This window comes from Gopherus flavomarginatus, chromosome 4 (assembly GCF_025201925.1).
Source record: "Gopherus flavomarginatus isolate rGopFla2 chromosome 4, rGopFla2.mat.asm, whole genome shotgun sequence".
NCBI classification, from domain to species: domain Eukaryota; kingdom Metazoa; phylum Chordata; order Testudines; family Testudinidae; genus Gopherus; species Gopherus flavomarginatus.
In genome coordinates, this window is record NC_066620.1 from 167,325,555 (window position 1) to 167,397,643 (window position 72,089).

Below are 72,089 nucleotides of genomic sequence, written 5' to 3' on the forward strand. Positions count from 1 at the left end.
CTAGGGAAAAATCACTAATGTGAAGCACCAGTGAGGATCCACACTGACTTCAAGAATTCGATCTACAGCCAGTAGAGTCAACCTGGATCAATGTTTCTTCAAAATCACCTTCAAAACACCTTCAAAATCTGGAGTATTGATTCAGGCCCATCTTTAATTACTGTGATTTTGCAGTTTAATACCAGAGCAGAAAAGATACTTTACATACAGAATAATGTGTTGTTTGCTCTAAAAATGTAGCAAGAACGCCTCAACCTGTGATTGTGTCAGTGCATGCAAATTAAGCAAGGTCAAGACAAGTCAGTATTTGAATGAGAGACCTATGAAGAATATGCAAGGTGCTACAGGAAATGATGTTGGTGATTCAGTAGTGTGTCTTGCAAATAAAAGCTAGAGCACAAGGAACTACATCACATATGTTTACTACCTATGCTAACTTCAAAACTTTGTAAAAAACCCCAAACCCTTCAATGTTTGGCAAAGAGGAAAAAAGCAAAAGATTACAAAAGGTAAAAAAAAAAATCACCTGATAGAATATTGGAAATAATGGAAAGTATAAAAACAAAAACAAAAAATATTACTTGACTTTCTCCTATAAAGAATGATAAAAACCCCACAAAATTTTGAATATTTATATATGATATAACTTTAACACAGGAATGGCAGACTATTCCCTATCTACTAATCAGTAGTTCTTCATAATTTGAAAAGTACTTAGTAGGTTGAAGAACAGAAAATAAATCACATACGATTCAATAAGTAACATTAATAAAGAGTTTATAAATTGTTTGCACTCTGTACAGATGAATGACTAAGGGGTATGAAATTTATCACAGTATCTGGCATTTTGTTTTAATGTTTAAATTATAGGGAACTCACATTGAGCAATCATTTCAAAGATAAATTATGTTAGAGATTTCAATAACATGCATGTGACAGCTTTAGTTCTTATGAACAGAAAATAATTGCTTATACTTATTTGCTGATGAGTATTGGAACATAATGCATCATTTTAAAAACAATAGCTTTACATCATTAACTGTCTTTGAAGTCAGTTTTTCATTGGCTCGGCCTTCTTGTTTGTCGGTGCCATTTGTGCCTGCAGTTCGTTCACTTGCAAAAAATGGAGTGCACTTACATACCTAATTACCTGATTGTGATGCAAATCAAGGTATAGACACTGAGCAGCGGAAGCATGGATACTGGATAGAAGCACCAGTGAATGGAGTCTTGTGTAAACAGCAACAGCAAGAGTTGGGGAAGTGTGTGGAGGAAGCACAGCAACTGTTGTTGAAAAGCTTTAGTAGGGGTAGAGTGGCAACAGCACTAGAGGGACGAATAGCAGAAGGATGTCTGCAGTAGCTGGATATAGAAACCTGCAAGTACCATGCCCTGCTCATGTTTCTGATTTTATAGTTTGATAGGCAGCAACATACCCATGGAAGTCTTGCGACCTGCCTGGTTGGAGTCCTTTGAAATCTCTGGTGGAGAATAAATGTCAGTTATAAAATATATGGAGAAGAAAAAGGCACTTGCTGCCAGAAAAAAGGAGGAACGGTATATAAACAAGAAGGCAGGGAGTTGTGAAAAAAGATGAAAATATACATACTTAATAATGAATCTTTTGAGTGGGATTTTCCTATGGGAAAAGGGAGACCAAATCTCTTAGATGGCTTTGAAATCTCAGCCTTTAAGTATTAGCATACATTTTTGTAGATTCAAGATGGTAAAGTGGAAACTTAGGTTTCCTGAAGTAAGTTTTCATCTGACATGAACTTAAAAATAATGGGAAAAAAAATAAACATTTTCACTCAGACTCCCAAGCATAGTGCAGGAGCTAGATCTTGTTCATCCCCTAAATTGGGAAAAAAGGCATCACAGGAAGCCTCCCTCAAATATGACGTCAGCACACTCATTTTTCTTCTTAGCAGATGTCATAAACAGATAATTAAGGGTTAATGCCTCTTTTTCCTGTAAAGGGTTAAGAAGTTCACCTAGCCTAGCTGACACCTGACCAGAGGAACCAATGAGGGAACAAGATATTTCAAAAGGAAGGAGGGAAGTTTTCCTTTGGTTAGATTTTCAGTTTCAGCCGGAATGAAAAAGATCAAGGAATCAGCCTCTTACTAGAGTAGTAAGTTTTAGAAAGGGATAAATAGGTTTATGTTTATTTTCTTTGTAATTTGTCTTGGTACCATCACATTTGGGTATTCTTGTGTGTATTAAAGTTTTGCCCAGGGGAACATCCTCTGTGTTTTGAATCTGTTGTCTGTGAGAGTAGCTGGTATGCTAATCTCTCCCAGAGGGTTTTCTTTTACCTTTCTTTTCTTTAATTAAAAGCCTTTTTTTCTTAATACCTGATTGATTTTTCCTTGTTTTTTAGATCCAAGGGGGTTGGATCTGGATCCACCAGGAGCTGGTGGGAGAAAGGAGGGGGGATAGTTAATTTCTCATTGTTTTAAGATCCAAGGGGTTTGGATCTATGTTCACCAGGAAATTGGTGAAGTCTCTCAAGACTACCCAGGGAAGAAAAATAGTGCTTAGGGGTGGTGGCAGCGATACCAGATCTAAGCTGGTAATTAAGCTTAGAAGTGTCCATGCAGGTCCCCACATCTGTACCCTAAATTCAGAGTGGAGAAGGAACCTTGACAGCAGAGCTTATGTGTCTCTGGTGATCCATTTAAGTTAAGAAAAAACTGGCAGTAACCTGCCCAGTGGTGTCCCTCTCTGAAAAAACTTCCCAGATAGAGGTGTGGACCTGATTTTCTTCTCATTTATACAGATCTAAATTAGGAGTAACTCCACTGATGTTTATGCAGCTTCCCCCATGTAAAACCAGTACAAGTAATAATAATAAATAATAATAAAACTTCTATCTTGTATAGTATTTTGTGTCCATATAGCTCAAAGAACTTAAGAGGAGATGGAATGTTTTCACTGCTTTTGTAGCAACTAGATGTGTAGGACCAGAAACTGAAATCAGCAGTCAGGGCCTGACTACTAATACTGTTTGTAGGTCAACTTGATGGTGCAATTTATAGAAAAAAGATACAGGCACCCACTAGGGAAATTTCCTAGCTGGGGGCATTTTTTGTGCAGCAGCTGCCACTGGAGAGGCTATATCATTTTTGGAGTTGGAGTTTTGGGATAATGAACAGTCACAACACTACCACCACCACAATCTTTACCTATTTGTGATAGAAAGTATATATACATATTATAATGAAAGTAATATTTGATCATTTTCATGCTACTTGGTCATTTCTTTATCTATTCTGTGAAGTGTCTAGGGATTTAGATTAGTGTTTGATGAACTAGAAAAAATTGAAAAAATTAAATATACTCATTAAAGAATTATATAAAATTACAATATAAGCAGTACCTCCCAAAGAGAAAGCAGTTATTTTATATCAGCTCTCTTTTCCTATCATACAATGGCACATTGCACAGGTTTGTTATGGCTATCCTTCTAGAGACTTCACAAAGGGCATGTCTTCACTCAAATATTAGGTCATGTTAGAACACAATCTTGGGAAGTTGTGTTAACCAATGCAATGCCAAATGTGACTTTGTAGTCAGTGCAGACCAGGGCAAGTCAATTTTAAAATCACGTCATCCGGTTGTGGTTCTCCAGATCCAGATCCATTAAGGTTCTTTTATGGCAAGAACTCCAGGTAGTCCCGTGCAAACAGTGAGGTAACAAAGCTGTTACATGGATGATGAAAGGCCTGGCATGAAGCCTGATAATCACTGAAGCTAAGAAGGGGTAGGCTACCCAGAGGTCAGAAATAGGAACCATCCAGTAGAGGAACCACTCAGTTAAACTAGGGAACAGGGCTGCATGTGGGGCTATAAATAGATTTTCACTAAAGATTCTATAATTATAAGAATATAATTATAGTAAAACATTTGTTATTGATGATCTCCTGTGTTAACATGGAGCTTCCTTGCCCTAATAAAAGTTTGTTAGAGAACTGACATCTTGTTTTCTGACTTCATGCCCCTCTGTCACTGGGTACTGAGTTAGGGTAACCTCAGGAGATTAAAAGTTGGTAACTTTTGAGTTAGGCCAGTTGGTAACTTTGATCCTGTGATTCGTAGTGATTAGTTAGTCCAAGGGCTAGTGGGGATATTGCAGTAACTTTTGGCTTCTGAACCAAGCTCTGGAAATGCTGAGATGAAGAAAACATTGACAAGGCTCCCCAGCAAATTCCATGGGAAGTATCACTTTTCTTACAGAGAAATCACTCAACTAGCAGTTGAACAGTTAAATGAGCACAGTGTATGACAGAATAAAGGATTATGGTTTTACTGGCGAACTATTAAGTTTCTATGAATATCAATACCACCTTATAAATTATTAATGAATAAAGCCTAGATCATGAATCTTAGCATTTTAAAATTTTAATGAATTTTGTAGAGCAGAAAATTGTAGAGGTAAAGATTTTTTTAATTTTAATATGTAGTTCTTGCAATACAGGCAATACAAATATTTAAATACAATTTTAAACTTTAATAATAAAAGCACATTCATTTCCCCAAAACTTAACAGGGATACTGTTAAAAACACAGTAATATTTCATGCTCACTTCTGCGTGAGGAGAAATCGCTGCAGCTCAGTAGGAGTCCAGAGGGCTCATTCCCTCAGGACCCAGACCATGGCTATCGGAGAGGGATAGCTCAGTAGTTTGAGCATTGGCCTACTAAACGCAGGGTTTTGAGATTAATCCCTGAGGGGGCCACTTAGGGATCTGGGGCAAAATCAGTACTTGGTCCTGCTAGTGAAGGCAGGGGGCTGGCCTCAATGACCCTTCAGGATCCCTTCCAGTTCTATGAGATAGGTATATCTCCATATACATTCTTCCAGCTCAGGCAGACTGGATAAGATTTCATTTAGAACCTGCCCAAGCTGCTCCTTTGCCATCTGGAGGACTCTATATGAAATATTTACCTCCCACTTATAAAAAAGTGTGTGAAATTCATCTCTGTGCAGACAGCCCCGTATTAGGCCTACATTCACCACTTAGATCCCACATAAGCCCACAAGCCACAGAGTCTGTCAAAAAGGCTTAAATAGTTCACAGGCTTGTGAGGGGTCTCAAGTTCAGGGCAACTGCATCTGCATTCTCCCTCTGTGGCTCCTTAAAGGCATCACCTTTCTTGGGCAGAGAACCTTATATCTCTCTGCTTCTTGACCAAGATTTTTCCAGGTTACACAGTTCCCTGACTAGACTTTGCTATGCCCAGGAATACTCCTGGGAGAATTCTGCACCAAATCATTAAAAATTCTGCACACAATATTTTAAAATTCTGCAAATTCTATTTGACAAAATAATACTACATAATCATACCAGTTTCAATTATTTTGGCAATTTATTTCAAAACACCTGTCAGCAATTATATCTGTAACAATACAGACACACACAGAAATCCCCTCAGGAGAGAAGAGTTAAAGAGAGTTATGACAACCTCTCTGTTCCCTCCCCATCCAGAGCGCAGCCGGGGAGTGAGGCAGACACCCACAACCCCTCCCCCTAGAGCCCAGCTGCTGGCCCCCCAGCCAATACACCAGAACCCCCTGCTCTCCGGAGCCCAGCCATGCCCCCCCAACCCAGATACCCGCACCCCCCTGATCATAGCCACAGGTCTCCCCCAATGCAGACACTCTTCCTTCCCCCCCTCAGAGTCCAGCCATGCCACACTCAGACTACATATCTACTCCCCTATCCCTCAGAGCCCAGGGATCCAGAGGAGAAACAGCCTGATGCTTGGTGCTAGGCTTGAGTGGGTATGCTGGGAACTACTGCTGCTGGGGACTCTCTAGCTCTCTTCCCCTCCTCCCAGCAGTGTCTTCTATGTGTGAGCTGGGCTCTGCTGGGTCCAGCAGTCCCTAGTGCCGGCCAGCAGCACTGCAGCCCATTTCTGGGGGGGAAAGGAAATTCTTCATGCACAACATTAATATCTGCAAAATTCTGCATTGCGCAATGGTGCAGAATTCCCCAGGAGTACTGCAAGTCAGACTGCTTAAACAGGTCTGCATCTACACTTTCCTCTCTCTTGAAAGGCTATAAACAATGTAATTGCCAGCAGTTATGAGTTACCACACAGTTCTTTCTAAGCATGAAGCATTACAGAGAAAACATAAAAAGAATAATAAAATGTTCTATAGGCATGCTAAAAGGTTACCAGAGATCATCTATCAGTTTTATGGGGACCACTAGGCTAAAGTCTTTCCACCCTTCACAGGAAAGATTATGCCCCCCCCCCACCCTTGGATAGAGGTGCTGTCCATTTGCTGGATCAGAAAGAAGGCCCTGAGTCAGTTTAACTTCAGGCTATTGACCCGCAAAGTCCTTTCTTTATTGGTTCAAACTGGATTCTCCAGAGACCAGTATATGCAAGCTGCTTCAGGTGGTGGTTTCTCTCTGGAGGTGTTATAACTTGAGAGAATTTGCCTAATCATCCCTCACTGTTCTTAATTCCTGGAGGAACTGTGGTTACCCTCCCACACATAATTACATACAATTCCTGGCCCACAATGATACATAAACTTAATACAGTAAGATTTATCAAATACATTGTAGAAAAATGCCATATCTGGCACAAGAGGTTCTCTTTTATATAATTGTACAGGCCTGAATTTCTCCTTTGACAATCCAAGGAGTAAAATCAGTCCCTACCAACAAAGAAAGAAAGAAGGTGGGATGTACATAGAACATTGTTAAAAAGGTGAACACATAAGTGGAAATCCAGCCCTCACCTTTGCAGCTGCAGAAGTTCCCCTGGCAGCAGAGCTGGGATGGTAACTCTGGTCAAAAGGAGAGGATTTGGGGGCAGGGGCAGGATGGGGCCAGTGCAGAACCTTGTTCCATGGGGCTCACTGCAGGATAGTGTACTCAGGGGAAAGCTGAGCACAGGGCTAAACAGCCTGCCTCTGAATAGAGCCTTTCTTCCTCCCACCCATAGGCGGCAAGTTATATGGGTCCATGGTGCGCTTACTGTGCTTTGGGGGACCCCGCGCTTCAGGTGGATGCAGGATCCAGAATGGCCTGGGGGGTAAGCGGTGGGCCTGGTGCTGGCATCAGTGAGCGACCTGGTCTCAGCCTGCCCCGCTCCACCGGAGGGGGTGGAAGCCGAAAGAGGCAGAGTGGGCACTTAGGGGAAGGGGTGGAATGGGGGATAGGAGAGTGCAGAGCAGGGGTGGACTGGGCCCAGGCTGCTCACTGCTGCCAGTGTTAGGCCCTCCACTAATTCCCCAGGTTGCTCTGGACCCTGTGTCCCCCTGAAGTGCGGGGCCCCCCAAAGCACGGGGCTCAGGGTGGTTGCCCCAGTCCATCCTATGGATGGGACAGCTCTGCCTGGACCCGGAGTCCCCCGAAGTGTGGGCAGGGGTGAAAGTAATTTACAGAATTTACCGGTACTGCCAGAGTCCTGTGGGGGCATGGCCTCATCTGGAAGAGGTGTGGCCTCAACCAGAAGAGGCAGGGCCTCTCAAGATTTAAAGGCCGTGGGGCACCAGCTGTGGCTGGGAGCCCCAGAGCCTTTAAATCAATGAGACTCCCAGCTGCAGAGGTGGCTAGGAGCCCCCAGGGCTCACTGGCAAATTAAAGGGTCCAGGGCTCCGGCCACTGCAGAGCTCCGGGCCCTGTAAATCCCCACCCCAGTTCCATCTGGGATTTAAAGGGCTTGGGGCTCCCTCAGCTGCAGGGAGCCTAGAGCCCTTTTAATCCCGGCCGCAGAAGCCAGTGCGGTCAAGCTTACTTTCACCCCTGAGCATGGGGTCCCCCAAAGCGCGGGACTCGGGGCAGTTGCCCCAGTCCAGCCTATTGACAGGACGGCTCTGCGACCCATTCTAGGCACCACCAAAAATTATACAAACCTGACGCCCATGCTCCCACCTGTGGTGAAACTGCTCTGGGATACTTCATTTGCTTCAGTGAAGCTGCTTTATGGCAAAAGGGAGTGAATTCCTTTTCCTTGGCACTTCCGCATATTCACCTGAGGCAGGATTTGGCTGTCATTGCAGTACAATGTAACTATCTTGCTGCTCTATACATTCTTAAAATAGGAAGTACTGGGAAAATAAAAACATAAGACCGGTCATACTGGGTTCATCTAGCCCAGTATCCTCCTGTCTTCCAACAGTGGCCAACGCCAGAGAGAATGGACGGAACAGGTAATCATCAAGTGATCGATTCCCTATCATCCATGCCCAGCTTCTGGCAAACAGCAGCTAGGGACATTCAGAGCATGGTGTTGCATCTCTGTCTAATAGCCATTGATGTATCTATCTTCCAGGAACCTATCTAGTGCTTTTTTGAATGTATCATTTATTTTTAATAGTGCCCAATGTAATATGTGAGAACAGAAAGATCAAGTGAGCTTGATTCTTCCCTATCTTTTCATTTCATTGATTTATATGGGTGACCTTGTAAATGTGCTTTGTTGCAAGGCACGTGTATGACTTTAAAGATGGGAAAGTTAAATAGCAAAAGCAGCATCTCTTCAGAGTGCCTATTCCCCTAAAATGATTATACTTGAATAATAGCTATTTCACTGTATTTTATTTAAAGCTATTATTTTCTTGACAGCTGTCGGCTGGAGCACACACACTAAAGCATTATACAATAATACAAAAAGAAATTTAAGAACTCTGTTCAATGGAAAGTGTTATTTTAAAGGATTGGACAGTGTATTAGAAGGAAAGTCAGAACACTATAAGTCAAAGTCCATTTCTTCATTAATTCTCTCAGTTCACCCTTTCTGTGGGGACTTCAACTTGTTTTGAAATGGAGTCCAGTTAAGGTCTTTTTTACTGTTAAATATCAGCTTCAATTTTGTAATGATTACTTGGATTTAGTGTGCCCATTGCTCTAATACCCAAATTCCACAATTAATGCAGCTGACAGCTTTGCAGTATCCATCATTTGAGCTATTCAACCTTCATTTTGTTTAAATGAATTCTCTACAGGTCTCAGATGAACAGCTGAATCTGATCTTTTCAGCTGTGATTCTCTATATAAGACTTAATTCCGTCAGTGCATTCAATATCTTAATTTTGTTTCTAGAGAAGCAATCCAAGGATCTGCTTTCCAGAACCAGAAAGGAAATGGAAAAGACCATTACGTCAGAGCTAATTTGTTCATTTCATATAAGAACCACTGGCATTTCTGTTGAAACAGTGACAAATTTTAATAATTCCAACAAATGTTTAAAAAAGTTGCAAAGGGACACTAACCCTAAATTTATGTGAAAGCAGGTTTTGACAAAACTCTAAGATGCACAGAAATATTTCCATGAGTCAGTATATAAATTCCAGCATTTATTTATAAAGAAACTTTCCAAATACTGTATTCCCCTAATTAGCAACTGTCAGACCTAGAAATGAATTACTTATTTTATTTTTTTTTATCAGTGCTGGGGGAAAGGGAGTTTGAGGAAGGGAGAGAGGAGAGAACAAATGGTGAACAAACATAAAGAGGGAAAATATATTAGGAATTCTTTCAGTTTTCATTATCCATAATGATGTGAGTAACATAGGAGAGGAAATTAATGAATATCGTATGCTATATTTGTCATGGTCCACATCAGAGGCCTTTGCTTCAATCTCTGAGCCAGAATCTCAGTTAGTGTGATCAGCATAGTTCCACTGAAATCAATTTACATCAGCTAAGAATCTTACCCTTCTTTTCTTTCCCCCTGTGAAAGTAGAATGAATTATATAGTAAGAATAGAAAGGATTAAAGAAATGTTGTCTGTACCTTTAAGCAAAGTTGTTGGAATGTTGCAACCAGGTGTCAGGAATACAGACATTAACATAGAACAATTGCACGGTTTAAGGGCAATTGGTAAAGCATTAGCCTTAGATCGATAACAGTTAGTAAGGAAATAGGATATGCATGCTGTGCCCCAGGTGAATTTTTCTGTTTTGATTTCTTTGTCCCTTTGTCTAAATTCCCGCTCTTTTATCTGTATAAATAAGACTGTTTGGGCCTTGCATGGCCACTCACATATTCTGAATGTTATTGGCGGAGCGCTGCGCTAATAAAGAGAGTGGTCTGACAAATTGTGAGTCCTGATTCTAACTTTGACAATTTGGAGGTTCCACCGAGATGGCAACCGTTTTCACTGGGGCTGTGTGATTCCTGACTGTTTTTGTAGGATGACCATGGCAGCCGGCACCTGGGCATTTGGCCCAAGCGGTCCCCCACTAGAGCGGAAAGGCGCACAGCCACAGTGAGGTCTACGTCATCGAACCTGTTGGTTCCCACTCTGTTCTGGTAGGGATCCCGGGATCTGACATCAGGAATCTGGTCAGGTAATTATATGTGTCTTGTCCGGACTGAGGACTGTCCTGTCTCTGTGTCTATCTGTCCTCTTGTGGAGTGTTTGAGTCTGGGTGCCATCTCTGTCTGGGGATCGGCCGACCAAGGGGTTCCTGTCCCCGCGGTCTGAGTGAGTCGAATCTGCACAATCGCAGCCGCACCACACTTTGGGTAAAATCCCTGGTGTGAAAGCAAGGGCAATTGAGGCAGTAGTCTGTGGGCTCCTTTTGCGTGTTGCACTGGGCATCGCTCTGACGAACCCGAATTTCCTTCTTGTGTGATTGGTGTGTGAAGTCCTCCTGTATGGGTAACCAGACGTCTAAGTCGGGACAGTTCCCTAAATGAACGCCGGCTCATTTTATGTATTTAGGATGGGTCCAGACTCCTGTAAAAAGGGTCCAGACTCCTGTAAATTTCTGGGAAAATGGTCTAGGCTAACTCAGGGGGATCCCAAAACTCAGTGGCCACTGTTAAAATCTTGGAACAAAGACTGAGTGGACGTCTTAAAGGACAAACTCGGCCAACCTAAAACTAAATTGGCTAAAGGAGAGGTTAATTGTTTCATGCAGTGGTGGGAAGAGGCAAATCATAGGTGTACAAAATCAAAACTCGCCTCTCAATTATTCAAATAATAAGTTAAAAGCTTTATTAAAAGCCTCCTCTCCCACCACCAGACCGAGCGCTCCCCTTTACTCCGTTCTCCAAACCCCGGATCGATCCAACCCCCTTCATACTCCCATCTCATTGTAAAAAGGACAAAAGGCTCCTTGTTCTGCTCCCCTTTGTCTGCCTCAGAAACTGATTCGTTAGTGTTCCACTACCAATTCAGCAAGAGGGGGGACTCCTCAACTAGCCCCCACCCTTCCTGGTCCCTTTCCTTGAACACTTCTTTCAAAATTGTGAAGTGACCACAATAACACTCACAAACGGTTCATTGGAAAAAAAAAAAAAAAAGCAGGATCGAGCCCAGAAAAGCAGGCAAGCAACAGATAAAGAAACTGAAAAACAGGTTGGAAGCCCTAAGGGCATAGTGTCAGGAGTAAGAAAAGCAGTAAGTGCAGGCATGAATCCCTGGAACAATACTTAACATGGTGAAATCTGAGGTGATAAAGGTGTTATTTTGGGACATAAACAAGTAATTTAAGGGAAGAGAGTGAAAAGTTAACTCTACAGAGGCTGGAGAGAATTAAGCAGTTAAACTTTGTGAAAAATGTTAGAAAGGACCATGTTAAAGAGAGAATTCTTGGTTTCTTTGCAGCCATTCTGAAGGGAAAATGGGCCCTTTTCCAGAAGAATGCCTGTAAATCATCCAAATATATATACAGCTATGTAAAAACAAAGTAGTGTAAAGAAATGTTAAGGAAAAAAAAAAGTGTATGTATCTATTTGTCTGTGAAAATATGTAAAGTTCTAAGAATCTAAACCAGCACATCTGGTTTGTAAAACTCTTGTTTTGTAGGGGTAAGATAAATTGATTTTGTTTTTGTTTTTTAATGGCACTACAAATTCATTTGACTCTAATTCAAAGTTGCAAAACTGACAGACCTTTTTGCAAGACACAGGCAATTAGTGTTGTTTGGCTTTGGGATTTATCATTTAACCCTTAAGGGGTAACTTCATTCTTTACAAAAATTAAAATGTTTTTAAATAAAGACCAAGTCATGGCTGCAATAGGGCAGTCAAAATCAGGAGAATAGGTAAAGATTCTGGAGTCTGTTTGTTTGTTTGGTTTGTTTTTTTTGTAACAATAGCAGATAAGAGCTGTAGTGAAAGAATAAGAAATTAACAGTGACCCTCTGAAGCAACAGCAGAGGTGAGGTGCACAAAACAAAAAGAAGCAATATTAAAAACACTGAGCCTTAAAATGGCTCTGTGAAATCAGACTGTCACTTTAATAAGGATACATGAAAACTCTGTAAGAACAAAAGAAACAGTTACACCTTATGTAAAAATTGATATGGCTAATGTTTTTAAAAAGTTATAGTATAGAAGGAATGTGCATTTTCCCTCGGACATGTGCGGTGTATATTGTAAAAAGGGGTAAAAGAAATGCAAATGAAACATGCTGCTGAATTAAAATCCTATTAGGGCTCCAAAAAGAGCCGCAATAGGCTGTTTTTTTCTTTTTCAGATCCCTGTGTGTTAAGACAGAGTCTCTGAGCTCTGCTGATGGCTTTAAATCCAAAAGTCAAGCCTGTGTTGATGCAAATTACCTAACTGATAAAGAAAGGTAAGAACTGCCAGCACAAAAGAAGCTGCAAATAAATAACACCTGGTCAGCAAATAAATTGCCTACATAAAAGGCATGGTATAACAAGATACCTTTAATAGATTTAATGCTAATGTTATTGTTAATATTAAACATTGAAATAAATTTAATGTTAGTAAGTACCCCTGTAACAAGTTAGAGTGTATGATTTTTGAAAAAATCCTTTAAAGTAATATGGTAATAATGCTTCTCAGCTATTATCTGTGAATAAACTTAAAGTTTAACACAGCAGGAAAAACATTACAAACCTGGTCTGATATATAAAAAAAAAACTTAAGGTACACCACCTCATAAATTTAATAACTAAACAGTAAAATAATTTCCGCATAACCCTTAAAAAGTAAAAGCCATTAAAACCCAGCCTGCCTATAGAACAAAAAAAAAAAAAAAAAAAGACACAGAAAAATATGGGGTAATTCCTCTGTTTTGCCTGCAATCAGCAAGGGTATTTGTAAAAGAAAAAAATCTTTTAAGTAATAATCAATGCTACCCCAAAAAAAATAGAAAAATGTTATTTTTGTCTTTCAAATAATCCAAAGTACTGTATAATGGGCTATGTGTATGTGTTAATTCTTGGGGAAAAGTGTTTAAAAAGTGTTAGCAACCTACTGGACCATTCATATTATACACACAAATGGGGACATGTTAAAAATTGCCACTACAAAAAAACATCATAGCTTGCCATTGGTATAACATATTTTCTGGATGGTTTCCCACAACTACTGGCATACTAATGTTACTACCCCTAATTGTGTTTTTGGTTTTAAATTGTATGTGTGTAATTAAAATGTTTACAATGTGCTGGTAAATAAAACAAATGTGTGCAAAGCTAAAGCCACAGGCCCAAATCATCTCCCAGTATTTTCTATTACATGAACTAAATAAAAAATGACACTGGCGATTAATAATCTTAGTGTCAAAAGGGGGATATGTAGGAGCAGGATTTTATTTGTTCGATATAAAATACTACTGTTTGTATTCTCAATCTATTTGTGTAAATAAGAAATGTATGCATCAGGAAAAGATAAGGTGTGAAGGCCATTGTTATAGCCAGAGTCAAGGAACGGCTGTTAAACTGTCTGGCATCTCAGAGTGGATACATGCTTCTCAGTGTAAGAATGCACCACCCCCAGTGAACCAACCACCACCTAAGGACCACGCAGAGTCAATTTTTTGACTCCAGAAGAAGACGTAGAGGAACAGCCTGCAATACCTTACAATCTAAGCTCTCGTAAGGGTTGCCAGAAGCAGACGACTACATAAAGCAAGGCCCAAGAAGAAGCAGTAGTGAGCCTAGCACCTGCTGCCTAGTGGACATAAAAATGTAACTGCAGTTCCCTCAATTGAGGTTGTCAGAACCAGAAGGGCCCTGCCTCCAACATGCACCTCTGGTGGTGCCTGTTCTTCAGCTGCTGGTGTCTTAAGGTCTGGGGAGTCCACAATGACAATTCTTTTATCCAGCAGCAAGTGTGGATAGCTCAGACCCTTATTATTTCTAAATGCTGGGTCTACAGCCACATCCCAGCCCAGTCTCAAACTGGTGTTCCTGTCCTGGCTATCCCACTCAATTCCCCAGACCTCACTGGAGGACCTTGTCCGTTTAACACAATATGGAACAGTAATAACACCTGGGAAGAGGCTATTGGCAGTTCCTTTATCCCACTTGGGGGAGTAATGCACCACGCAAAAAGTCTCCTAAGGTTACAAGCAGTGGTTGAAATAATGGCAAATGGAACCGGAGAAAGTTTAAAAACCCTGGCCAAAGAAACAGGGGTGATCAGACAGGTTGCCCTCCAAAACCGTCAAGCCTTAGACATAGTGCTGGCGGCCAAAGGAGGGACCTGTGCTCTCACTGGAAAAGAATGTTGTGTGTTTATACCTGACAATACCAATGAGGTAATAGATCACGCTAGTCACTTAGAACAAATCGCATATCTTCCTCATGAAGAGCTGAGTTCTTTATGGAAGTGGCTAAGTAACCTGTTCAATTTCTCTGGCATAGGAAACTGGTTGTTTCAGGGAGCCCTAACTATCCTGTTTGGAATCTTAGTGATTTTTGTATGCTTTCAGTTAATCTCCTGTTCTATCCAGAATTGTGTCACCCAGATGGCTGCCCCAAAACAGAGTGCTAATATGATGATTTTGAATATCGCTGATGAACTAAAAGATAAGGAACGGTTAATTTGTGGAACTCAGTAAGGGTTGGTCATGGCGTACGCCTGACCAAAAGGAGGGATTGTGAAAGTAGAATGAATTATATAGTAAGAATAGAAAGGATTAAAGAAATGTTGTCTGTACCTTTAAGCAAAGTTGTTGGAATGTTGCAACCAGGTGTCAGGAATACAGACATTAACATAGAACAATTGCACCATTTAAGGGCAATTGGTAAAGCATTAGCCTTAGATCGATAACAGTTAGTAAGGAAATAGGATATGCATGCTGTGCCCCAGGTGAATTTTTCTGTTTTGATTTCTTTGTCCCTTTGTCTAAATTCCCGCTCTTTTATCTGTATAAATAAGACTGTTTGGGCCTTGTATGGCCACTCACATATTCTGAATGTTATTGGCGGAGCGCTGCGCTAATAAAGAGAGTGGTCTGACAAATTGTGAGTCCTGATTCTAACTTTGACATCCCTCCCCAGACACCTGAACACAAAAACAAATAGTATTTGTGGGAGAAGCTGGAAGAGGCTGATGTATATATGAGAATGGTTGACCCCTCACATCCCACTGAAATCGTGGCACTACTTGCAATGGAAAGCAGTGATCATGTTTGCAGGAATGGGCCTTTAGTAAACTCAATGGGGCAGACACAACTCCATCTGTTCCTTTACGATTTTTAGCACAGTATAAACACCTAAATAACCGACCAACCAACCAACCACCCACCAATAATTTCCTTTTCCTGTTAGGCAAGTATCAACGCCATGTCATCCACGTGTATCAAAAATATGGTAAAATTTCTCACTATCTACAAAAATGCTGTCAGGAACTAAAATAAATGTTTAAATGCGTGGATCTGGAATGGAAGGAATTCCTATGCTATTGTATGGCAAGGCTGCTTCTCTCCTGCCTGCACTCAGAAGGCTGTTGGAACACTGTCGTGCAGTAAAATGTTACCTTAGCAGTCAAGGGAAAGAATTCTGCAATTCTGTAAACTAGAGATTTATATCAGCTGGTAATAAAATAGATGCACTGCAGGAGACAACCTCTGAGAATCAGAATGTTTTCTGCATTTCTTCCACTCCACTCCGGGCACTTTCCATAAATGCAATCTGGCAAGTAATACCTACATAGTAACAACAATTCTATGAGAAAATGAATGCTTCTCCTAAGGGAAGCATGGAAAAAGAGACTTGATGAATAATTATTTGGCTATAGAATTCATGCAGCAGTAGGGATATGCAGAAAGAACAGATAAAGACTGTGGCTAAGCCTTCTGCCAAACCATTTCGGGCAAATTTTGCTTTATGTTATACCAGAGCAGCTCTATCATTTGACTGCATATGGGTTTCACCAGTTTACCTGAGAAAAGAATTAGGCCCTGAGCTGTGGATCCCACCACATCTCACAAGCTAAGCAAGGCCAGGTAAACACTTTACTGTAGCACATGAAATTAAGGTGGAAAAGGAAGCATACAGGGCAAAGCCCACAAGCCCCACAAACAGAGGCTTACAGACCCATTGCCTGTACACCAGCAGTCATCTTCCCCTTGCCCTAGTACACACACTGGGGAAGTGGCACAGTGGGGTGCATACTACACTGGGGACACATATAAGAGATTAGGGGGGGCAAATCTTACGGTGCAGTGCTACTTAAATAAGTTGTTTAAATGACATTGGATAGACACATGTATCAAAACATATGCTAACTTTAAGCAAATAAATAATCTGTTGGAGTCAATGTGCACAAAGTTAGGTAGGTGCTTAAGTTTTTGCTTGATCAGGACTTTAGTTACTACTTTTATGGGTTCAGTCAGAGGCGACACATTGGGGAGGGGCATCCCCCCCCCAAGTTGCTGCTTGGCTTGTACATGCTCACACGGACTGAGGAAGCTAAGTAAAATCTGCTGAAGCTGCTGCTCTTACTCTCCCCACCCCCCCATTTTCCACAGGTCTGGGTCATCTCTGGGTTCAGTTTTACAAATACAGTTTTAATTCCACTTATAAAAACAATATGTTAAATCAATTACATTGAATTTTAACTCTGAATTAAGCATAATGGTTACGCACTATGAAACAAGGTTACTGAGTGGCTGTCAGCAGGCATGTACTCAGCAAAGTTTTGTATTGTACTGTCCACTCACTATTCTCCTCTTCAGCTAGAGGACCTTGCATAAGTTCCAATTAAACATTATCCTTTGAATTCCTTTTCACTCTAATAAACAATGAAGAGAAGTCTATGTGCAAGTGTGATAAAGATGGGTGAGGGAATATCTTAGCCCTGGTCTACACTGGGGGTGGGGTGGGGATCGATCTAAGTGACGCAACTTCAGCTACGTGAATAATGTAGTTGAAGTCGACATAGATCAACTTACTGTGGTGTCTTTACCGTGGTGAGTTGACTGCTGTTGCTCCCCGTCGACTCTGCTTGTGCCTCTCATGGTGCTGGAGTACAGGAGTTGATAGGAGAGGGCTTGGGGATCAATTTATCGCATCTAGACTAGACTTGATAAATCGATCCCTGCTGGATCAATTGCTGCCCGCCGATCCGAAGTAGTAGGAGTGTAATAGTAGTAGTAGGAGGAGGAGGAGGGTAATATGGACATTGGATCAACTGTTGGTGAGAGAGACAAGCTCAGAGCACTAGTAGCACCTTGGTCACTTAGGGAATTTCATAAAAGAGAAGATTACAAGCTTCATTGGAATTAATTAACCTGTCATGGTGGGGATTTTTGCACTTGGGAGCAATGGCTGGACCTAATGAGTTAATTAGCTCAGTTAGAGAAAGATATATGATTGGTTGGAACAGGAAGTAAGGGGGGCACTTGGAGCCTGAGCTGGGTTTAGTGGAGAAAGTTAAGTGGAAGGCACCTCCTGACAATCCTGTGCTATCTTTTGCAATGTTGGAATCCAACAATTAAAGGTACACGCGGGGAAAAGAAAGAACTGTGTGTATGTTATGAATAAGAGACCATGAAAACGAGTAGCTGAGCGAGCACTGAATTCTGACAGATCTTGGAAGTCTTTTTATGGGGGAAAGCAGAAATAACCAAATGCTTCAACATTAATGAGTGACACAAGCACTCAAAATTACAATCTGGTGCTACACTCTATTCTTACAATGTGCTTTTCCTTTCAAATTTCTGTCTGTGTGCCTCAACAACATATTGTTGTTAGAATGCCCAGTAAAGGTTTTACCTCTAAGGAGTCTAACAATAGATTCTATTCCAGAATAAAAAATGGTTCATTGCATAACAAAAACCTTTTGTGGGGAAAAAAGTTGAGCAAAACAGTTTTATGCTCAGTTCTCTTTTGTTTTCAGGCAGTCAGCTAGAAATGTGCACTCATCAGTTTACTACTTTAACACTATTCCAGCAAACTGCCATGACACATGAGGGTTTGCTTTTTATTGTTCATCATCTGCCATGGACTTCTGGGAAAAGAACTTTATAGAAACTCTGTTCAAACTAACCTTTATTGTAGCAGCACCTATAAATATTGGGTGCAATTTTATTACAAGGCAGTTACCATTTCTCATGGTGACTTGAACCAGAATGTGCTGGAGATGGACAAGGAGGAAGAGCTCACTCATCAGGTAAGACATTGATTGTGAATGGTTTCAATGCAGACCTGTTGATACAAAATATTTTCTGATTTCTGGCTTTCAAGATCTGTGAGTGGAACAACATCTCATCTTACTTATAGTGCAAAGCTTTTGATCTATACACAAGAGACATGTTGTGTTCTGAACTAACAGAGGGTCAGAGAGACACAGGGAGAGGGAACAGAGTCTCTTGTACAATGCAATAAAACCCCCTAAAGTTGCTTTTTGAAATTAGATCTGGTTATTCTAGCATCCTACATCTTCCATTCTTTATCAGAAGCCCCTGAATCAGAGGGCCAAGTCTGATCCCATTTACACATGTAAATCCAGAGTGACACCACTGATGTCAGTGGAGTTACTACATGTCCTGGGACAAGAACTGACCTGAGTTACATCAGTGATAATATGGAATAGTTCTGATGACATCAGTGGAATTGCTCTGGATTTATACTAGTGTATTTGAAAGCAGAATCTGATCCAGGGGAGCAAAATATATATTACCTGTTTTTTTTTAATAGATTATAGGAAATTTTGTTATGAAAATGTGAAAAAAGTTGTGTCTCAATAAGATATTGAGAAATAGTTACATTGGCTTGGCTGTCATGGTGGATCCAGCCTTCCCATGGCAGTAGTACTCTTCTCAGATACTCGATATGCCAGAGATACACCTTGTCTGAGTCACTGATTGTCTCTGTGACCATATATTAAGTAAGTCATAGAAGTTAGATATAAAGAACTATTAGATCATTAAGTCCACCTCCATCTTCCAAACAGAGGATGAACCAGATATTGATGGTAGACTTGGAGCCTAGTTTGGTTCTCACTTGTACCAATGTAAGTTGGAAGCAACTGTAGTGCACCAACATTATATTGGTGTAAACACCACTGTTAAGGCGGGATCAGGTCCTTCATTTTGAAATCATACCACCACAGAGCACTTTCCTCATGGTGTAGGTGGCAATATACAAATGGAAGTGCTTGCAAGAAATCTTGCACTGCTGCCAGCTTTACATGGACAAGCCTGTTGTATGGGACCAGTTTCAGAATCAAAGGCCTTCAGAAGCTAATCTGATAATTGCATGTTTAATGCAAAGCTTTAGTATGGGAGTAAGACTATGGCAATGAGGTATGTGAAAATAAACAGACTGAAGATGTGAATTACATTAATTGTCATGCTTTTTCACATGAAGTAATGTAATAGTCCTGGTGTCCTAGGTGGTACCGCTAGTGCATCCCCTTAGTATGAGGGTGGCCTCTCTCTCATCCCCAATGACTCTCTCTGGCTCTAGGTGTTGCTGTGGCACTGAATTGGAGTGCAGCCTCTCAGCTGCAAGTCTTAGGGATATGTTTCCCCCCTCATGGGTATGACTGCAGTCTGAAATAAAAGAAAAGGAAAATGAAATAATCCTGCAGCCCACAGTCTGGGCTCATCCCAGTGTTCCTTGGAAAGCACAAAGGTAAATCGTCTCTCTAAAGGGGGCTGGGTTCCTAACCCCCTAAGTATCTGAGAGGCTCAGGCTGGGCATCTTGGGCTCTAATGAAAAACAAAGCAAAGTAGGTGGTCCCTCTACCTCTCAAGAGGGTCCAGGTGGCAGCAGCTCTTCAGCAATGATATGGGTAAGTAGCCCCTGCTCTATGAGGCCAAGAAGTTCTAGCTCTGCTTCCCCCTGAATGCCACCCTCCACTGGGGTTGGATCCTCCCTTTTACGGAGATGCTCCTCTTCACATTTGACAGCCCTTACAGGTGCACTGGGCTGGGGCTGATTATGCTCAGCAGAGCTATTTAACTCTTTACTGACTGGGGTGGTCACGACAGAACTTGGGATCCCCCATCAGATCCCAATTCCCCTATTTCCTGTGTAAAGAAGTCCATAATGCTGTGTTTTGCTCTGGTATGATGTTGCATGCTCGAACAATTGGACTGGAGAGCTAAATACTATAGCATAATGGGAGGGTTCCTCTCAGTTGTGGTTTTTAGCCACTAGAGGGGTGTGTGATCTTTAATGAGGGAAAGGTATTACATAGTAATAATATCTAAGGGGACTCTATGGACTATACCCATGACTGCTGGTGCCTCGTTTTCAATCATGAAGTAGGCCTTCTCACTGGGGAACAGCTTCCTATATAAGTACAGAATGGGGTGCTCCTCAACATTCACCTCCTGTGATGCACAGAACCCAGGCCTACATCTGAGTTGTTTGTCTGCAAATTATTAAGAAATGCAAAATGAAGAGGACTGGCTTCTAGCACAACCCATTTTTCAAGGTGTTAAGAGCCTTTTCACAGTTGTCACTCCAGTGGATCTTCTTCGGACTGCAACTTTTTCTTAAGTCCTTCAGAGGGACTACAATGGTTGTGAAACCAGGAATAAATTGCCTGTAATAGCCAGCTAGCTCAACAAAGCATCTTACCTGTTTCTTTGTTCAAGGAATAGGACAAGCCACCAATGCCTGCTCTTGACTAACTAGTGTCTTAAATTGTCCTCCTCCCATGTTATAACCCAGTTAGTGACGTCTTTATTCACCAGTTTGCATTTGGCTGGATTGGCCATGAGACCCGCTTCAGCCAGTGATTGGAGAACAGCTCATATTTGTTGCAAGGGCTCATCCCAATCTGAGCCCCAGGTCCATTAACTGTTGAAATTTTACAGCTTCCTCATGTAAGCTGAGGGGCATTATTATGAAGTGCAAGAGCCTGAAGAGTGTTGAGAAGACTGCTTTTTTCTTGCAATGCAGGTGAAAAGGGGAACTGCAAAAACCCTTTTGTAAGATCTAAAGTACTGATATACCTGATAGGCCCTAGACGTACCAATAGCTGATCCATTTAAGGCATTGGATCACATTCACTTTTCAGAAGTTTATGCAGAAGCGCACTGGGTTTTGAGAAAAGAATGATGGGACTTTGACCGTCACTTTGGGATTCTTGGACTATGTCTAGTTCCAGCATAGCTTGCAACTCCTCCGAGATGGTCTCCCACATCATCCAAGGTAAGGGCTGAGGGTTCTCCTTCATTTGCTGTTGCAGGACTTTCTCAATGTGGTGGTGTATCAGCCAGATCCTGACAAAGTGCAGAGGAGAATAAATGGGGGAAGGCTTCAAGGTGTCAAACCTGAGCTTTTTGTTCAGACAGGAGTTCAGGTCTCCCATCTTAACTTGCATTGGCTCTTGGGGAATTGACACTTGAATCCCCAGCTCTAGCTCTGATGGATAAGTAGTTAACACCTTTCTGTGGTTTTCCATGCTTATACAGGTTCACATAGTACAGCCTAGTTTCTGTTTGCCTCCTGGGCAGATAGACATCGTTATCCACAAGGATGACCAACAAACCACTTGAAAAAGTCTTTGCCACCTGGCTAGCAACTCGTATTCCATGTCAGGAAGCAATAAAATAGTATTTGGTCCTCAGGCTGGAAGGTCCATAGGTATGCACTCTGCTTGCATGATTATTGTTGCACTTGCTAGTCGTACAACAGGTTTTCATGAGCAAAAACTCCTCACTTCTTGAGGTGTTCTCTGAATTGGATAACATACTGAACTGTACTGGTCACCTTTGGATACTTCTCTTCCCAGACCTCCCATAAGAGGTCTAATCTTCCTTAAGACTATTGCCAATATAATAGTTCAAAGGGAGAGAATATGGTGGAAACTTGTGGTACCTCCCTTACCGCAAACAAAATGGGTGGAAGTAGCTGATCCCAATGCCTGGAATTGGAGGCCACAAATTGCATCTCCTTCAGGTTTTGTTGAATCTCTCAACTAACCCATTTATCTGCAGATCATAGGGGTTATAGTGACATGATCCTCAATAGGGAGCATAGCTCCTGCATTACCTGGGATGTAAAGTTATTCCCCTAATCAGTCAATATTTTTTTAGGGGGGATCCCTAATCACTAAGAGTTTCATAAGTTTCAGCAGGACTGCTGTCACCTTTGTGGAGCATAGCATGATGGCCTTTGCGTACTAGGTGGTGTGGGCTACAATTACAAGAATGTATTGGTATCCTACCAGCTTTTCTGTAACCAGTGGGTAAGGAGAAGAGATAGCTTAGTGGTTTAAGCATTACTCAGCTAAACCCACATTTGGGAGTTCAATCCTTGAGGGGGCCATTTACAGAGAGGGGGACACAACGCAAACAAACTGTCAGGGATGGTACCTAGTCCTGCTAGCAAAGGCAGGAGATTGAACTCAATGACCTTCCAAGGTCACTTCTATGAGATAGATATATCATTATTATTAACCCACCATAGCCATCCCAATTTGCTTGAAGGGAGTTTTGATCAGGGGAGTGGAATCAAGGAGGCCTTTTGGGATGCACTTTGGGGTGTGTAGTGAGGCAGTGTGGTTCCCACCACCCCAGAGAGGAACAAGCCCTTCCAGACACTGGAGTGGGCAGAGCTAGGGAGTTCTGAGCCCATGCTTCAGAGGGTCAGACAGCACCCCAGAAGTACAAAGGCTTAACCTGAAAACTCACTGGAGGGACAGACACCAGGGAGGCCAGATGCCTCCTGCCTGGCCCATGACTGGGAAGCTCCTGCAGCCCTAGGTGCACCCAAGGGCAGACCTGTCCACACCCACTATCCAGAGAAGTTGCTTGGCCTGCCCCAAGCCAGCTACCCAGAGAAGCTGCCAGATCTGCCTCTCACCAACTACCCCGAGGAACCCATGATGCTGGACACCACCATGACCCAGGTATCACTAGTGGGGGAGTCTGGAAGTAGCCCAGGGGCAGCCGACTCTAGTTTGGCTGCAGCACTGCCAGAGCCCATGTCAGTGTGTTGCGACCAGGATCCCCACTGACACAGCAGTGGGTCGTCTATCACTGCTAGGGCCCCAGGCTGGGATACACTGGATTGGAAGGCCTGCATCCCCCCTGCCACCCAACTCACAGGTGGCAGGCTCCCCCCTCCCAGGTCCCTTGGAGGCCTGGACTCATTGCTACTGCTCAGCCCTGCCTGAGAGCCTGACTCATTGTTGTCACACCCTGACCCAGGGCCTGGGCTTAGTGCTACTGTTTGTATTACTACTGCTCAGCCCCTGCCTGAGGGCCTGAGCACCTGACTCACTGTTGCCCTGCCCTGACCTAGGGTCTGGACTTACTGTGATTATTTCAGTTGCCGCAAGGGCCTCCAAGGGAGACTCCCACAGCCACACTAATTCCCCCAAGACATCAACAGTGTATAGTGAGGCAGTGTGGCTCCCCATCGACACAGAGAGGGACGAGCCCCGGCTAACTTCTTTACAGGGTGGTTAATTGGCTCTCAGAACAAGAGGCATAGCATTCTCTGACCTCTTGGTGGTTGCCAGGCTGCTAAAAGTGAGCCAATACACTGTACAAGGTCTTCTCCCAGCCTAAGTTCTCAGCACAAGGGATGTCACATTCTAGTTACAGGAGTGCCTGGCAATACAACCAGGATAGCAGTAACAGGGTCCTCACTTCCCAGTTTGTTTATCATGGTCAATGCAGGATAGGCATTCTGTTCAAAGTATAAAATGGGGGTCCTGCCTCAGGTGTTGGGCATTCTATCACCTCATCATTCACAGCAGCAATTTGATTGTAGCCCTGGCTCAGCACAGAGCCCTCCCCTTTGTTAGTAGACAAAATCTGTGCCACTAATCTGGGCTTCTAAATCCAGCAATACAATTTTCTGGCTACTGCACCTGTTTGTGACCTGGATGCATATCTTGGGGACCTTGAACTCCCCCTGAAGAGAGTCAGATGGTTCTCCTAACTCTTCTAGTCCTAGTGGTCCCAGACCTGCCACTGCCTCCTGTTTTTGTAGTGTGCAGATAATTTCCTGAAAATGTCGCCAATCCCAACCAATAACCACAGAGATGGCCAGTGTCAAGAACAGAGACACTGGGAGGGAATTCATATGCTGTCCCACGGTTACTGGAGATGTCTGCTGTGGTAGTCCTAATCCCTGTGAATATACTGGGGGAAGATTGTCTCACTTGGGTCTGCCTCCGCCCTGGCCAAGGGAGTCTGCACCAAAATCTTACTACATCTCAAGTCCAGCAGATTTACTTCCCATTGATCACTTAGGTTTCTGTCTTACAGAGCTTTCCCAGCCTGTCACTGTGTCACTGTGGGCAGCCCCCGTCCCAGAGGCAGGGACGGGGGCTGTCATCCTAACTGCTAGAAGATTGAAGATGAGGGTACTTGTTCCTGACCAGAAGAAGGTGGTCTCCCCTGACTAGGCTTTACATCAGGCTGGATGAGCTTCTTAGCATTTGATTGTCCCCTTCCCTTCCCATCTCTGGGGATTCCTTAGTTGACATAACATTGATACCTATTTGATGGTAGCAATTGGGGATTTGCATTGAGGATTTAGACTTGATTGCAGCCATTGGTGTCCAGCCAATAGAGTAACTGCACTGGAAGAAACCTATAGTATAGATGGGAAAAGGTCCTGTTTACACTGATGAAGCTTATCCCTTCTTGAAACTGGAGTAAGCTCCACCAGTGTCAATATCAACTATACGTGTTGACACTAAGGGTTGCAGAGGTGCAGCTATACCAAAAGCTGTAACAAGGGCCAATTCCCAGGGTAGACATGACCAGGTCTGGAATTTGGCTTCATGTAGAAGGAGTATAGCTTTTCCCTTGGCAGCTAAACTGTCTCATAGCCCTAGAGTCATAAATGCAAATGAACATTTTAATTTTTAATATGAAAGAATGCTGCATTACGACATGGAAAGAAAAATAGGTCCATTTATTTAATTGCAGAAATCTAAAGTTTCAAAATATTTCCAAATGAACTTTCATATTTTATGTATAGATAGATGGATATACATATTTCTTTGAGTTTATTCATAGGGGGTGACATTCATCCCCGTGCAAAGGGACAAGAGAAGGTACCCCTGGAGCCTCATGTTAGGGACCTGAATAGTGCTAGGCCTTGTGTTCTCAGCATCATAGCAAATTTCACCCTTTGAGTGGATTTTTTTTAAAAAAAGGTGTGCCGTTTTGAGGGAAATGGGTACAGTTTCCCTTCAAAGACTGGTAAAATATCTCTCATAGAATTGTAGAATATCAGGGTTGGAAGGGACCTCAGGAGGTCATCTAGTCCAACCCCCTGCTTAAAGCAGGACCAATTCCCAACTAAATCATCCCAGCCAGGGCTTCGTCAAACCTGACCTTAAAAACCTCTAAGGAAGGAGATTCCACCATAGACTCATAGACTCATAGACTCCAGGATTGGAAGGGACCTCAAGAGGTCATCGAGTCCAGTCCCCTGCCCTCATGGCAGGACCAAATATTGTCTAGACCATCCCTAATAGACATTTATCTAACCTACTCTTAAATATCTCCAGAGATGGAGATTCCACAACTTCCCTAGGCAGTCTATTCCAGTGTTTAACTACCCTAACAGTTAGGAACTTTTTCCTAATATCCAACCTAAATCTCCCTTGCTGCAGTTTAAGCCCATTGCTTCTTGTTCTATCATTGGAGGCTAAGGTGAACAAGTTTTCTCCCTCCTCCTGATGACACCCTTTTAGATACCTGAAAACTGCTATCATGTCCCCTCTCAGTCTTCTCTTTTCCAAACTAAACAAACCCAATTCCTTCAGCCTTCCTTCATAGGTCATGTTCTCAAGACCTTTAATCATTCTTGTTGCTCTTCTCTGGACCCTCTCCAATTTCTCCACATCTTTCTTGAAATGCGGTGCCCAAAACTGGACACAATACTCCAGTTGAGGCCTAACCATCTCCCTAGGTAACCCATTCCAGTGCTTCACCACCCTCCTAGTGAAAAAGAGTTTCCCTAATATCCAACCTAAACCTGTCCCAAGGTCCCAGTTTCTTTTATGGAATAAAAATCCTTGACACAGTGCCCCAGATCTGTAAGATCTTAGCATGTTTGCACTGGGACTTTTCTGTTAGTGGTATATATGTAGACAGTAATTTCCCTCATGTCTATTGGTTGGAAGGGGCTATTCCTTGCAGTATGGATTGTAACTTGTGTTTATGAAAATGTTTAGAATGGCATCACTGTCGGTGGATGGTTCTCTCATATTGTATATTTGATCTGAAGTGATCCTATTTTGTCTAGCGATCACAAATGTGGTTGTCATACAGAATTGAAAGTATATGGTCAGATCTCCTCGTTGCTGTCAGTATCACTACCATAGTTACATTCAATTTATATACTTTTCAGAGATCAGCACTGTGGACATCATGCTAGAACTGAGTTCTGTTTCACTTGACATATCCAAGAGTAGATTAAAGATTTTTGAAATGGACAGCCTTGAACAGTATACGACTGCATTAGGAAGCACAGAAAATAAATACAGATATTGTTATGAATAAGTTAAGGGTACCAAATTATTCAGAAAACAAAGGAATTTTTAAAGGTTAATTTAAAAAAAAGAAATCACTTAGAAAAGATGATATTTTTATACTGTCAGACTCTGCCAGGGAAAGAGGGTCTAGCGTTTCAGTAAATTCTTTAAAAAGACAGTCATGTCAAGAAAATTTCTTAGCTTGATCTCTTTTCTCTTTTTTGTTTCAAAGAAAACTTTTCTATTTGTAGAATTCCCTTAGAAATTTTTTATTTCCTATTGATTTTGTGTCTTTTCCCATTTGCAAACATTGTCCCCCATACTCCTCAGTCAATTTCCTATATTGATAATAGGGAAGTTTAAATGTATGTGGCTTTTTAGTTTGCTTCCTTGTTTCCAGAAGCAGCAATGTTGGCACAGCTCTAAGAACTGGGCCTGTTTATTATTGGGGGGTCAAACGAGCAAAAAATATAGTAGCTTTTTGACAGACAGACACATTAAAGGAGAACTGTATATTTTAAATGAAAATTGAGGTAAGCAAAACTTTTGCACTGAATGCTCCCATTAAAGACTTTTAATTGCGCCTGGACATCCTAAGGAAGCCAGTGTAGAGATCTGAGCACAGGTGTTATGTGTTTCTAGTGGCTTGTCCTACTTAGAAGGTTGACAGCTAGATGTATACTATAGTAGCAGAAGCTTCTGGGTGGCATTTATAAATAGTACTAAGTAGAGCACACTACGGTAGTCTAAAGTGAGGATGAGACAGGTTTGAAAGACTATTGTGAGGTCTATTTTAGGAGAGGACAAGTCACATCATCTTGGCCAGACAGTGCTGGCCAAAGGTACAGTGGGCCATCCCCGCTAATCAAAGGGTAGTGAGGGAACCTAGATAAAAGAAAGCCATTAATCATGTTGGCAGAAGATAGGCAAATGTTACATTCAATATGTGCTACAGACACCACTGTCTATTGTTCTAAATGTTTCCATCTGCCAATAAACAACTTGTTTGTCTTATCTAGACTAGTATCCAATTTGCTTTCATCCAGACCCCTATTTCTTTCAGACACCACAGAAAACAATGAAAGTGCAGAATATAAGTTTGGAGAGTTTGACGGCATAGATCTGAATGTCTTCAGTATATTGATAAAACTCAAACTCAGAACATTTAATGATTTCCCAGTAGCTTTTTATCTATACATTCAAAGCTGATTCAAGCAAATCAAGGGGACCTTGGCTAAGTCATTTAGTCCCATATATACATTTAAAATAAAAGTTGTTATTGTGTCTTTGTTGTTGTTTATAATAGTGTAGTTTTATTTGGGGATGTTCCTAATTTCTATCTGGTTTTTTTTTCTTTTTCACTGATTGCTATGTATTTCTGCATTTCTGCATTGAATGTCATGCATGGTGTTGCATGTGTGAAATCCTCTATATATTGTTAATGCTATTTAAAAAAAGCAAACTAGCTGTTTGAAGTTTTGGCATTAACTTTGTTATTGCTGCTTGTTGTGGCTTTACTCTCATTTTCTGCTAGGACATCCCTACAGCTTCTTGCTCTCCAGATGGCATCTTTAGAGAAGGGAATATTACATACTTGGTCATTCTGTTTCTTTGAAAATATCGTCTTGCAGGATTCTCACTCCTCCTATTGATAAGGTTACTTTTCATGAGGCTTTTCTCTCACACCTTTTTTTCATCTTTCCCTGAGGCACATTTTTGATCATTTCAAATTTGTGTTTCATTCTGGGTGCTTTGCCCATGCTAAGTAGGAGAAACTGAACAGAACATAGATTTCATAATATTTAAGGCCAGAAGGGACTATTAGTTCATCTAGTCTGACCTCCTATGTGTCACGGCCATTAAATTTCACCTAATTGCCTCTCTATTGAGCCCAGCAATATAACTTGTATTTGGCTAAGGCATATCCTCCAGAAAGGCACCCAGTCCTGATTTGAAGACATCAAGAGATGGATCACTTCCCTTGGTAGTTTGTTCCAGTGGTTAATCACCCTTAAAAATGTATACCTTATTTCCAATTTGAATTTGTCTGGCTTTAGCTTCAAACCACTGGTTCTTGTTATGCCTTTCTCAGATAGATTAAAGAGCCCTTTAATACCTGGTATTTTCTCCCTTTGCAGTTACTGACACACTAATCTAGTCCCCTTTCAATCTTCTTTACAATAAACTAAACAGGTTGAGCTTTTTAAGTTTGTCACTGCAAGGTATTTTCTCCAGCTCTCAAATAATTTGGGGGGCTCTTTTCTGAAGCCGCTCCAGTTTTTCCGCATCCTTTTAAAAATTAGGACACCAGAACTGCACACAGTATTCCAAAATTGATCTCCCCAATGCCATATACAGAAGTAAAATCACTTCTCTACTCCCCTATATATACACATCCAAGGATCATATTTGCCCATTTGCCATAGCATCACACTGGGAGCTCATATTCAGTTGCTTGTCCAGTTTGACTCCTAAATCCTTTTAAAGTCACGTCTTTCCCAGATACAGTTCCCCATTCTGTAGTTATGGTCTGCATTAATTGTTCCTAGATGTATTAATTTAGCATTTGCCTGTATTAAAAACACATTTTGTTCACATTTAAAGGACATTTATGCTTGGCAAGGGGGGGCACATACTAGGCATCAGGGAATCCAGCTTGTGCTGTACCCTGTTAAATCCTCCCTCAATGGTCTAAATACCTGAAGATAGGGACCTGAACCAGTCTTGCTCTAAAGGAGCCAAAACCCCACAGTAAGAGTCTTTCAAGAAGATATCTTCAGAGAAGCTGAATTATATGAAAATTATATGGAAATTATACAGAAATTATAAGTAATTTCCCCCATAGAACTCTTTTTCAGCAATAAATAACAGAAGTACCAGGTGACAATAAAATACAGATGTTGGTGTTACTTCCTCTGTCTTGTATTACTCTACCCTTGTTTCATTCATGCATATTATTTGGCTGTTTATTTTGTTGATGATTACAGAAAACAGTTGGAAATGACTATGATGAAGCTGATGGCGGCAGTATATGTGGTTTAAGAAGGACAAGAGGAGTCAAAGTCACTGCAAAAAACATTCTCCCATTAGAATGTGAAAAAATGGAGATCTCCCACCCTACCAACACCCCAGATCATTCTTATCTGCAAGGAGCAACTAGTCATGTAGAACCACCTGCAAGTACATCCTTTCAAAAAACATCTAATTTCCCTAACACACAAGATCAAAAGGGGGGCGGAAATGGGAGCTTCCCTATAGAAATCAGTGTGAAAGAGAATATATTGAGGAAAACAGAAGTCCACAAAGATGATGAGGGTGGGAGAAGAATGGTAGAAAGAAAGATGGAGATGCCTGAGGGAATACAGACATCAAGCAAAGGGAATCAGCCTTTGGGAATGGAGTCTGAGAGCAAAGAAGAAAAATCTGGGGGTTCAGACGTAGCGAGCAGAGAAGATAAATCTGGAGTGACACAGACAGCAAGTAATGAGGACAAATGTGGGGGAACAGAAGATGAAGAGGAGAATGCAACAGAGAAAGAGAATAAAGGTAATAATTTAACAACCCAGGAAAAAAACACTGAAGCATCTTTCATGCTGGGGTCTGGAGTTTCCAAACAAACATTGCAAGAGCTGAAAAACCTACTCAGAAACAATCCTCTGCGTGGTAACAGGGCCAAATACACTGGCAACTCCAGCAGAACTTCTTCCCATATACGTCTGCCAAAACCCAATGAAAAAGCAGTTGACAAACAGGGCAGATCCTTTGAGTCTCTTTTTCTTCATTTTGGAGGGGAGAATCGAAAGCTCCACTGTATAGACAATTATGTAGCAGGGCTGCCAAACCTCTTGTTTCACAGCTCTGCTGGCTCTGATCAGCTACAATCAGAAGGCAGCAACATGGAGCATCCCAGTAGGAGACAACCACCAGCTTATAAAAACACAGGCAGCACTCCAGGAATTAAAGTCGATCCTTCTCCAGACCAGACTGGTAAGAAATTAAACCAACACTACTGTACCATTCAAGTATGCAGTTAAATTGTTTAAAAAAGAACCCCAATCTCTTGTCAGCATTAATGTTAGACATTTGGCAATAGCAGTTACTGTACATGTGACTGGACTTGATTAAAAGTTTTACAGTACTTCCAGCCTGCTTCTTCTATAGTAAAGTGTTACAAAGCCCGACTGACTGCCAGAAACTGCCATGCACAAGTAGTCATGTCTTGTTCACTAAAAAATGAAATATTTTCTCATTTACACTGGACACAGGCAACATTTTCCATAGGTCTGCTAGTCACTGGAAAGCCTTGAAATCTGAGTTTCTTGAAATTTCCTTTTTGTTAACATTTCCAGCAGTAAAAATTGCTCCCATGTAGGGATGATATTTTCAATTATTAGTCCTAAGAGGACTGGAATGCCAAAACATCTAATATGAAGAATAGGGTAAGAAAAGCAAATTAAACAGAGAGCTGACACATATCTTCATTCTGTTCAATAAGACCATTTGAGAAGTGTTTGTAAAGCCAATTAATTGCTACTAATAGACTGTGGTTTCTCTGAAGTAATAAAAATTAAACTACTTTGCTAGCAGGATCAGTAAATGGAAAGTTATCATTAGCTATAATGGTATAATGAGTTTGAGCAGGTTAGTTGTTATTCTGGGAAGTGGTCAACAGCACAAACATTGTTAGTTGGCATTGTTAGGTCACAGACTAATAAGAATGTAGGAGGATGGTACTCAGATCGCTTTACTAGCTTATAAGACAGGGCCAATAATTTCGATCTATGATATACTTTTGCCAGTGATAGAAAACATTCTTACCCTTGCCAATAGTTGATATCAATGGATCCATGTTTTAATATCATGTGACTCATTATAAAGTTATCTAACATTTTTAAAAAATCTGCTTTCTGCAGTGTAGCAGTTTTGCTAAAGATGCTCTGACAAACAGGCAATTTTGCAGATGGCAAACAATTCAAGCCACAGGGAGACATAATGTAATCACCCAAGTTAAGTTTTGAACAAGACACTTGGATGCATGAATAGTTGTGCACTGCTATGCTTAATTGAGTGAATTAAATCCTAAAAGGTAATCTTTTAAAGAGAAGATGCTTCAGAAGTATAGAACAATGAAAATATATATTGCGGTCAGCTTTCACTATGATCATATTTAATGTATGAGATCAGTAGACAGCCAAGAGGATTTTTTTCTGCATAGACTATATCCTCTTTCCCTTCTAGATTATTTTATGTATTTGCATTAATGAAAGGCCAGTGGAATTCATTACCAAGTCCTTCAGATTGCCACTAGTTTTCCCCTTAGTTCATAAAGCCCAGTTCCTAAATTGCAAAATGAGCATAGGAATAATGTCTTCAGCATTCCATCAGCCCTTTTTGCCTCATAAATATGTGCTGTTTTAAACTCCAACTGACCAACTGCATCATTGTATGCAATGTTGTTGTAGCCGCATTGGTCCCAGAATATTTGAAATACAAGGTGTGGGAGGTAATATCTTATATTAGACCAACTTCTGTTGGTGAGAGAGAAACTTTTGAGTTTACACAGATCAGGTCTGAAGAACAACTCTGTGTAAGACTGAAAGCTTGTCCAATACAAAATATTACCTCACCCACCTTGTCTCAGCTGCATCATTGACCATTATGCAAATTATAGTTCAAAACTTTTAAGGTAAGGAAGCTATAAGAAAAGGGAGACCTTGTTTTGCCAAATGTAGAATTCACCTGGATTTAAAAACACAACTCAGAACTCTTGTGAACCCAAGTTCCATTTGCCTTTGGTGAAGCATAAGTCCTAGGCTCCTGTATGTTTTTTGTACATTTTCACTGATACTGCTGTCCCAGAGATAGGATAAGACTTATTTAAAACAAGAATTTTTCTTCTTTGCATAACAATGGTTTCCACTTAGTTAGAAATATGTACTTGGAAATTTGATTTTCACTGAAAAACTGCAGCTTAAGTTAAGGGAGAAAAGTTTTACAACACCAGAAAAAGTTAAACAAAATCCAAAATATTACAGTTGTCCTACTCTCACAAAGTATTTATAATGGACTAAATCCTGCAGTGTTTAACCAATATTCTACAGGCACCAGCAGGAGTGTTGTTAGTTTAAAGCATATTAGATTTATCCTAAAATGTTTTCTTTTATAATTAAATTATTATTCATTTTGATTTTATTTAACCGCCTGAGCCAAAACCTCAGATCTGAACACAAATTGGGGGTGGGGGGTGGGGAGGTTGTCTTGAAATACAAACCTTTATTCAAATCCATATTTTGCAAATGCTTCATATACTTAAAGTGGGTTAAATCAAAAGCTTTCTTCCAAAACCTTCCAAAGTTTGGGGTGCCAAAATCTAGATATGGAACCAAATTGTATCTTCTATCTGTGACAGGTTGGATCACATAAACTGCCACCTGATGTGCTGAGACTACCTCTAAGCCCATTTTCCCTGGCAGCTTGGGACTTCAGAACCCTGCCTGGTTGTGCCAGACACGCTAGCCTACTACAAACACAGAACCAGGTCTGAGCCACGTCCCCCAAAGCTGCAGGCTTAACTGAAAACAGTTTAAGATGTGTTCCTATCTCTAGCATTCAGATACCCAACTCCCATTGGGGTCCAAACAGCAAATAAATCCGTTTTACCTTGTATAAAGCTTATACAGGGTAAACTCGTAAATTGTTCACTCTCCATAACACTGATAGGCACAGCTATTCCCTCCCACCCTCCAGGTATTAATGTATATTCTGGGTTAATTAATAAGTAAGAAGTGTTTTTATTAAATACAAAAAGTAGGATTTCATAGAATCAAAGACTATCAGGGTTGGAAGGGACCTCAGGAGGTCATCTAGTCCAACCCCCTGCTTAAAGCAGGACCAATCCCCAACTAAATCAACCTAGCCAGGGCTTCGTCAAACCTGTCCTTAAAAACCTCTAAGGAAGGAGATTCCACCATCTCCCTAGGTAACCCATTCCGGTGCTTCACCACTCTCCTAGTGAAAAAGTTTTTCCTAATATCCAACCTAAACCTCCCCCACTGCAACTTGAGACCATTATTCCTTGTTCTGTCATCTGCTAGCACTGAGAACAGTCTAGATCCATCTTCTTTGGAATCCCCTTTCAGGTAGTTGAAAGCAGCTATCAAATCCCTCCTCATTCTTCTCTTCTACAGACTAAACAATCCCAGTTCCCTCGGCCTCTCCTCATAAGTCATGTGCTCCAGCCTCCCAATCATTTTTGTTGCCCTCCACTGGACTCTTTCCAATTTTTCCACATCCTTCTTGTAGTGTGGGGCCCAAAACTGGACACAGTACTCCAGATGAGGCTTCACCAATGTCGAATAGAGAGAAATGATCACATCCCTCGATCTGCTGGCAGTGCCCCTACTTATACAGCCCAAAATGTCATTAGCCTTCTTGGCAACAAGGGCACACTGTCGACTCATATCCAACTTCTTGTCCACTGTAACCCTTAGGTCCTTTTCTGCAGCACTGCTGCCTAGCCATTCGGTCCCTAGTCTGTAGCAGTCCATGGGATTCTTCTGTCCTAAGTGCAGGACTCTGCACTTGTCCTTGTTGAACCCTATCAGATTTCTTTTGGCCCAGTCCTCTAATTTGTCTCAGTCCCTCTGTATCCTATCCCTACTCTCCAGCATACCTACCACTCTTCCGACTTTAGTATCATCTGCAAACTTGCTGAGGGTTCAGTCCATGCCATCCTCCAGATCATTAATGAAGATATTGAACAAAACTGGCCCCCAGACCGACCCTTGGGGCACTCCGCTTGATACCAGCTGCCAACAAGACATGGAGCCATTGATCACTACCCGTTGAGCTCAACGACCTAGCCAGCTTTCTATCCACCATATAGTCCATTCATCCAGCCCATACTTCTTAATTTTCTGGCAAGAATACTGTGGGAGACTGTATCAAAAGCTTTGCTAAAGTCAAGGAATAACACATCCACTGCTTTGCCCTCATCTGCAGAGCCAATTAGGTTAGTCAGGCATGACTTGCCCTTGGTGAATCCATGCTGACTGTTACTGATCACTTTCTTCTCCTCTAAGTGCATCAGAATTGATTCCTTGAGGATCTGCTCCATGTTTTTTTCCAGAGACTGAAGTTTTAAGCAGTCCCAAGTAATAACAGACAGAACAAAGTGAATTTCCAAGCAAAATAAAACAAAACACGCAAGACTAAGCCTAATACAGTAAGAAAGTGATTACAGATGAAAGCTCACCCTGAGAGATGTTCCAGTAAGCTTTACAGAGTAGCATCTTCTAGTCTGAGTCCAGCAATCACTCACACCCCTGTGGCTACTGTCCTTTGTTCCAGTTTCTTTCAGGTATCCTTTGGGGGTGGAGAAGCTGTCTCTTGAGCAGCTGAAGACAAAATGGGGGGGGGGGTTCCAGGGCTTTATATAGTTTCTCTCTTGTGGGTAGAAACCCCTCCCTCCCCCTGCGTAGAATCCCCTCTACTCACTTGTGTAGAATTCCCTCTACAAGGTGGAGTTTTGGAGTCACATGGGCAAGTCACATGTCCATGCATGACTCAGAACTTTACAGGCTGAACTACAGTCTCAGGGAAGCTCAGATGTGGATTGGCATCTCTCAAAGTTCATTGTTAGCTTAAGTGTTTCTTGATTGTGCACTTACTGATAATAGGCTTTTCTCAAGAAGCTGACCAACTGCTTCACTGAGGCTACTTGAAATCAAACAAGTACATAGCCAATATTCATAACTTCGAATACATAAATGATACATGCATGTAAATAGCAGGAATATGATCTAACCAGTAGATCATAAAATTTGCAGAGATATGTTACATGGCACATCTAGCATAAAACGTATTCCAGTTATGTCATATTTACACTCATAAACACATTTCTATAAAACATTGTGGGGTGAAATGTCACACTATCCACCTCTAATTTTTTAATGTGGAGTCAAACATGTTAGATAATTTAAATGCTATAACATATCCATCTGATTTGTTACTATGCTGGACACAACACACTTCAGACTTTCATGACAAGAGCAAGGACAGAACTCAGATCTTACTGTTCTAAAAGCACAGTGTTCTATCACTTGAATAAAGAACCTCCTTCAGCAGTCAGCAACAGAGGGCCAGTGACATAGCTGAGAAATTCTTATTCCATTTGGTAAAGAGGAATTAGACCCATTCACACTAGTCACTCCACTAACAACCCTCTAAAAATAACTAGTCTACTCATCCTTCCCTTTAAGATTTTGCAAATTGCATAATGCAGCCAGCCACTGTATTTCTTCCCCTCACAGTTATTGTCCTGCACACATTCGTCATAGACCTCCCTGCCCTCCCCCCACCCCTCAAAAAAAATAATCAGAACTGAGACAAAAGAAGAGTGCTCAAATTCACAGTCAATTATAGGGAAAAAAATCCTTTGACCTAGAAAATGAAGCAAAATGTTTCAGCCAGCTAGAGAAATTATTCCTTGGGTATTGTCAGTTAAACCAGATCTGAAACTACAGCTCCTTGAAAACAGTGCATCACTGTAGAAACATGGAAGGTGTCAAGTGCTGGTAATTATGCAAACATTTTCATTTACATGAGTTTATGCATTTGCATAAGCACCTATATATGATAATAGCATGCACTTATGCAAATAGAGTTCACTCCAAGCTAGACATTACTAATCAAAAGCCTCCTAGGCTTTTCAGAAACGCTAGGGAGATAGGTAGAAAGAGAGGCCTCTGACACTGAAGAGATGCAGCTTATTTAGTGTATGCAATATAATATATAACTAGTCCATAGGCAATAGCAGTCTGGAATGTAATATGACCACTTCCTTTCACTTGTCTCACTTTAAAATACGGTTGGGCCAAATTTGGAAGTCCTTACACAATTTTTCAATCCTTGTTTTGGCAACACTCCCATTGATATCAGATACACACATACCAAAAATGCAGAAAGGGAAGAAAGACTGTGGTCTGCAATTCCTTTTCAGAGAAATTTCCTGTCCTTTTGTGTGAACATTTTTTAAGAACTGGATAGGAATTGATAGGCCACTTGAGTAAAGTGTGTTTTAAGGAGGAACAATTGGTGGAGGCATTAGAGTTGAAGTACCAAGCCTCAAAAGTAAGAGTGGATAAGGACATAAAGCAGATAGATATGTGGCATTAGGGCAGGGTGAAGCATGTGAGGGTAGAATGGAAAGAAATGAGCATAGAGAGGTACTGTAGGCAGAAGCAAGGTTGGAAGCAAGGATGTGATGGATAAATTTGACCTGGAAGGTGCAAGGGGAAGCCATTGTTTGGCATACCTGTACATTTATATTTGTATAGAAATTTACATGCCTCACCAATCTAAGTACTTAATAAATTGTAGATTTAGTCTGGAAGTGGAAATGCAGCCTTGTAGCAGATACAAATGGATATTTCACCAATACTGCAAAGGCATATAGTTCATAATGGATTCAAAACCCACTGAGCTAAGTGAACATTGATACTACTTAAGTGAGAGATCTTCATCACATCCAAATTTCCAGGTAGCTTAATCAGGGTAGTTCTGCTATATGTAGGACATAGGCAGAGGCAGAACAAAGGAAGCCCTTGCAAGGGGTGTGAACTCCAAATGCCATGAAGGACAGTGGGAACTCCCTATGTCCCAGTAGTGAGAGGTCTTAAGGATAGGGCATGACAGAGTCAGGGATTACTTTATAGACCCAACTTAAGAAAGTCAGAGGAACCAGTGCAATAGCCACTGAGGACATACTCTGGTGCCACTTCACGGCTCAACCCTCCCAGCATTTCAAGTGGCTAAAGCAAGACACAACTGGTCACTGACCTGCTGCAGCTGATGGCCCCAGCACCTCACCCATCAAATCTGTGCCACACTCAGGCCTCACTTTGCAGCCTGGTCTTCCCAGAGGCTGTGTCACTCACTATCCCTGAGCTCCCCTGCAGCCAGTAAGCATGCCCAGGAGCTGCTGAAGCCTCTGCCCTCCCTAGCTCTGCCCGTGCTAGTGGTGTGCACAGTTTGTAATGTGTGTACAGCTATAGGGGCCACTAAATGTGGGAAAAGTTCAACTTCAACCAGGACAGGTTGGCCAAAGTAGGCCAGTCCCCTGAAAATGGGGCTGTTGAGAGGTATGACAGCTTGAGGGAGAATCCCATCCTTCTGGTCACCATGGACCTCTCCACTGTGCAGCCTGTTTTAGGTGGGTAGTGTGCTAGGAGCAGGCTTTAGTCCTATTACCAAACTTCCCATATAGTTCTCAATCAGGCCAAAAATTTCATTCAAGTCAGTGATATTTTGCATGAGTGCAGACTGTGGGACTGGGTCTGTAGCACGTGGGCAGTTAGTGCACAATTAGTCCCAATTAACAAGACCAGGTTTCTTGATCATACTGTGCCTTTATAGACATCCCAATGAGAATGTGGTACATGTGTGTGACCGATACCCAATTGTTAGCAGTTTGGGACATTCTTAAAGGAACAGAGTGCTATTCTTCAGATCAATTCCATGCATGCTTAAAAACACACTTACTTCAGTGAGAATTTGGGGTGCACAAGGGAAGGAGGACATGGGTGGCAAGTCTATAGAAATTTTGGAGCTCAGAACCCGCTCACCCAACCAGGGCCATCCTTAGGATTTATGGTGCCCTAGGCGGGATTATTAAACTGGTGCCCCTGTGCCTGTCTTGCTCTTAGCAACACAAACATAAGCCTACACTATTGGAAAACTTGCCACGTGCATGTTATTAAAACCAGTTTAACGTAGTTAAGCACACTGTAATGCTGATGAACTAGCACTAAAGAAGTAGCACTATAGAAAAAATTCTGATTTGAGAGAATGATGCAAATAACATAATTTTTTTAATTTGTCAACATTTTATTGGAAATTTATATGAAGAGGTATTGAAACAAGGATTTGTTTTTAATTAAAAGCAATCTTTCTGGCTTTTTGGCTGCAAAATCAGGAATAATGTCATCGTATGACAAAGACAAAGTGATGTCTTGTTCAATTGCAAGAATAGCAAGACCAGTCAAGTGTTCCTGACTCCTTGTAGAGCGGAGATAGTTTTTAATGAGTTTTAGTTTTGAGAAACTCCATTCTCCTGATGCTACTGTTACAGGAATTGTCAGAATACGAGTGGCAATGTACACATTGGGATATATGTCAACAAGTTTGCTGGTATGAGTAAACTGTACAATGTCCATCATCGATTTTGCATGTGGCAACAGGGATGACAGTATACTCAATTCTTCATACAGTTCAAGTCCATTTAAATCAAAACGATAGCCGTGCTTCAGAAGGCTTTCTAGGTCAGGGATCCCCAACGTGGTGCCCGTGGGTGCCATGGCGCCTGCAGGGGCCTCTCAGTGCACAAGCATCTGCTGAAATGCCAGCTAAATTGGGCGGCATTTCAGCGGCAATGCCTCTGGATGACGCCGCTTGCTGCTGATAAGCGGCGTTATCCAGAGGCGTCGCCAGTGAAATGCCGCCGAATTTCAGCGGCATTTTGGCGGATGCTCATCCACTGCCACCGTCCTTTGTCTGGCGGGTGCCAGACGAAAAAGGTTGGGGACCACTGCTCTAGGTTCTTGCACTTTGTCATTAGTTGCTCTTGTTTTCCTATTTCGTTGAATTTAGTCCTGCTGAGTGAATGGAACCCCAGGCTGACAACGGGTTGAGTGGCTCAGCCAGGGTCTCAGCCGCCGGCCTTCTCAGCCCGCTGCCAGCCTGGGGTTCCTTGGGGGTCCCCAGGCCTGCAGTGGGTGCTGAGTGGGGCCAGCGGCCAGGACCCTGGGTGGCAATGGGGCAGCCACCAGAACCCCAGAGCAGTGGTGGGCTCAGCCGCTCAGTCTGCCGCTGTGTGCCATCAAAAATCAGCTCAGGTGCCACCTTTGGCATGTGTGCTGTAGGTTGCTGACACCTTCTCTATACATTAGTAAGGAGATGAGCATATTACAGCTGTTGGTGGGCTCTATTTAGCAGTAACAGGGCTATAGGAAAGTCAGTCAACATTTTTTGTTTCTCTGATGAAAACTGGCCCACTCCCTTCCCCATACCAAACTTTTCACAAATAATTGTCAACTTAATTTTCTGTTTTTGGCTAAGATATTGATTTAAAAAAATATTGGAATTGAATTCAGGATTGTTAGCAAGCATTTTTGGGGACCAAATGTGTTAAATGACAATCTAAATGGAAACACAGCACTGCTTTCATGCTTGGCTCACCCCCCAGCCTGCTGGTCCAACAGCTGCAGTGCCACTCATACTCAGCTGCACTGAATTTCCAGGAATTGTGGACCTCCCCATGGGGAGAATATCATGATTGAAGAGCAGCGAAGAAAAGTGGTGTCGTCTGTGTTACCATTTGGTTTGTACTAAGAGTATGGTTTCGAGTCATTTGTAACTCTTTCATCAATTATTAGTTACATCTTATTATTAGGTCTCTGAGTTGAAAGGCTGCTCTTGCAGATTTTACTTTGGCTTTGTTTGTAGGTGAGTTAAACAGCTGCTTTCTTAGTCTATTCTGTGTAGGTTCTTAAACTGCTCTCCTTAGGATGCCTTCCAGAATTAATTGCATGGTTTGGATAATTTTTTCCCTCATTTCTCCACAGAAGAGAAAATTTCCATCCCTTTCCTGTTGGGAAAATGCCACTATCTTAACCTAGGAAACAGACTCTGTAAATGTTTTGCCCAGACGAGGGCTAGTTCATAGGAACAGAAGAGGAGGAAGGTTGTGGCTCTTTGAGTCACATTCCTAGCGTGACTCGAGGAAAATAATTTAAAAAAAAAGTGTCCGGGGCCGGTGCACGAGCGGCTCAAGGGCAGCAGGTCAGTAGGTGGGTTTTGTGCAAATGAGGAGTGTACAGGGAACTCTATTTTTTTTTCCTAAGAAAATTGTGTCTCAAGGGTTCTTGCTTTGAATTCTTCCACTGGAGCCATTTTAGGGAAGTGAGCCTCACTTAGAGTTACCTAGTTACGGTGTTTGTTGCACGACTGAGAGCTCGTCATGGTGAGGTAGAAAGCGTTGGACCGTATGAACCGGAGTCGTAAGCTCACTGAACGTTAAATCTTGTCCAAACCAAACTTGTCACAAATAATTGTCAACTTAATTTTCTGTTTTTGGCTAAGATATTGATTTTTAAAAAAAAAATATTGAAATTGAATTCAGGATTGTTAGCAAGCGTTTTTGGGGACAAATTTGTTAAATGACAATCTCAATGGAAACACAGTACTGCTTTCATGCTTGGCTCACCCCCCCAGCCTGCTGGTCCAACCGCTGTAGTAGAGGAGGAGATAGCTGGAAAACTGCAGGACCCCAAAATCCACCTCTTGGGGTGCAGAGTGGCAACAGCAGCAGCAAACCCTCAGGTCCGATCACATGCCAATGGGCACCACCACCAGCCCTACTGACCATGGTGAAGTTAGCACAGCATCTGATCTCAGGCACAGGGCACCCATGAAGGCACAGCAGCTCATCCTGCCCTGTGCAGCTCCCCCTGGATTAGATGGATCAGTGCCAGCCCAGGGGAAAGGAACGCTTTCCAGCTAGGGTGTCCAGATCCAGATGTTCTGATTTTATAGGGGCAGTCCCGATATTTGGGGCTTTGTCTTATATAGGTACCAATTACCACCAGCTAGGGTGACCAGACAGCAAGTGTGAAAAACCGGGATGGGGGTCAGGGGGAATAGGAGCCTATATAAGAAAAAGATCCCAAAATCGGGACTGGCCCTATAGAATCAGGACATCTGGTCACCCTACAGGTGAGTTTCTTCCCTCACCCTTTCCCAGAGACCCCCAGCAGCCAATCTCCTCCCTCAGACTGTGCTGCATTCATCTCTCTCTAGGACCCAGCAGCTCTGCTCTTACATGCTCCACTGCTTCCCATCTGTCCAGGCTCCCAGCAGAGCGGTGCCCCCAGACCTAGTGGTGCCCTAGGCGGCTGCCTGTTCTGTCTATGGCTAAGGACGGCCCTGCCCCCAACTCCACCCCACCTGCCTAAGGCTCTGGGAGGAGGTTTTTTTCAGGGGGAGGTCTGAGGTTCAGGTCCTGGGCTGGGGAGTAGGGTGCAGGAAGGGTGCATGGTTCAGGCTTTGGGATGGGGCAGGAGATGGATGTGCAGGAGGAGGTGAGGGGTGCAGGCTTTGGGATGGAGTTTGAGTGTAGGCTCTGGGCTGAGGGTGGGGGCATAGGAAGGGGTGAGGGGTGCACACTCTGGGAGGGAGTTTGGGGATAGGAGAGAGTTCAGGTGTGAGGGCTGTGGGGCTGAGGATGAGGGATTCATGATGCAGGAGCAGGCTCAGGGATGGGGCAGAGGATTACAGTGTGGGGGGATGAGGGTTGGGGCTGAGGATGAGGGGTTCATGATGCAGGAGGGGGCTCAGGGCGAGGGCAGAGGATTAGGGTGCAGGAGGATGAGGGCTGTGGCTGGAGATGAGTGATTCATGATGCAGGAGGGGGCTCAAGGCTGGGGCAGAGGATTAGGGTGTGGGGAGGACGAGGGCTCTGATTGGTGCTGAGGGGTTCATGATGCAGGAGGGGGCTCAGGGCTCGGGCAGAGGGTTGGGGTGTGGGGTGAGGGCTGTGGGGATGAGGATGAGGGGTTCATGATACAGGGGGGCTCAGAGCTGGGGCAGAGGATTAGGGTGCGGGGGGATGAGGGTTGGGGCTGAGGATGAGGGGTTCATGATGCAGGAGGGGGCTCAGGGCTGGGGCAGAGGATTAGGATGCAGGGGAATGAGGGCTCTGGCTGGGGATGGTGTTGTAGAGGCTTAGGGCTAGGGCAGAAGGGCAGGGTAAGGGCAGCCTGCCTTGACATTAGTGAATGGCAGGCACTAGGACCCTGGGGCAGCAGACAGCAGTTCTGCCGGGAGCCACTCGACGTAGGAATGGCACGGGAGAGGCACCCACCACTTTTGTTCAGGCAGGGACGCGGCGGGGGGAGAACAAGTAGGGGGAGGGCTGGCCAGCAGGGGCCGGGGCCCGATGCAGGCAGTGCCAGGGGAGAGAGACAGCACCAAATATTGCTGGAGCAGGGCTCCCAGAATATTCCTGGTGCCCAAGCACCACAAATGTATATAACCTGGTGCCTATGGAGGATTGAGCCCTTCATACATTTATGTAAAAATGCCTAAAAATACTGCCCTAAGAAATTAAAAAATGCTTACATTTACTAAAAGTTCCTCTGCTAATTTCCCACTTCAATAAAAATTATGTAAAACGGATGACTGAATACATGAATTATTAAAGTATAGAGTTTGTCAGCTCTGCAAATGTTTTTTCTCTTTTAATATATGACCTTATATTAAGTCATTTATTACTATGTAAGACACTAAGTAACAAATCACTCACAAAGACTTCTATCTAGTACTTAAATTAAGGATTGAAATATCAAAAGTATTTAGCATTGTGGACTTACTCCCATTGATGTTAAGGAGTTTTGCCATTGACTTCAATTGAAGCTGGAGCTTGCTGTTGGTTACAAAAGTTCTACCCAGCCTTGATTCATATATAGCTTGAAAAGCACTGATAATAATGGTTCTGCCATGCATGCTTGGGCAGCCACAGAAGTTGTTCTGTGGTCTTCATATGACCTACCTCTCCTACCATTACTTTAGCGTATCTTCTTATTGTGGGGGTTCCTCAGGACTATATTCTTGGCCCACTCTTCATCTCTCTCCATCCTGTGTCATCTGATCTGTTCACATAGCTTCCCTGTGTTGATGATTTAGAAATCCAACCTTTGGATCAATGACATGTCTCCCTTCAACCAATATGTATCTTAGCCTGTGTCTCTGACATCTCTTCCTCAATGTCTTGTTGTCATCTTTAACTTATATGGTCAAAACTCAGCTCCTCTTTGTTGAGGAAACCATTATATTCCTTGTCACTTAGGTCCTTCTCCTTTTCCCTCCTGTTCGGGAAGCGTACAAATTCTGACATTTCTTCCTTCAAGCTCTCTCTAAAGTTTGAGCCTGTTTTTCAGTTTAGAGAGCAAAAATTCTGATCAGGACCTTATCTTCCTCTTTGTTCACTATATAGTACTATGCTATACTGTAATCTTGGTTCTCCAAGACACTATCAACTTCCATGAGGGTGGAGGGGGTGCGCAGTCTGGCAGATCAAAGTAAGTTCGATATAATGCAGTTTCACCTATAACACAGTAAGATTTTTTGGCTCCTGAGGAAAGCATTATATAGGGGTATCATGCCCACTAAGAAATAAGGCAAGTTACTGATGTCAAACCAGGCCTACCGAAATTATGCCCATTATTTCTTACATATAGCGAACAGTGAAAATTATACATGTTCCTTTACAAAATACATAGAAAGACAATATACTTTGGGAGAAGGAGGATTATTGTTATTCGTTATTTATTAATTATTCAAAAACCAAAAAGTCCTTCAATATGAAATCCAATTAAGATTGCTAAACAACAGTGTTCTTATGTATCATATCATTTATAATATCCAAGCAATTCAAAGGAAGAAAATGAGTAGTTAAGGGACATAATAAAAGTTAAATTGATCATATGAGGTTTGATCCAAACCCACTTAAGTCAATTGAGAAACTTCAGTTACATATAATTTCAGTAACTAATATATACTGGTGGTGAAAAACTTTTAGCTGTTGTTTTTGAGCTCTGTTATGTTATATTCAATTGGGAAAGTGTCTGTTAATTTATGGTAAAATTACATATGTACGAGGCTTTGCATTTGAAGCTATTTTATATATCAGTGTACATACGGTATATCTGTTTCTTTTTCAGATTGGTTTTGTATTGTGTTTATATTTTGGGATTACAGAAGAAAGAATAATATTTATTTTGGATCAAAGTTAAATTTATTACATTGTTATGAATTACACACATAGTTATCCCTGACAAGTGTTTATTATGTGTGACATACAAGATTTCAGACAGGAGCCATTTTAAAATCTGAATCTCAAAAAGTGTTTACGGAGTTGAAACCAAATATTCAGGAAACATTCTAATTGTCAGTTAAAGTTTACCAGAAAAATATGAGAGAAAGAAGATTCCCTCCCCTCCACCATTTTTATGAGCCATAAAAAGAACAAAACTCAGCCTTGTAACTAATATTTGAACCCTAACTAGTGAGAACCTACCATGTCTGCGGGATAAAACCACACCGATAGAACCAGAGCTAGATCCTTGTTCCTACAGCCAGAAAACCAAAACAAAACAACCTCCCACAAATAATAATAATAATGGGTTTCTACCACTTGAGTTAAAAGGAGAATGTTTTAGATGTCATGTATAGAAAGACCCTAATGTTCTTTTTAAGTTACGACCACCTAATATGAAGTAACATGATAATAAATGCATGGTGTGTGCTGATGCTCACACAGAAGTCAAAACTAATGAGTTTCAGTAAAAATCTATGTTCCAAGGCAAAATTATAGGATAATAAAATAGGGTTTATAATGGAAATTGGTTGTGAGAGAGTACTGTCTCTCCATCATTATTTTTTATTTATTAAGAATCCAAAAATATTCTAGCTGCCTGTTTGCGACTTTTGTTCTTTACACAACAAACATTATACAAAGGAACCAGAAATGTGGGGTCCGATTAACTCTTTACTGAACATACAGAACATGCATGCCTTCTTACAACACATACTAGTGAGGTTCTAGTGAGGTTCTGACAGCTCCTAAATAATCGAACATGCTGACTGTCATTATAGAATTCAGAAATTAATTAAAGAAATACTACCCTATTCCTAAAAGTCAGAGTAAAGATAAGTCACATCCATAAAGGGCTTACAATTGAAATACACAAAAAACGCAAAGACAGCATGAGGGGAAAAAGATGGAACATATTTATTACTATTTTTCCTCCCCTTCATTCTTATTGTTTTATTTTTTTCTACCATTTTTATTTTTGTTTAACCACCTGTCTATGTGTTTGGTTGCCTTTCTCCCACATACTCCAATAAAACGTATCACTTCCCTCTTAATTTTACTCACCACATGCCCACAATACTTATGTCTGCTAATGTAGCACCTCACACAGTGGGGTCCTAGTCCCCGGTGAAGGCTCCTGGCCCTGTGGTAATACAAATAATAATGATACTTGCTGCTTTCCAATCAGAAACTGATTGAAAGTTGATCCACTGATATCTGAGGGCTTGGAGCAGTCTGTGGTTGTGATGGCTGCTGTCATCTCTTTGGACTTTCAAAATAATCTCTCCTTCGGACATGCAACAGTATTTTCTAACACTACTGAAGCCTTAGCATCTAATTCTGTTCTCAGTTACACTTTAGTTCCAAATGAAGGTCACAGTTTATAAAGTCTAACTTAAATACAGAATAATAATAATAGTTATAAATAGTACATAGAGAGTGGAATTGGAAGCCAGTTGGCAGGGATCAGGACATCTGTTAGAGTAAGCTACTAGCCTTGATTCTCTGCTCCACCAGTTATTTATGAGTTTAACACCATTAATTTCAATAGGATTACACAGGCACAGAGCAGGTGTAACAGAGTGGAGAATGAGGCCCTGTACTATCTCCAGGGAGAGGTGGCAAATCTAGAGACCCTGCCTTCACAGTTCTTCTCTCTGTGGCAGGGGAGATTACAGGCCACCTCAGAATCCTGCTGTATTTGGAAGGGGCTAGAAGACAACTGATGTCTTCTCTTTACAATCCCAGACTTATGCATGATTGTTGGGGTGGGGAGGGCAACAAGTAGGTGATTTTCAAGGTCACAAGCGGAAGTAAAGCACCTAACTTCCATTGACTTTCAATGGGAGTTAGGTATCTGGCTGTCTTTTGTGCTATTGAAAATCGCCCCCACTAGATTAATAGGCTCCTCCCTCAGATATTTTCTACTGCAGCATATACTCCCCCATGACTATCAGACTATGCACAGAGACTGTGCAAGTAGTTTTGTAAAACACTTGCAGAAAATAACAGTCATTGTACTGGTTCTCCAGGACAAAAGTGGACATCATTATCTAGACTGTCCTCTTCCAAAATGTTTGTGAGTGGCAAACCTTCTTCCCATTTATTTTTGCAGTAAGTAAGTCATAGTCGAAAGAAAAAAAGTCAAGTTTCTATCAAGAGTTGCCAGTTTTGGTTGGACATATTCCTGGAGATTTAATCACATGACATAAACTTTAATTAAAAAGATTAATCTTTAATTCCTGGAGACTCCAGGACAATCCTGAGGATTGGCCACCCTATTATATCACATTTTGTCACGCTGGTGCTTTTTAGTGAAACAGCTTGCAATGACAGCATTATTAAGTTTGTCTGACATGAACACTGCTCTTTATTTTAAAGATCACAGCAGAGAGCCTGACGTAAACAACCCTGGAAGTCAATCTTCCCTTTGTCTGGTCTCGCTTATTGAACACATTAAACAACAGATGGCCAGAGAAAATATTCAGTTTGTCAGATTTGAAGCAACTGACCTGCATGGAGTGTCAAGATTCAAGAGCATTCCTTCTCGTTTTTTTCATGTAAGTTTTTCCACCTCTCATATTCTTATGAGCTCTCATGGCCCTGCCCTTATGTCTCTGATACATTGCCTCCTAATGTGTGCACCAATTTAAGCCTGCAACAAATCAAATATTCTCTCCTTCTCCCATCCCGATTAGTACTCCCCAAGGATTTGGGCTTTTCTCATTACCCTGAAGCATCATTTCTCTGCCCTGCAGAAATACAAATCTAATTAAGATGGTAATTTTCAGTACTTTCCACATCCAATAATCTCCCTCTGCAGAATTATCTTTTCACATTCACCACAATTATAAAGATTCGGTTTTATTTGACATTAGTAGATTGCAAGATGAGACCCAAGAGAAAATATCAAAACAAACAAAAATGATTAGATGAAAATCATCTCAGTTATGAAGTATTCTCTTTTCAACCATCACATCATATAAGAAAATATGATTGCTTAGTAATATTTCCTATACTGATACAGAATATAGGAGTCAAACAGGAGTCAAATTATGAAGCTCTTGATAGCATGTATATATATCCTGACTTTAAGCTTTTTTTCCCTCTGATCCTTAACATGGGTGATTAATGTTGTATTTTCACTCTCATATTGCTATGAATATTTCACAGTCTACTGAGCAATCACAAAAAAGATATCAACATGACAGAAAATTGAATGCTTTCATTTCAAGCATCTTTTGAAGCTAACACCATTTTCTCATTATTTTGCTTTTAGATTATGCTACAACCTTTTAACTCTAGCACTTAGATACAATTTACTCTTGATGTCATATGATGTTAGCAGAAAAACTTTTTTCAGTTAGCTTAATGCTTTTGAGAGGTGGTGGGTAATAACACCATCTTTTTCAATCATTAACTCACAATACAGGTGCCCATCTCGGGTTATTCAAAGTTATCTGTTGCACTCACATTATTCATGGACCTCCATGTAAATCCTCAAGTATTTTAAAAATAGAAAAAACTTTTAAATTTCAAGAGAAATCATGTAGTTTTTTATGAATGGGGCTGTAAAGTGTTCACCCCCAATAATTTTTCAGCGTTGCCTTTGATAACTAGATAACCTTAACATGATGATCATCGTATTGCTTAGTATAAGTGATGGGATGACACCACACAGTATAGGGACTATCTAGGGAATTTTGTGACTACTGTAGTAACATTATCTAGTTATCAAAAAGAAAGGAAAAATATTGTACTCAATGTATATAGTTTGAAATAGAAGAGCTCTGTGTAGTTTAAAGACTTGTTCCTTCCAGCAAGAATCCCCAGGTCCAATAAAAGATATTACCTTAACTACCTGGTCTCAGTAATTTTGGTAAGAATTATTTGCTTACAATCAAAGCTAATTTTAATATTTGGTAAAGGGAAAAGTTAAGAAACTTCTGTCCACTTCTGGGGAGAAAGAGTTGTATCATTCACTTTAGTCTTGAAATCTCAACAGTTCCATCCCAGTCAGTCAATCCACCTAGATAGTGATCCTTTCTCAGGGCAGTGGGAGAAGATTCACTAAAAATTTAGGGTTAGTTTCAATCCAGAGTATCTGTGGCCTTCCCACAGGCAAACTGTATAAAAACTCTCTCTGGCTTCCATACTGCTAAAAAGGCTCACTTGCTGTAGTTTGTGTTCTCTCTCTTCATACATAAATAAAAGGACAGGTAACAAAAAATATATTTGTATTGCCCTTGCATGGGTTTCCACAGTACAGAACCTTAGCACAGTATTAAGCCAGATTTTCAGATGATGTAACTTGGTATAATTCCAGTGGAACTATACGAGTTTGCACCAGCTGAAGATCTGGCTCTAAGATACCTTCTGGAGGTTCTTCATCAAAGATACAGTTATTATAATTTCCATCCATATCAGTCTTGTCTGCATTTGACTTATGCATTGCCCCCATTCATGTCAATAGGAGCCACCTATGGAAATGAGGGGGCAACTTGAGCAATTTGTTGGTCCAGCTGTCTGCATGATGTTTAAAGAAGGCACGAAGGTGTTAGAATTATTTATCATTTTGAAGCTGCTTCCTATTTTTTACATAAGCAAAGTCAGCCAAGTATAAATTTAAGCTGCAGGTGTGAAAAGTCTATATTCCCTGTAACAAGTTCCCATCCTGGCAGTGCTGGTGCAGCTGTTTGTCATCTGAGGTAGACAAAGTGAGTGTAATGGAGTTTAAAGGGAACCCAGACTCTCCACTGCCTTGTGCAGTCATTTACTTCTGTGCAAAGTAGATGTAAAATGCAAACAATATGTTAGGAAAATTCTCTTGTGCCAGACTTTTACATCCAGTTTTGCACTTGCTTTGCACTAGATACAGGGCAAAACAGTGGAGATCTGGAGCTCTAAGTCCTGTCAGTTCTGCACAGACATTATTAATTATTATTTCTTAAACACAACAGAGATTTGCATATAACCTTGCTCAATGCTTTCCCTCCTTACACTTAATGCACCAGCTGGTTGCCACCCTCCAGAGGTAGCTACATGATAATGGAGGTTAACATACAATCTATAGTTTCTGGAGCACTTTTTGCTTCTTTTGAGGAAAAAGGCCATATTGGCCAAATGCTAAAATCTTTACTTAAGATTTGGGCATATTATGTTATATATGTAAAATATGATTAAAGTTCAGCTGTCAAAGACTCAGTAATCCATTACTCTCCCCCTTGTTTAGGAAAAAGCAATCTATGGTGTGTCCATGCCCAGAGGATACCTTGAACTGACCCTGAATCCTAAGGACAGTGAAGTGGACCACATAAGTGCAACCAATTTTAATTGTGACATACTCCTGAGCCCTGATTTATCAACATTTAGAGTTCTACCATGGATTGAACAAACTGCTAGAGTGATATGCGATTCCTTCACTATACTGGGAACCCCTCTATTGACCTCACCCAGGCACATTGCCAAACAACAGCTGAGCCAACTTCAGGACAATGGCTTGTCATTGCGCTCTGCCTTCACCTATGAATTTTGTATTTACGGCATTGCTGAGATTGTAAATTCAAAGACTATATCTTTTCCTGCAGCAAGCATACTCAATAGCTATGACCAGCTTTTCATTCAGGAACTCATTGAAGGAATGTATCACGCTGGTGCCAACATTGAGAGCTTCTCTTCTTCCACTTGGCCTGGACAGATGGAGATCTCTTTTCATCCAGAGTTTGGCATAGGTGCTCCTGACACTGCCTTCACCTTCAAAACAGGCATTAAAGAAGTAGCAAAAAAGTACAACTACATTGCAAGTTTTTTCACAGAGAATGGGTTCTACAATTCGGGGATTCTGTCACATAGTCTGTGGGATTTCAATGGCCAAAAGAATTTGTTTTCTGTTGATTGGGGGATTCAGGCGCTCACTGATGTTGGAAAGAATTGGCTAGCAGGGCTCTTGGTACATTCCGAAGCTCTCAGCTGCCTGATGGCTCCTACGGTCAGCTGCCGTAAACGCTATTCCAAATATAGTAAGGAATCAAAAGAATTTGTGACAGCAAAATGGGCATTTAATGATAATAGCTGTGCCTTTAACATTAAGTGTCATGGTGGAAAAGGCACTCAGATAGATAACAGGCTAGGTTCAGCTACAGCAAACCCCTACCTGGTGCTTGCTGCTACTATTGCTGCAGGCCTGGATGGAGTAAAGAGAAAACTTAGCTTCCAGGACGTGTCAGAAGAGAACCAGAAGACTGCGCAGCTGAAACCTGCAGCAATTCCTTTGAAACTAGAAGATGCTCTTGCTGCACTTGAGGGAGATTTGTGCCTTAGGGAAGCACTGGGTGATACCTTTATTCGATACTTTGTTGCCGTGAAACATTATGAGTTGGAAATTGAAGAAGCGGATGCTGAACGGAATAAATTTTTGGAATATTTTATTTAGTATCAATTAAACAAAACCTGTTTAATTAATAGAAAAAATTAAATATGAAGCAATGCTGTGTAAATGCTTAAAGATTAATGAAAAAAATTGGAAATTAAAACTATTTATAAATGTTTACTAATTTTTTCCCCCACCATCTTGTTTTGTAATATAATAGGTAGTGACTGCATGTTCCTGTATGAGTGGACTCAACAGACTGGAGAACTAGTTTTCATGAAGTAGTGCTAAGAGGCTTTTAATTTTTTTTCTAATTTCTAAGAAAACCTTAAGAAAGAAGGATTCTATTGAAGAAAAGATGAGAAGAGGAGGTGAAAGTATGATGTTCAAAGTAAGGAAAAGTAATAGGAAGGTGGAAGAAAATAGGAATAGCAAGGAGGGAACATCTTGTTCCTATTTTTCCATTTTCCTCCTCTTCTGCATGGTTATGAGATTTTCTTCAGGGGTGCGCAGTGCAGCTTGAAAGGTGGAGCTGAGGAATCAGATGCTGAGTGTATGTCAAAGTGGAGGACAAGAATGATGAACATTTTGGTGGAAAAGCAAAGCAAAGGAGTCACGGGTGGAGGCCAGTGTGTAGAGTAGAAGGAACTAGCATCTGAATCAGAGAGGTGGAAGTTGAGAGCAAAGAGAAGGGGACTGAGAGTGATGTATAAATTAAGGGTATTGATCGGTTGGAAATTACAGAAGGGCCAGGTGGCTGAAGGGAAGTGGGAGGGGGTAAGCAGGCTGTGTGAATAGAGATGAAATGGTAGGTAGAAAGAACAAGAGAAAATATTACTCAATAAGGATAAGGTTGGAGGAATGCATGGGCAGCGGGTATCACAGGCCAGGTGAGGCTGAGCCTCTGCAAACAGCCCAGGGTGGCCCCATCCATACTCCGCCCCCAGGCCACTTCCTGCCTGCTTCACCACTGTTCCGCTGGGGCTCTGGCTGGGGCAGGCCTGGCACTGGGGGCACACCACCAACCCGGCACTCCAGTGCTGGGGGCAGCTGTGGCGGGGGGTGCTGACGGCTCCAGTGAGGGTGCTCTGGGCTCCAGTGGGATGGGGAGGGGATAGGCCTTGGGCAAAAGGGGAGTGGCTGGGGGCTAGCCTCCCCTAACAGACAGTTCACATGCCACCCGTGGAGGAATGGCAATTTTCCTGAGAGAAGGAGTTGATCCAGGATTGAAGATCATATGACGAGATGATGGTAAAGAGGCAAGAGGATAAAGAGTTGAACTGGACATCAGGGTGAAAATTGAAGTCACCAACGATGAAGAGAGGGAAATTGTGAGAAGAGAAGGAGGGAGAGTCATTGTCAAAACCAGAGAGGATGGTCGAAAGGGAGGAGACAGTGGGTAATAGATAGCGGTAGCATGAATAGAGTCTGACTGAAGACAAGAAGTAGGAGATAATGTGAGGGAGAAGCAAAGTGCTGGAAATGGCAGGGGTTGGAGTTACTTTTGTTCTCTGTATTATCTCTCTTGTACATACCTCTCATGTGTCTCTCGATATCGTGTCTGTTCTCTATTTTAAACCCTAAATTGAATTTAGCAAGCTCTTATACACCACTAATCACCACTTTCTGATGTGCACAGGGCCGGCTGCAGACACCAGCACAGCAAGCAGGTGCATGGGGTGGCCAATGGACAGGGGCGGCATGTCCAGCTCTTTGGTGGCAATTCGGTGGGGGTTGCAGCTGAAGAATGAAGTGGCAGGGCAGAAAAGATGCCGCCGAAGTGCCACTGATCACGGCTTTTTCCTCCCCCCCCCACCACTTGGGGAAGCAAAAACGCTGGAGCCGGCCCTGTATGCTCTAGTTCAACCACATTTTTCTGCCACAATTGTAGCAGAAATTCCCAAGTGAAATTTTATGTCCATCTATGGGAAAGAACCAAGATTCTGTCAGTGTCTCTCCTGACAGTTTGATTTGAAGGTCAACACATGCATGCCTTTATTTATTACTGGTGGGTTATCCTCTCTCTCTTTTCTTCAATAACATTGTACTAGAAGCTTCCCACTGTATAGTACTAATGATTGTCAACAACTTTATTAATTATATTGATTCAAATTTTAAATTACATGTATAATGTGATACAACATTTATATTAAAGTAAATGCATTAGGCCAATGGTGCTACACTAGGAATGATTTTGCTTCATTTATTTAAGCCTGAAAATGAGAAGTGATCCTAAAAAGTTTAAACGGGAGATAGCCGTGAAGTGAAAACCATAAACTTCAAAATCTGAAGTCAGGTCTGGATCTACATCTTGCAAATGATCCTTATCTTTGTAACAAACAGGATAAACTATTCAGATTCAAAAGCCCATAGATGAACTCACCCTTTTGTTAGGCCATCCAATGAAAGCCATTATAAAATTTGGACTGAGTTGCTCTCTCTAATCCTCTGGTTCATAGGTAGCTGTCCGGCCACAACACTGGTCACATTTTTCACTTCAAAGCTGTGCAGAGACCCTTTTGGTTTCATTCTCTTTCTTGTCCCTAGCACTACAGTGCTACTCATCCCTGGGCCTACCTCCTAATGTGAGAACTTGGGAAAGTTCAGTACAGAGGTATGGATTTTTCATTCTGGTGGTTCCACATTCAGGATGATATCATGCAACTACAGCACATTAACTTATTATTACTCTGTAATAACTACAAAAAGAAAATTAGTTATGATGCACTTGGTAGGTTATAATGGATTTTGTAATAACATAACATTGCATTCAGTATGTGGGCCAAAAACAGAATTCCCAAGAGACAAGATCTAATAAATTTAACTTTATATTGCTTGCTTGCCACAATGTTAAAGAGAGAACAGACTCCTGTGACCACAGACACATTGCTTTAATACTTAATTCTCACCATGTAGTAGAATTCAGTTAATAGAAAATATTATTTACATACCCAAAGGAGTTATTTCAGTGTATCTTATCTAAAATCTGCATACTAAGGAGTTTCCAAGTCATCCTCAATGGCATAGTCTATAAGAGAAAAATCCCTATATATGAATTTACATCACCGTGATTCAAGCCTTTTAGCTGATGGTCCCATTTTCCCTTTTGAAACAGAAAGTCCTGAAATGCAGGCTGAATCGAAAGGGTGAGAGGAATATAAACCACTGAATACTTAATAGTTTTGTACACTAAGTACACTGTATGAAAAATAATGTGATGGTTGATTGTTCTGAACTATTTTAAAAATCTGGTATGTTTCTCTCAAATGAATTCTTATTTTGCATTTTAAATTCTTCACATCTCATGACCAAGTTTTCATGCACATACTTCAGAAAGGCAACAAAAATGGCCACACCTGTTTCACCTGAAACGAGTTCTTTATATAGTGTAGTTGTAGCCACATCAGTCCCAGGATATTAGACAGACAAGGTGAGTGAGCTAATATCTTTTATTGGACCAACTTCTGTTGATGAGAGAGACAAGCTTTTGAGCCACATAGAGCTCTTCTTCGGGTCTGGGAAAGATACTCAAGAGTGTCACAGCTAAATACAAAATGAAACAGATTGTTTAACATAAGTAGTTAGCACATATTGTAAGGGACCATTCACTCTACCTGGAACCCAGAACAAGATAGGAAAACCTGATGATGGCAGTTTCTCCAGGCAGACCTAACTTTCTTTAAATGAACCATACTTGAAAGTCTACCTTTTTTAAAGTACCTTTTAAAATACTTCTGACTGGAAACATGAGTGTGCAAAGACAGGTTGAAATGTTTAAAAGCGTCTGAAATAAATACAAAGAATACAGACATTGACCTACTAGAATACATCAGTGAGCTGGGGCTTGATTCTGCATCAGTGGCAGCTTTACCATTCACTTTAATGGGAACAGACTCCTTTCTTTGATAGTGACTAATGCTGGATGAAGCAAGGCTTTTGTAATCTGTCCCTAATTGTACAATACTGTAACAAAAGAGGAATAGTCCTGCCTCACCCTGTCATAGGATCATCTTATGCTCTTGCTGCAGCAGTGATGTGGTAATTCATATTCTTGGTTATGTGCTAGGTCCCTGATATTGCTCCTGTTGTGATCAGCAGCAAAGCTCCCACTGCCTTCAGTGGCAGTAGACTTTATATCTATATGAGCAGCAAAACCATTTTTGAACCTTTTTTAGCTATTTGCCTCACCATCCCATGGTAGTAGGTCTTTTAAGTGTGTTTGAACCCAGCAAGGCAGTGTATATTACTGGTTTTTATTACAGACAGGGTGACTAGACAGCAAATGTGAAAAATCAGGATGGGGGTGGGAGGGGTAATAGGAGCCTATATAGGAAGAAGACCCCAAAATTGGGACTATCCCTATAAAATTGGGAGATCTGGTCACCCTAATTACAGACCTGAAGCTCTATGTACAAGCCATTGACTTTAGTGGGAGATCTGACTTAGTAGAAAGAGAGTGACCCACTGGCAGATCTTTGGCAGTTAATAGCAACAGATCTCTCTGTTTGTTGGAGAACACAAAATACTATTTCATGGGCCATGAATCATATCCATACGCTTTCCCTATGTCAGTTTTAAACTGGAGGCTACTTTTTCAAGTCAATTTTTTTTCCTATTAGTCAACTCTCCCTCAAGCTGTATTTTATTGCTATTGCCCTCATAACTAGTTCATATTTACTATACTACACACTTTCTGTGCATTATACATTACAAAATATTATAACATTTGAGGGGGCCATTCTACCTTCAGTTATACTGGAATAAATCTGAGGAAACTCCAAATTTGTGTCAATGACTGGTTTTCACCAGCATAATATAAAGCATATTTTGGCCCCTACCTGTCCAACAATGGACAAAGATTTTGCACAGTAATTTTGATTAATAACTCACATTGGTGCTAATGAGAATTCTGTGCAGTATATATCAGAAATGTCAAGCAACTGCTGTGAAACACATACTCCATAGTGAAATATAAATACAGTATATATTGAAACTCATGTGCACCATAATTATCTGCAGCGTATGAAAAATGTGCACACATTATAATCTAAAATAATATACTAAAGTGCAAATACATAGTATATAGACGTTCATACATTTTGTAGTGCACTTTGATGAAGCCATTTTAAAGCTAAAATTAGAAATAGGCCTAAACCACACAGTTTGGATACACATTCAAACTTCCCTTATATTTGAGTGTGTTCAAGTCTTGGATTTTATTTTTGCCTGCTACACAGAGGGCTCAGTTCTTAGTTACTGTTCTAATTTACACTCGTTTGTGACAGATCCCTCAGGGTCACCACACTGGCAGGAATAGCTGGAGCACAAGATACCGTGGCCACATCTCCTTCCACCCCAGCAAGAAGTCTACACCAGCTTCATGGCAATGGAGTGTTGCCCCACCTGTGGAAAAACCTCAACTGCTGGTCACTTACAGCAGGTTTAAGTCTTTGTGCTAACAGGTTGCTTTTGAAAGATGGCAAGCTGACAACTGCAGAGACTTCAGGTTTCTTTTTATAAAAAAAAAGAACTTGACACTCATCAACAGCACAAGCAGTGTGCAATCTTCCTTGCATCGCCCTGCCAACATAGTTCATCCTAATCAGAAAACCAGACATAGGAATGATAGGTTAGAGTCTTTGGCCTTTCTTCTGGATTTGACAATAAGAGTATCTATTGTGACCTAGATGTCTCTGATAGTGGAATGAGACCAGCAGCTCATTTCACAGAGGCCTTTGACTAGCCAGTAGATAGTAACAACTTTTATGCAGTACCAGCCTTGACAGAATTTGAACTGGTAACCTGCAGTAAAGGCAATAATGTACTAACAAAGTTTTTAATTGCTTAGGAAGACGAAGAGCTCTGACTGATTTCTTAGATTTTACAATTCCCTAGGTAATATTCCTTCATCTGTCTCTGAAGAGAAGAAAACTGACATTCAGCCAGGGACAACAAGCGATCTGGGTTTCCCACAGTAAATCCCAGAGAATGGGATTGGTTTTGTTTACAAAATATTCCAGTAGGAAGCCAAAGTTTAGTAGACAATTTATAGGCTTATGTTCACCACATATAACCCTTCTGAAGTCAGTAGGATGAGAAGGGGTGAAGGTGAGGGCAGATTTTGGCATTGTGTAGATTTTTTTATCATCATTTTATCTGATATCTGGAATATAGTCTTAAAATATAAAAATAACAGATTTTTTTAATTTTTAAATAAAAAATATTAAAGAGAAAGGGAAGAAGCCATGCTAATCGAAAAAAATACCAGTGAAACAGAACTGGCACACAGTTATGAATAGAGACATCCAGTAATGAAATACAAGGATGCATTGAAATCATATTGTGTGACTGTATTAGGACTGCACAAGTAAGTTTGCTGATGTGCAGTGACCAATAATGATATCTTATACAGGTTTATTACATCTTCTTTTGATCTATTTTGTGATATAAAAATGGCAGCGAAAATTTTTTTACAGTGATCTGCACACACTAACTCATGTTGAATTTGGCAATACTATACTTCTACCCACAGTTTTTGATTTATGGTAATGAAAATTGGATTTGATTTATAAACAATCTCTCTAAAATATGTCAGTTACTGATACCATGTGCACTAGTAAACATACAGTCTTGTTTTATACTCAAGCCAGGGGGCAGCAGTGTACTGTAAAACTGATCATTCCTATGGTAGCTCAACATTCATTGCAGGCTTTGATGATGTACTGGAAAATGCCACTTTTTATAAAATAAAATCATTTTTGAAAATGAGTAACATGAATCCCAAAGCTAATATATATCTGTGTTTTATGACATTTGATTAGTTCGGTTTAGTTTACTGCTGAGATTGCGTAACCTTTTCACTGTAGTACTTGAAGGATTCTCAAAGTATTACTGTATCCAAGGAGCAGCCGTGTTAGTCTGGATCTGTAAAAGTAGCAGAGTTCTGTGGCACCTTATAGACTAACAAATGTATTGGAGCATGAGCTTTCGTGGGTGAATACCCACTCCGTCAGATGCGTTAATTATATTAAAATACATACACTCTATGTATTGAGGTAAGATGATATCAATTGTGCCTTCATTTATTCTGTAATGACTTGCAACAACACGTCCCTGTGACTAAAAAGCTCAGTTTTTGTAATTTCCATACTATAGCACTTTTAGTAGATCTACTCTATTGCTTGTAGCCTGTTAAAGATGCAGTAGTAGGCTCTCTCACTTGTTTGAATTAGATCATATAAAGGCAGGCGTTCTCAAACTGGGGTCCGCAAACCCCTGAGGATCTGCGAGGGTACTCCAAGTGGTTCGCAAGTCATTTCTGGGGCTGTTGGCCCCTCTGATCAACTCCACCCCTTACCTCCCAGTGCCTTCTGCACGCTGTTGAACAGCTGTTCAGTGGCATGCAGGAGGTGCTGGGAGGGAATGGGAGAAGCAGGGATGGGTTGCACTTGGGGGAGGAGGTGAAAGAGGCAGGGGAAGAGGAGGAGCAGGGGTGGAGCAGGGGTGGAAAGAGGTGAGGCAGGGATGGCACGTTGGGGGTCTGTGAAAAATTGTAAATTAAAATGGGGGTCCTTGGGTTGCTAAAGTTTGAAAACCACTGATATAAGGCCTGCTCTGCATGCTATACGTTGGCTACCTCAAAGATGGCACACTGACTTCAGATTAGCACTAGTGTTTTTTTAAGCATTCAGTTGTGTTGGTCCTGGCTATGTTCCAGACCTGTTCCCTACCTTCTGTATACACACAGCCCTCTTGATCTTTAGGATTATTTCCATTATGTGCTTACTGATGTCATAATCACACTTTTACTGTGATGGATCTTAAGGTTTGGAACTTCTCTTCCCTGAAATCCCTCCACATTTTTTATATATGCCTTAAACTCTTTCCCTCCTCGTAATGGGGTTTTGTTTTTGTTTTAAACATGAACTTCTGTTTAAATGTATTTATTACATTATGTTCTGACCCATACTCATTCAGGCTAATGAAAAAATCACGAGCAACTGATGCCTCTCATGACCAATGATTGAAGGTACATCCCCACTACTGGTCAATTCAGTCTGCAGTTTACTAAATTCTCACCACAGTGGCATACACTACTAAAGCTTTCTATCATCTCTGGTTGGCTAGGGAGACTTCATCCTATCCTAGTAAATGATGACTGACCTCAGCTATTCATGTCTTTGTCACGTCTCAGCCAGACTGCAGCAATGCAGTATGCCTGAGCACAAAACCTTCACCATTTAGGAAACTCCAACTACTATAAAACACTACATCATGTCTCCTCAACAAGTCTGGCTACCTCAAGCACATCAGAAAGGTCCTGTACTCTCTTCACTCACTTCCCATAGAATAATGAGTCAAGCTCAAGGTCTTGGTCTCTATCTTCAAGGCACTCAATGGCCTGGGCCCAGCACATCTAAGAAATTGCATAAAGCTCTAGGATAAAAATCAGGGTCAACAAAGCCACTCCTTGGGCACAACGGAACTTTTCACCATAAAGGTAAAACTTGTTTATGCAGGATACTAAGATTTCCTTGGGAGCTGAACCAAGACTGTGGAACAAACTCTTACAGGAGGACCATCAGAAACCTCACCACCTTCTGCTCTAAGGGCAAGGTGCATTTCTTTGACCTTGCCTTCTCTAACACATAGCACCCTGGACATTTAAAACTAAAAGTAGCCCAAAACCAATACCCTGCCAAGATGAAACACTTCACAGCACACACAATTCTCCCCCAGGGGAGACAGAAAGAAAATAAATGACACTTGGCTGATGTTACTCAAACTGCTGAATGCACTACCGGAAGGTGCACTATGGTGATAAGGGTAGTATAAGAACCTAGAATATATAGAATATAATTCCAATCCATCTCTTTCCTTTTATTAAAAAAAAATGACCTCTCTGTGAGCTTTTAAGCATATTTTAAAAGGACAGAATGTTACATTTTTCATTATATTGTATTTTTTAATTAGTGTTGTACAGCACCACAAGCACTTTGTTGGGCAAATTTTGTGTGCAAGAGGGGAGGTTACATATATAGATAATTCCATCTACACTGGGTGATGTTAATTACCCATTCTAAGTGTTGGAAATATTGCAGTAAAGATAAATGTCAAGATTTAATGGCACCTCCTGAATAGTTTCACATCTGCACAAGCTAAAAATAAGTGTATATCCCCCTGTTTCCACATGCTTATAATTATCTGGAAGAATAATACTTTTTTGCAGTGAAACTTTTCACGTGTGGTTTCAGTACAGAGGTACATATTTTTCCGGAAACAATGATGAAGATGTACTCAGCCAGTTTATAAACTTTTCCAGCACGTTAAGACTGCAGCTGAAGATCCTTTAATGGAATTTATATGCTCAATGAAACCTCCTTATGACTTCACAATGTACCTAGCCCCAACCACACCTCACTGCTGCAAGGCCTGCTTCTGGGGCTATCTGCAAGAGGGATATAAAACTTGCATTGAAACATACAGAGATCACAATCCTTCAAACTCACCTGCAGGGTTAGAATTACTTCCTGCAGAAGTGAGGACCTGATGGAAAAAGAGGAGAATTGTTTGCCATATAGCTATGCCTCCCTGTGTGACAGCAACTTTTTTACCTCTTTGCTTCCTGAATTTTTGATTTGATGAAGGATGGGGGCCAAATTGATGCTTACCAACTTATTTATACATCAGATAGCAAAATTTTGGATACGCACATCTTTCCTCAGCATGTCAACCATGCCCTGAGGTAACAAGATATCCCCAAAACAAGAGTCCATTCAGTTGAAATGCTGTGGTATCTGTTTAGAGACAGTTCAAACTATAACTTGTTTTTAAAATATTGGACATGTCTAAGGCCATAGAAAGCTTAGCGATTTTACAGGTCATGCACAATTGTGGGGCTATGATTTAGTAATATAGATCCTTTGAAGAAAGTGATCCCTTTCCAATAGTATCTTATTATTGAGAGAATTAGCAGCCAATGTAGTTTAAGCTAGATTAGTGGTCCCCACATTTTTTCCATCATTCCCCCCTCCTTACCTGTAATGGAACCTGTCCATGCCCCTTGCCCCAGGAACTGGGGTCAGGAGCTGTGGCAGGAGTAGGGCTGGAGCGCAAATGGGAGCCAGGCCAGGGCTGGGGTCAGGAGTCAGGCCAGGACTTGGAGCGGGGCCAGGCTGTGACCAGAACTGCAGCTAGGGGTCGGGGCAAGGCTGGAGCAGCGCTGAGGGCAGAGTGGGGCTTGAATGGCACTCTCTCCCCATCCCCTGTGGGGGTTGGCCCAGGCCCCACTGCACGCCCCTGTGTGGGGGGCACACCACACAGTTTGGGGATCACTGAGCTAGATGGTGTGCTGTGGAGGCTTCTTTTTGTATTTAGATATTTCATTGTTTGCACACATTTCTTACTACTTGGCAGCCCTGGTAGTTTGTTAAAGTTGAACGTTAATCTACAGCAGGGCTCACTGAGCACACCACAGTAAATTAGAGTTTCACAACAGCCGCACAATGAAACCCTCTATGCTCCCTAGTAAATCAGTGTTTCACTGCAAACTTACACAGTCAGCTTCATGGTATTGCAAGTGAATGAGAGTCTCACAATAAAGCTACACTACAAGCTTCTGTATATTGTAAAATTATATTGATTTACTGTACAACAGAAAAACACGCTAAGCTTCTCTGTACTATATGTTAAATCAATGGAGATTCACACTAAGATTCACCTTTAAGCTTTCACGTATTACATGATAAATCACTGAGTTTCAGCAAGCTCTATCAAACACATTATAGAAACAATAATAATAGTTCTAAATAAAGTACAGTAGAACCTCACAGTTATGAACATGTTGGGGATGGAGGTTGTTCATAATTCTGAAACGTTCATAACCTCTGAACAAAATGTTACGGTTGTTCTTTCAAAAGTTTACAACTGTACATGGACTTAATACAGCTTTGAAACTTTACTGTGCAAAAGAAGAATGCTTCTTTCCATTTTTTTATTAGTTTAAGTTTAACACAAGACTGTACTGTATTTTGCTCCCCTACGCCCCCTTTTTTTTGTCTCTGCTGCTGCCTGATTGTGTACTTCCAGTTCCAAATGAGATGTGTGGCCAACTGGTAACACTGAGGTTCTATTGTAAGGATATGTGAGAATCTTTTAGCAGCAGATAAAGTTAAGGAAAATGGCACATTTTGGTAAGTACAAGAACATGTCAATCCAGTGTCTGTCTAGACCAGTGGTGGGCAACTTGCAGCCCATCAGGGTAATCCACTGGCAGGCCACCAGACAGTTTGTTTACATTTGCTGGTTGCAGCTTCCCACAGCTCCCGTTGTCTGGGAATGATAAACCGCGGCCACTGGGAGCTGCAGGCAGCTGTGTAAATGTAAACCCACTCTCCGGAGGCCTGCCAGTGGATTACCCTGATGGGCCGTGTGTGGCCCATGGGCCGCAGGTTTCCCACCCCAGTCTAGACAAAGCTGAACTTAAGTTTCATTGTCTAAAATGATGCTAACAATCCATTTTCCAGCTCACAATAAAATTTTAATTAAGAAAACTTTTGGAAACCACTATGTATGTGAAGCTTAAGAGGATTATGTGGCCTATCTAAAATGTATATCTTGCCTTGCTCATATAACCTTTGGGTGGGCTAGGGTTTATTGCATTGCCCTTCTCCAGAGCCTAAAAATAACCCAACTCATACAGAAAAGCACCTGTAGACCCAGAGTTCAGTCACTGAGGATTTTCAGCAAGGAATGCACGTGGTCAACATCCTTGCAATCAAGTCCAAAAGAACAAAGAAACAAACTTAATTCTTAAGTATCAACTTTGTAAAAGCTTATGATAAAGAAACATAAATAATTATTTAATTTTTACAATATAACATGGCTACTTTATAATCCACATACATTATCTTCACAAACAAATATAAATAAACAAACACAAATTAAATCAAAACAGGTAAGTCCACACAGAAACACAGTGAGAAGAAACTCAGGAGAACTCAACCTAAGCTTTTGGGAACTCTGAGTCTCAGTTAGTCTTTGACTACCAAATCTATACAGTCTCTTGAGTCAAAAGGAACATCTTCCCTGTATTTGCTTGTAGAAATCTTCAGCTGTAATCCATGAGGACCGTTCCTCCCCTTCTGCTGAAACCACAGTTAGCTAGTGATTAACCAACCACTCAAATTTCTCTAACTTGACATGCTAAATATAATCTTATTATGTCTATTGCTACTGCTGACAAAGTATAGGCTCAGACCTGTAATCAGTGGTTAGAGGACCAGCCCATGATGTCTGCTCCCAAATATACCTTCCTTCCCTCACATCACTCAAAGAGATATTGTGCTGCTGGTTTCACTGATCAACAGAGCTCTGGCGCAGTTTTGAAAAAAAAAGAGACCCACACTTTCAAATGGTGTAAGTCAATATACCTCTGTTGACTTCAATGATCCATGATGATTTATCCCAGTTGAGAATATGGCCTTAAATATCTTGGCACTTAGCACATGGCTCTCAGCACCAGCCAGAAGGGAGAAAGGGGGAGGGTCAAACACCAGAATTCAGTAATAGGCTCTTGGGTTACATACAAAGTATTTTTATTTCCCTCAGTCTCAGAAAGGGTCTGCTGGATCATGACTACACACTGGGCTCCTGCAGATAATTCTGGGCATGTTTATATCACTGCTGACTAGGGCTGGTTGAAAAATTTCAAATGAAACATCTTCTGATTGGAAAAGAGGAATTCATTGAAGTGTTCTGGGTGTTGGCAATGTCACTGGAATTTTCTGTGTCTTCCCAGTTGCAAAACCATTAAGCAGAACCTGGACCCTCTGCAGCCCCACAGATATGCCTTTCATGTGGGCAGCTGGGACACTTCTGCCAAGATTGTTCCTATATAGAATGTAATTATGGCCAAATATGGACAGCCAAGGTTAAAGCTCTGAAGAAGGGGCCTGTCAAGCAAATGGGACCCATATGAACCAATGGGAAAAGGATCAATGGCCTAATAGACTCCAGCTATTTATCAATCTGTGAAAATTCAATGCCTACCCCATGCCAAGGGTGGACGAGTTCCTGGAATAGCTAAGGGTGGCCATGTATATATGTAACCTTAACCACACAAAGGTCACTACAACTGTATAGATGTTAAGTCCACCACCAAGATGGAAAAGTTCACCAGAATGTTTTTTTACCCCCCTGAGATGAGGTAACCCCCCCACCCCCCACCTCTCAATGTTAACACCTTACCCCAATTTTGACTCCTGGCTCTTACCTCACCCCGACCTTGGCTCTTGTTTGCACTGTACTCCTGCTCTGTGCCTGATCCTTGCCTCTCCTCCAGTTCCTGCCCTTACGTCTCACTTCCAACCACCAGTTACCAGTCCTGGCTCCGATCCTGACCTCCAATTTCTGACTCTGACTCCGCTCTAGCTCTAACCTTCGGCTTTGATTCCTGGCTCTAACTCTGGCAATCAACAGTTGACTCTGGTGCTGACCCTTGATTTCATTCCCCAACCTGGATGCCTGCTCCGCCAACTAGACCTGACTCCTGCTCTGACTACTAGGCAGGTTGCCTATATCCCGATCCATAACAGTAGGCCCTGCTGCCACACACTTTTGTACATGAAAGCACACTACTGAACTTTTATTGCCAGGTTCACCAGCGACTTAGTCCATGGCAGGCATGTGGCAAGCCACACATTAAGTATCCATGTAGCCAAGCCCTCAATTGCTCCTCTTGAAGCAGTTCCACTTTGTGCTAATATTAAATGACAATGTCCTCCCCTACAGCTTGAGAGCCCTACTGTTACCGAAATATAGGGTCTGCCTAGCTGAGAGCCAATTAACAGCCTGACAGGGATAAGGAAAAATGCTTTATTCTGCAGAAAAAGGAGAGCCTGTACCTTGGTACAAAAGACTCTGTCTTACACAAATTTCACAAACCTTTTATACACATTCAGACAAAGACCCTTGCGTGTTAATACTTGATTGGTAAGTTTAAAATCTCATGTTCCCCTTATCTAAGTAGAACTAACTGGTTTGGAGCAGGATCTTCCTGCTTTGAGGCAGAGGAAAAGAGAGAGTGCAAAAATGAAAGCTACTGTGTCCATGAGCAGTACTTACTCCCCCCCTACCTACTGGCCGCTTGTAATCTATTAAGGGGGGTCAGCCAGCTTTCACACTACCGTCCAGGCTATAGATTCATTTTCACATACTGTCTGTGGCTCAGTGACTAAAGTCAAAATGAGATATTTTGGAAGTGTCAAAACGGTTCATATAGACATTTCTGAAATGTTTTCTTTTTTTCCATTTTTATCAAAGCAATATGCCAAAATCAACATGAACCTGTGAGAAACCCCTATGACTGTGGAATTTGTCCTATATACAGGAATCTCTGTCAACCACCAAGTAAATTAACTCACCTCCAGTGTAGATCATGACCATTATTTAACAGTGCAAAACAACATTATACACAGCTGTGGACAGGAAGTGAAAATACCAGGCCAGATCGTCAGCTCTTCTGCAGCCGCTCTGTGCTCCCCTATGGCACAGTGGGTCCATAAAAGCGGATTAAATGAAAGAGGAGGAATCCCTGCATGGCATACAGATGCCTTTCCATATCTAATTAAAGGACAAGAAGAATACAGACAGACTCAGTTTAATTATCCAAAGTGAAATTTGGCAAGGAAACTGGGACTCTCAGCCCATCTCGCCCAAAATATATCATGGGGTAATTGATGGTCAAAAGTGTCACAATCTTAATTTTATTTCTCATTCAAAAGATGACTTCTCCAACAGCACTGTGCTTCCTACCAGTAGGTTAAGCTACTGGTCCAGTATGACTCAGAGTGAAGAATGCTACCTACTGAATCATCAGTACCACTTTCTGCAGCAACTAAAGGCTCCTTAGAGCTCCCAAGCCATTATTAGTTTGTGAGATCGGACAGGATCACAGTACAAATCAATAGACCTTCTGCTTTTATGAGCCTGATTTCCATGAACTAGTCTTCTGCTTCACATGCATTACTGCAGTCACATTTGCACCCTACTTTTGTGTATTCAGTTACAGCAACCCAGCACGCAAATCAGGCATTTTGGTGCATGCATTTGGGGCTAACTACCAAATTATCTGCACAAATAACCACTATCATAGTGATTTTACACACAAAATAGTTGTGCAATTGCATGTGCACAACCATGCGGTCATCACAGACTTCAACTTTCAGTCCATCTTATGGCCTTATGAGTTACTAATCCATCAAAGAATTGATAGAAAAGCAAAAAGCCTATTTTGGAAAGGTTGCTGAGTTACGGAAAAAATAGTCAAAAGTTTAACTTGAAAAGCATCTTTTGCTGACTTGCAACAGTATCACTAATAACTATAGGCATATGAGTAGAAATGCAAAATTATTCATGTTAGTATGTTTAGGAGATAAAATATAGATATATTTTTATGGTTAACTAAAGCAATGATAAGAGTGGAGATGAGAACATGAAGAAATGGATGATTAAGCAATGGAGTGCCAAGTCTAAAACAATCATAAAACCTAATTGCCACCTACTAAGAAAGAAAATAATTTTGAGTTTGTTTTTATAGTCACTTATTTCCCTTCGGTTGGATGGGTCCTTTTCTTGGAAAGAACAACATTTTCTTACTATAGTCTTGGCTATAATTCATTATGATTAAGAATAACCGTGAGACCAAAGTGCCACTGAAAGTGAGATTTTGTGGTCTGCCTTTTTCAAATGACCACAATACATGGTAGCTTGGAGTTACCCTCAATTGGACCATGAGCTATTGCCAACACCTTGACAAGACCAAAAAGAAGATAAAGACAAGGGTTAACATCATCCAGAAGCTTTCTGGCCAATCTTGGGGATGTGATGCATTTACACTTCAAATATCAGTACAAGTTCTGGTCTTCCTAAAAGCAGATTATCATATGCCAATTTGGTACAACAGCTCCCAGACCAATCTTGTTGACAATGTTATTAATGCCACGTTCAGGATTGTTAGCAGCTCTCTCAAATATCAGGGTGTTATAGTGGACCACAAGCTAAATATGAGTTAACCATATAACGTTGTTGCAAACAAAGCAAACATCATTCTGGGATGTATTAGTAGGAGTGTTGTAAGCAAGACACGAGAAGTAATTTTTCTGTTCTACTCCACGCTGATTAGGCCTCAACTGTAGTATTGTGTCCTGTTCTGGGTCCCACATTTCAGGAAATATGTGGACAAATTGAAGAAAGTCCAGAGAAGAGCAACAAAAATGATTAAATGCCTAGAAAACATGACTTATGAGGAAAGTCTGTTTAGTCTGGAAAAGAGAAGCCTGAGAGGGGACATGATAACAGTTTTCAAATACATAAAAGATTGTTACAAGGAGGAGGAAGAAAATTTGTTCTTCTTAAACTCTGAGGATAGGACAAGAAACAATGGGCTTAAATTGCAGCAAGGAAGGTCTAGGTTGGATATTAGGGAAAAGTCCTGTCAGGGTGGTTAAGCATTGGAATAAATTGCCTAGGGAGGTTGTGGAATCTCAAACATTGGAGATTTTTAAGAGCAGGTTAGACAGACACCAGACAGGGATGGTATAGATAATACTTAGTCTTGCCATGAGTGCAGGGGACTGAACTAGATGACCTCTCAAGGTCCCTTCCAGTCCTATGATTCTATGATTCTATAAAATCAATACCAATAATGTGGCTTCCAGTTTTGGTGGGCACTGTGCCAGCCACACGAGGTGAGAGGCTGCTGCGGTCTAGGAGTACAACAAGATCCTAGCCACTCTGGACCTGCCAACACACCAAGACCTCAATTCACTGCCACTCTCCCAACTCAAATCTAGGATATATATACATCAATGCTATATGCCAATGGAAAGGATGTCAGTGCTTGCTGGCTTGAATTGTGGGCAGCTGGAGATGTCCCCAATAAAAACCTGATTAGAGATCCAATGAAAGAAGTCCCAGGATTCTGCCTTCCCTGTAGGCAGTAGATTGCACTCAACGGTGTTCAGACAACACATGGAAGGTGTGGCTGTCTCCTCCACAAATGGAAAATCAAAGAATCACCTAATTGTGACTGTGGTGAAGTATAAACCATGCAACACGTCATGGACAACTGCCCCATTCACGGTTACAGTGGTAGAAGGGAGATCATCTAGCCATCTAGAATGGCTTTCTAATCTCAAAATTCATTTATAATCCCAACCTGTTGCTTTTTTAATGCCATATGAAAGAAGACCTTAAGATTGCAATTTTTCTTTCAGGAATGTGACTTTTTGGTATTTTTTGTGTCTTCTACGATACTAATCAGAAACTGTAGCTCTTAATTAATATCATCATGACAATCAATTATCCCTGTTACAATTAATTCATATAAAAATAACTTTAAAATCCTCTTTAGATAGCATGCTTTCCTGTCCTTTCTTTTTCGAGTGCTGCTCTGCTAACTCTGCACTTAATGAGTGAGAACACTTTTATCATGATTCAGGATTTTAGATAAATTAATTTCTAGTAATTCCTCACTCTAGTGTACAGCAGTATATCTACTATGGATGGTGACTGAGGTGGATTCTGCTTTATTTTTTAAAAATCCTTGCATTCACTTGTTATTATACAGATGCAGATCTTATGAATTTCTCTGTATTCAGTGTTAGAAAACCCCTAGTGAATTGACATTATGGTTGAGAATTTATTCATAGATTCCAAGGCAAGAAGGGACCATTGTGCTCATACAGTCTGAAATCTATAAAACAGACCATAGAACTTCCCCATAATCATTCCTAGAATGGAGCTTTTAGAAGAACATCCAAATCTTGATTAAAAAAATGTCAGTGATGGAAAATTCACTAGAATTCTTTGGTAAATTGTTCCAAAGGTTAATTACTCTCACCATTCAGAGTACACCTTATTTCCAGTCTGAATTTGTCTAGCTTCAACTTCCAGCTATTGGTCCTGTTATACCTTTCTCTGTTAGGCTGAAGAGCCCATTATTAAATATTTGTTCCCTCTGTAGGTACGTATAGACTGTAATGAAATCACCCCTTAACCCTGTGTTTTGAAACTCTAATGTTACTTGCACAATTTAGGACATCCACCTCTATTTGGCTGTGGGCTCGATGTGTAGCCCTCTGCAAGTTCACATGATCTTTTCTCAGTGAAAGAGCCTTTACACAGTAATACCCTTAATCTATATTTATTAGCAATTGATCAACAGAATACACACACCAAGCATCCAACGCTCATAATTCCCAATAAAGCAGACGGACTTCTTCCAATGGCCAATTGGGATCTTAACATCTAGGACTCTGACTGCTGCACAGTATAGTTGTGCAGGGCATAAGAGTTCTGGCAGCGTTTATCTCGAGTCGTGTCTTGGAAATAGGTTCTCTTCTGACCTTCATGATATAGTTAAGAGAAATTCTCATTTTATCTATGCCTTAACCAATTATTTCATGCAAAGCGTAGCTATGCAAAAATAGTAACCAATCATTCTACTTAATATATCACTATACAGGGGTTCACAAGACTAGGATCTAACTACTCATATCTTTTGTTTTTCAAAGTTTGTTAAAAACATCTCAAAGTCTGCTTATGTTTATGACTTGTTGGTGGAATACACTCTCTAACTAATTTCTTAAAGTAACCCTAAAGGGGTTAAACAATTTCTCTAGCAACAGCAAAACCTTATATTTTGTACATAACGTTAGTTGTCCATACTCCCATCCATTTCTATTAATCTCCTTTTACTGTAACTATCCCTGTTAAAAATGCTGCAGCTGGATTTTCAAGGCCAAATTTTCCTGACTCTATAGTTTTCTTTTCCAACTTAAGGTGTATGAGCATACAAAATGGTTGTGGGTTATGCTAAGTCTATACACAAGATGACTGTGGATCATGTGTGGTGCAGGTATTTTATTACACTAGAATTCAAGTTAGTTGGATCTGTTGATTTTAAAAATGTCTACCTTTAGTAGCTGCTGTTTAACATCCTCCAGACACTAGTAGAATGCAAAGAGTTGTTATGAATACATGATGAAATATCTTCTTTTTCCGCAAATGCAGAACAGAAATATTTTATTGAATACTCCTGCCTTTTCTGCATTATTACTGTTATTTCTACCTGTGATGGGTTTGGTCACAGAGAACCCCTTGGGACTGCCACCCAGGGGTGGCTCTATGTATTTTGCCTCCCCAAGCACGGCAGGCAGGCTGCCTTCGGTGGCTTACCTGTGGGAAGTCCCCAGTCCCACGGATTTGGTGGCACGCCTGTGGGAGGTCCACCAAAGCCGTGGAACCAGTGGATCCTCCTCAGGCATGCCGCCAAAGGCAACCTGCTTGCTGCCCTCGCAGGGACCAGCAGAGAGCCCCCCCATAGCTTGCCACCCCAGGGACGTGCTTGGCGTGCTGGTGCCTGGAGCCGTCCCTGCTGCCACCTGATTTGCTGAGACTACCTCTAAGCCCATTTTCCCTGGCAGCTTGGGACTTCAGTACCTTGTCTTGCTGAGCCAGACATGCTAGCCTGCTGCAAACACAGACCCAGGTCTGAACCATGTCCTCCCAAAACTGCAGACTAACTGAAAGTGTTCCTGTCTCTAGCACCCAGACACTCAGTTCCCAATGAGATCCAAACCCCAAGTAAATCTGTTTTACTCTGTATAAAGCTTATACAGGGTAAACTCATAAATTGTCCGCCCTCTATAACACTGATAGAAATATGCACTGCTGTTTGCTCCCCCAGGAATTAATTACTTGCTCTGGGTTAATAAGCAAAAAAATGATTTTATTAAATATAAAAAGCGGGATTTAAGTGGTTCCAAGTAATAACAGACAGAACAAAGTAAATTACCAAGCAAAATAAAACAAAACACACACAAGTCTGACAGCCTGATACAGTAAGAAACTGAATACAGGTATATCACCCTCAGATGTTCCAATAAACTTCTTTCACAGATTAGGCTCCTTTCTAGACTGGGCCCAATCCTTTTCCCTGGTATAGTCCTTGTTCCAGCTCTGGTGGTAGATAGAGAATTTCTCAAGACTGGAACCTCCTTTGTTCTGTTCCACCCCCTTATATATCTTTTGCTCAAGGCAGGAATCCTTTGTCCCTCTCTTTTCCATTTAGAAGGATTCCCACCCTTCCTTCTAAATGGAAAAGCACCAGGTTAAGGATGGATTCCAGTTCAGGTGACATGATCACGTCACTAAGACTTCATTACTCACCTGCCAGCACACACATATACAGGAAGACTTACAAGGAAACAGAGCCAACCATCTGTCCTGGTTAATGGGAGCCATCAAGATTCCAAGCCACCATTAATGGCCCACACTTTGCGTACTTACAATAGGACTTCAGAGTTATATTTCATATTTCTAGTTTCAGATATGAGAATAATACATTTATACAAATTGGATGACCACACTCAGTAGATTATAAGCTTTGCAATGATACATTACAGAAGACTTTTTACATGAAACATATTCCAGTTACATTATATTCACACTCATTAGCATATTTTCATAAAATCATATAGAATGCAATGTCACACCACCCTTTTCATTTAGTAATGGACCAGTACCATTGTCAGGATTCTTTTTATTCCTACTATAGTTAAAAAACTTCTTATTGTTCTTAACTCTGTTGGCCACAGAGGTCTTATGTCCCTTTGCTTCCCTTATCAATTTTCTGCAATATCTGATTTCTAATTTATATTTATCACTACCAATTTCCCCTTTCTCCCAATTGTTTATACATATATCTGCCTTTACTTCCTCTCTAAACCAGGTATGTTTTTAGCCAGTATGACTTTCCTTCTTGATTGCAGCTTTTTGACCATCTAGTAAGATGTTCTTAAAAGATTCCCAATTATCATTCACATTTTTTGATTAAATTCTTCCTCCCAGATTATATAAATGTATAAGACTCAGGAAATGCAAAAGTAAGGTCCTCACAGCAACCATAACTCAGCCCCTTTGTGTATATATTGTAATATATGTGTGCAATGAGGCTGTTACCATAACTTTAATTTCCTTGATTTTGTGCATTAAAATTCTGCACCATAGCATTGCACTGTCTTTTTTTTAATGATGTCTTTTAAAGATGTAAGTGAAAGAAAAAACAATGAATCCTGTTCCATTA

The 72,089-nt window shown here is 41.3% G+C and overlaps 1 protein-coding gene across 1 annotated transcript; it reads left to right on the top strand.

Moving 5' to 3' along the window:
* The first annotated feature begins 18,320 nt into the window (after positions 1-18,320).
* Positions 18,321-51,004, top strand: LGSN (lengsin, lens protein with glutamine synthetase domain). Its single transcript, XM_050951633.1, has 4 exons — positions 18,321-18,350; positions 29,630-30,629; positions 46,954-47,132; positions 49,805-51,004. The coding sequence occupies exons 1-4, from the start codon at positions 18,321-18,323 to the stop codon at positions 51,002-51,004; spliced, it is 2,409 nt and encodes an 802-aa protein (XP_050807590.1).
* Positions 51,005-72,089: the final 21,085 nt, after the last annotated feature.

What these genes read in the sequence shown, in the direction of transcription:
- LGSN (XM_050951633.1), top strand. Translation starts at nt 18,321, where the DNA reads ATGGACAAGGAGGAAGAGCTCACTCATCAG. An exon ending in AGGAAGAGCTCACTCATCAG is followed by an intron (nt 18,351 to 29,629) that starts GTAAGACATTGA and finishes TGATGATTACAG; the next exon opens with AAAACAGTTGGAAATGACTA. An exon ending in TTCCTTCTCGTTTTTTTCAT is followed by an intron (nt 47,133 to 49,804) that starts GTAAGTTTTTCC and finishes CCCCTTGTTTAG; the next exon opens with GAAAAAGCAATCTATGGTGT.